This window comes from Patagioenas fasciata, chromosome 16, assembly GCF_037038585.1.
Source record: "Patagioenas fasciata isolate bPatFas1 chromosome 16, bPatFas1.hap1, whole genome shotgun sequence".
In the NCBI taxonomy this organism is placed as follows: Eukaryota; Metazoa; Chordata; class Aves; order Columbiformes; family Columbidae; genus Patagioenas; species Patagioenas fasciata.
Window position 1 is genome coordinate 11905984 of NC_092535.1, and position 72089 is coordinate 11978072.

At 40.8% G+C, this 72089-nt stretch overlaps 2 protein-coding genes across 5 annotated transcripts in view; one reads left to right on the forward strand and one right to left on the reverse strand.

The window, feature by feature from the left end:
* TSHZ2 (teashirt zinc finger homeobox 2) overlaps window positions 1-5332 on the forward strand; it is a 222975-nt gene extending 217643 nt beyond the window's left edge. The window contains exon 3 of the mRNA XM_065850086.2: window positions 1-5332. This exon is cut by the window's left edge and continues 3911 nt beyond it. The gene's annotated coding sequence lies outside the window, so the exon portion shown is untranslated.
* An 8005-nt stretch (window positions 5333-13337) lies between these two features.
* Window positions 13338-41385, reverse strand: ZNF217 (zinc finger protein 217). Of its 4 annotated transcripts, none has more exons than XM_065849718.2 (6): window positions 41226-41385; window positions 25135-26931; window positions 22707-22832; window positions 20277-21869; window positions 16433-16561; window positions 13338-15472 (listed from the first exon to the last, which is right to left on the reverse strand). In XM_065849718.2, the coding sequence occupies exons 2-5, from the start codon at window positions 26531-26533 to the stop codon at window positions 16452-16454; spliced, it is 3228 nt and encodes a 1075-aa protein (XP_065705790.2). In that variant the 5' UTR covers window positions 26534-26931; window positions 41226-41385; the 3' UTR covers window positions 13338-15472; window positions 16433-16451. The 4 variants fall into 4 exon arrangements, with proteins under 4 accessions (XP_065705790.2, XP_065705793.2, XP_065705791.2 ...); XM_065849721.2 differs by lacking the exon at window positions 41226-41385 and adding an exon at window positions 40927-41179; XM_065849719.2 differs by lacking the exon at window positions 41226-41385 and adding an exon at window positions 40617-40809.
* Between the last annotated feature and the right edge of the window lie 30704 nt (window positions 41386-72089).

Genomic DNA, 72089 nt, shown 5'->3' on the forward strand with positions numbered 1-72089 from the left:
GAAGGGGACATTCCTACTGGGAAGCGTCCATGCAGGCGTTGCAGGGGAAGCAAACTGTCCTCGTGATCGGGAAAATACACAAATAACTGAGTTTAGGCATGGGGGAGCCACCCAGGGGAGATTTGCTTTCTGCAGCATTGCTCCCTGCTAATTGCTAATTACTAATGGCCCGATCCTGCAGCCGAGGTGCTGCCCCGGTTCAAGCACAGCAGCTCAGCTCAGCCCTCGGGTTAGCCTTGCTGCAAATATGATGTTGCCATCAAACCTGTTGAGAAAACACATGGAAATGAAAGACGGCAGCCTCATCTTTGGTAGAGACTTCCTCCCAGTGAAGAAATGCCCCTGCGCAGCGCCCGAGGCCACCACCCCTGTCCCCTCTGCACTTGCCATCGTCACTCTCAGGCTAAAGAAAGTGTGTCGGCGAAGCGGAGGTGGATCTCCGTCACACAGGGCTTTTGTCTTCCCAACCAGATATACGATGCAATTTATATTTAAAATTCTCTCTATAAAGACAGTATTGATCACAGATTCCAGATCAATACGTTGCAATTACAGCAGGCTTTAAAGACCATCTGTCCCCAAGCAAGAGCACTGATATAACCACCTCTATATCTTTTGAAAAAGTGCTACTGGTATGTGCCCGTCTTCTTACAGTACAACCTGACATGTTATTTTTGCTCCTAGGAAACTGTGCTTAGAAGCTACATAGAGCTGTAATTCCTGGTCCCTGGCCACCCCAGAGGAGACCTCAGAGCAGCTTCTTGTTGGGTTCCAAAGTCTCAGCAGGGTCAGTGACACAGTGGTTTTTGCTGGCCTGGTTTTCCTGCTCCCCCTACAATTTACCCCACAGGTTGTAACTTTCCTTTTTTTGCCCAACCTGTGTCCTCAGTTGAAAAGGATCAGCAAGAGGTTATTGAATTTCACTAAAACGAAGAACTTTTCAGTAATGGCGCTGAAGGGTCTGAGCTGGACGTTGGTAGGTGGAAACGAAGCCTTTTTTACGCGTGGCAGATTGGACACGGTGAATGTAACATTTCAAAACTTGTAGCGAAAGAATAAACGACATGCATCTGAAGGCAGATTTTAATTCACATTTCATCAGCAGATTACAATTCACATTTCATCAAACGGCGGTCCTAATTTGTCAGCCCCTGAGGTCAAGGTGAGTCTGTCTGCTGGTGGCCCTGGGCGAGCCAGCACCAGGTAGCGATTCCAGAAATAAAAAGTTTCCTGGAGTTTCTTTTTTCTTAACTATTTCCTGCGGTGGTTGACTTCACACAAGTACACAGAATTTAGGACCAAAACCAATGGGTTTACAATGATAACAGAAGCCAACATACCTTTGCAAATCAGCCCGTGCCCAGGGAGGGGGTTTGCATCCCACACGCGTTGCGCCGGGTCCCACCGGGACGGTCCTGATCTTCCCTGCAACCACCTCCCTCTCATTTCATTCCAGTCTTCAGCTTTATTTATACCAACTCCTAAAAAAAAAAAAAAACAGAAGCCAGATTCTGAATTCATTTATTCTGGTGTAAATCCAGAGCTGCTCCTTGGAATTCAGTATATTTACCCTCTGCCTACACAGCTCCAAACACTGTCCTCACGGTCCTAACCTTGGATTCCTAACATGTTTAGATGGTTTTGAAAACAACTTGGGCAAACAGTCTCCAGCTCCGTGCAGATTTAATCTAAGGCACAGTCTGCACTTGAGAAGTTTTATAGTTTTGTCAGGGAAGTGATTGCAAAACTTTATTATTGCTGTGACTATGCTGGTAAAAGTCCTAATGTGAAAACAGTTGTATCGCTATAAAGCACTTTATACTGGTACAGCTTATTTTGCTTTGCTGGACCACTTTTATACCAGTGCAAGCACTTTTATCCCGGTATACTTCAATCACCATTAGTGGTCATTTTTTTTTATGTTTTAGCTATGCCGGCAAAAATGCGACCAGTAGGTAAAGTTTAAGATGACACTGTTGTTTCTCGTACCAAAGTGTCTGTACAATATTTTCTTTGAGAGTATTTTTAAAAGTGGAATAGCTGCACCACTGGACTTAACTGCAGAGTTATAAACTTCCAGTTCATCATCACTCTCAGCTCATGAAATGTCTTCAGGCCTTTGTAACAAGCCCTGTTTGAGACAACAGATTAAATGCTAATCCTAGCGGGTCGTACATCTCCACTTGAGTTCATATCATCTAGCTGAGCAAACTAGGTTTTTTTGATCTAAGACAACAAATTCTTTCATTAGACTTCTTAGACGAGATAGCAGGAAAAAATATTAATATCTTAAAGAGAAAAATGAAAATAACATCTTGCAAAAATGTAGCTACATTACATGCAAAGAATGTTTTCCCTTGAAACCCACATCCCCGGGTGGGCAGCAGCCCCAGGGGAAGAGCTGTAGTGACAGAACAAACATCCACGCAATGGCCTCAAATGTGGAAGATTTATATGAGCAATGTTTTCAATTACTAACTGGTCCGTGCAACATTTAAAAAAAAATGCATATTAATATATCAATATCAGTATCTATCTATCTATATATATATATAGGTGGATATGCAGCTATATACAGAGACCTACCCCCCCCGTATACGTTCATATATTTGTCCACACACTGCGGGTGTGTACGTGGAGCTGTTTATAACCGGGCAACCACTCTGTGGCCGAAGCAGCAGCTGGGCACAGCTGGCACCAAGAGGAGCAGCAGGTATCTTCAGGATGTACAATGCAGTATTTTGGCTTTATAACGCAGCAAATGCTGGAATGTGCAATACAGGTTGCAAAAGCTGACAAGCTAAACAGTTCTTCTTTGGCTCAGGGTACTTCACTGTCGTGTGTCTCTGGTACAATGTGCCCTTCTGTCTAGTGCTCAGGCACCACTTACTAATCCTTTTATTTTATTTTTCTTTGTTTCGGTTTGGTTTTTATTATCTCGAACGTGTCAGCACAAATCGTGAGATTCACCCCCATTTTAAAGAACAGAGCGTAGTTGGCCATAATAGTAAACCTGACGGTTTTGCTCTGCCCCGGCGCTTGTGGTGTGTAGTAGGTTTGTTATTGGCAGCATCTTCAGGTTATACCTGTGACCCATGGCGTTAGGTCTAGAATTTTGTTCAAAGGAATAATAATAATTTAAAAAAATAATCAAAAGCTCATTTCTGTTTAAAAAAAAAAAAATGTATATACTACAAACTGCAAAAAGGAAAGATTAAACACTTTTTTTTTTAATATATTAGCAACTCGAATGGGACTCCTTTCCGAGAGGACTCACGGTGACTTTATCTGTAGAATGTTTCAGTGCTTATGCACTAATTTTGTAACAAGTGCATGCTGTATAGAATATATTGCCTGTATACTTAGAGTGGAGGGGGGGCCAAGCTGCTCTTCATTGTGCACTGCAGCTTGTTCGGATGAAAAGTTATGCCTTTGATGCATTTTTATACTGTACATATTTGTATATATTGACTATATTGCCATGTTATGAACACAGATTGTGTTATATTTGCTCGTTTCGGTTTCCTACAAAAAAAAAAATTGGTCCATATTGGGGGATTTTTATTATTTTTTTTTTTTAATAGAAAAAGATGCTCGTCATTTTTGTTTGTTTCTTTTCTTGGTCATCGTCTTTCAATGGTTCCTAATGCAACGAGAGGGGAGTTGGTGGAGGAACTCGGAGAAGCGAGTCTGTGTTTGCATGAGACCTGCCCAGTCGCTGGCTGGAAGGGGGTGGGGGGAACAGGGGAAATTGAAGTCAAGTTTTGCTTTAAAAGCATGCGTAGTCCCACGGGAAAACCCATACGTGTACAATTATTCTCTTTGTATTTTATCTAATAGTGCCTGAGTATTTTTTTTAATGTCTTCTTGGAGGAACAATTCATAATTGTCAAAATTTGAAACATTAGCTTAATTTTGTTTTCATGACCTCTCATTTCTCCTCCTTATTTATTTTGTTGCTGTTTATAATGGGCCCCAAGGCCATTTGTGACATTGCAGTGGTCTTCTTCCGCATTAAGGATGTTTTTAAAATTACTAAGATTATTGAGCCAACAGGCTGTTTTAATCAAAACCATGTTTCACTTGGTTTGGATGATTATGAATGGTCCTTACAATGGGAACAGCCCTTTCTGCTGGGGGACAGAACCACCTAGTGGCCCAAAACCTCATGGCAGAGGCGCCTCTGCCCAATATTTACCGGCTCTCTCAGAGCCAAACTGGCAATTTGGCTTCAAATTGTTTGCTTATTATAACTAACTAACTTCAACTAAACAAATTGATAATGTTAATGGCATTCTTTTTTCTCCCTTTGGTTGATTGCTAAATAAATTCGTATAATTTATACTAGGAGAGATTACTGCTTTTATTGTTTTGGGTTCCCCCAAACCAATTATTAACAATCAGGACTATGTATCTCATTAAATTTAAATCAGGTCAGACCTATTTATCTAAGGCCTTTTCTGATTTACAGGAAGATGACTGTATTCCAGTGCATTTAAGATGTATTTCTGCGCATCATTTTGCAGCATTGAAATCTATTAATGGTGATTTTTTTTGTTCTGTATTTTTACCACGGTAAATACGTTGCAAAAGAAAAATCCCTCAACTTTCCCACAGAAAACGTTACTTTTTATGCCCAGGGATTTTATTTTTAATAAAATCACTGCAGTTTTAGAACTGTAATTAAAGCCCTGAATAATAGATCACACATCTTTATCTGTTGTGTTTAAAAAGGAAAAAAAAATAGCCCAAACTGCTCCCATAATCCTGAATGCCTCATTTCCATAAAAAAGGTTTCTATACATATATTATTTACATTTTTAAACATGGTAATTCTTTCCTTTGTGGCATAAAATGTCTCTTTTTGCACTGCAGCTATTGGAAAGCGACTGCTCACATCTGAAATGTTATCGTAATTTGCATCAGGAAACCCAACTGCAGACATTAAGGACTTGGGTGTGTTCAATTATGGTTTTGCTGGAGGCTGTCCCTCATTCTAATGCTGCACTCATTGAACTACCTTTCTGAAATCTCGCTGATACGGTTCACCATAGACATGCTTCACAACATCATTAGCTTTGCAAATGGCTTCATTTCAGTCAATGCAGACTTCAGTTTTGGCCAATTGTAAAATGGAAATTTGAAAAGAAAAAAAAAAAAAAACAGATGCACTTAAAACATGAAAAGAATTATTTATATGATAAAAATATATTTAGATTTTCAAAGCACAAGACTGAACAGAAGTGCTCTTTTTATGCTTTCTGAAGATGTTACTGTTAAAAGTCTTTCTACATCAGGCTTAATAAATCTGTAATGACATTTGATGGATTGATTTTCGTGTGGGTTTTTCTCTTCATTCTTTATTTTTTTTTCCCTTTCTTTCTCTGCAGAGAAAGAAAAAGCCTGACCTGGTGAGGCTGTGGGAGTCACAGAACCACAGGAATGCGCCTGTTTCAGTGAAAATCGCAAACCATTCCTAGCAGCCTCTTCCCTTAGATAACAGTCACTTAAAATAAGAAAACAAATCTGACTACAGCACCCTGCATTTGTTTCTACAGATCTTCTCCTTCCCCCGGTCGGGCTCCCCTGGCCACGCCGTGCTGGGGTTATTTATGGTGTAATCTCCAGCGAGGCACCGGCTGCTGTCACACAAATTCAAGGCTCGCGAGCCATAAAGCAGCCATGATTGAGACACCAACCACCCCGCTCCCCGGCTGCACCCCAGACAGATGCCTCTGCTCAACACGTCCCCTTAACATCCCTGTGTCACACACCCCGGTGCGGAGCGCACCCCCGAGCAGCCCCCATGGGTTGTTTATTGCCTAGGAGTCAAAGCTCTCCATGGCAGAGATCCCCAAGACTTGTACTCATTAATGGGTACAGCATCACCTGTTAGCCGTATTTAATTGCTGCCGCTCCTCCTCATGGCGATAAACGTACGACGAGCGGCAGGACCCATCTGCAGTACGGCAGCCAAGGGCTGCGCATCCTTCCCACGCTGCTGCCGGCCAAATAGAATAGAATGGGATGGGATACGATAGGATAAGATGATGATGGGATGGGATGGGATGGGATGGGATGGGATGGGATGGGATGGGATGGGACAAGACAGGACAGGACAGAATAGAATAGAATAGAATAGAAGTTGGAAAATACCCTCAGGATCTTTGAGTCCAACCAACAACCTCACTCTAGTACTAAACCGTGTTCCTAAGAACCTCATCTAAGCATCTTTTAAACCCCTCCAGAGATGGTGACTCCACCAGTGCCCTGGGCAGCCTGTTCCAATGCCCAACAGCCCTTTCCGTGAAGAATTTTTTTCTAATATCCAATCTGAACCTCCCCTGGCACAACTTGGAGGGGAGGGAAGAGCTGGATGTGCCCCCCCACCCCACCATTGCCCCTCTCCTTGGATTTCCTCCAAATCTCATGCTTTGCCTAAGTTCCCATGGGGGTGTTCCAGCCTGGCAGGGAGCACAGGGGACACCAGGGCAGCACCGCCGGGTCGCCTCCAGCTGCCCACCCCAGCACCCAAAGCCCGAATTGGTAAAAGGGTCCGCACCCTCCTCACCCCAACACTCACTCCTTGGTGTGACCTCCCCACACCCACTGCTGACCTGCACGAGCCACCTTCAACTTCTACACATTGAGTAGTTCGTTAGCAAATACACTTGCAAGACGGTGCCTTGGATCCTGCAATGCTTTTTTAAGTGATTTTTTTTTTTCCTTTTAAAGGAATCTATTGCACACATATCAAGAAACCCCTCTAGGGTAAAATAAAAAATATATATAGATGGCTAAAATAACAAATGAATCATAAAACTTAGAGATGGAAAAGGACTATTAGATCATCCAATTTATCTTGCTGTCTGCCAATACAGGTTTGCTCCCCGCAGACCTCTCCCCAGGGCTTTGTCTGGCCTTTCTGACTTCACTCCAGCACGCAGGGTCCTCTGCCACCTTCCTGGGAAGAACAGTTAACGGTTCAGGCATGTTTTATAGGTCTGGGGCTAAATCCTGGTCTGAAGGGACTCTCACCTGCAAGGTGCACAGGTATTGACCCCCCAATACTTTAATGACTGGGCAGGATGGGGCACCTGCCCGTGCTGCAGCGTTCCCGTCCCGCTGGAGATGCCGACCCAGCCGCAGGCAGCTCTCAGCAGGCTTAGAGCCTGCTCTAATTTATTCCAACGGTTTGAACTTGCATCTCTTTTTTTTTTAATTATTGGTGATACACTGCAACAGAAGAACAAACAAACAAATAAAATCAACCCTTCAGCTTCTCAGATGGATGTTTTGGCTACAGGGCAACTTTGAAAGCTGGTTCAATTGTTTTTGCTTTCATTTTTTTTTTTTTTTTTGCTGCTCCTTAAAACTGTCTTGATTTAATAAAAGTTAAATGTTTTCATAGGAAAATCAGGCTGGGTGGTTTGTGATTCTTTTATGTACAACACGAACATTACATTATTCAACAATTCAGGAATAAATTTAATTCTGTCTACCTTAGCTGAATGTTTTACGACTTAAATAGCTGGTCTGACAGTGAAGTCCAGGTACTGAGGAGAGATGGATTCGCTCCAGAAGGGCACTAAGGTCGTGGTGCAAAGGATTTCAGGTGGGACATGGCCGAGTGTGTGGGAGGCAGGAGAGCAGAGCCCCGGAGCAAGGGCTGGGTTTACCATGGGATTGTCAGACCCACCTTCTGAGACACCACAAAATGGGAAGGAACCGCAGTTTGCTCTGAAATTTAAAAGCACAAAAGTGCCACCCAAGCTGGGCATCCTTTACAGACAGCTCCATTCTTAGTCCTGGTCCCCTCCACGGGTGAGGGGCTGGGGACATTTCCCTGTGGGGCCATCGCACACGCTCGGGCACGCACTGAGTTCCCCAGCAGTTCCAGCGCCCCGAGGTCCCGAGCCAGCCGGCACAGCCGCTTCAGAGGTTTATGTCGCTCAGGGCAGTTTATTAGGCAGATTTATGGTCAGGAAAACAAAAGTTTAGAGGAACAAAAGGCAACCCTACATACCCTCAGCATCTGTTCCTGGCTCACACCGACTCCTCAGCCCCAGCTCACAGGCAAATCTGGAGCAAATCGAGCTTTTAAGTGGGCTCCAGAGCTCAGGCTGTCCTCACAGAAAGAGAAGTAACAAAGTATCACAAGAAAAACAATCTGAAACAGGGTACAAAAGTTCAGGCTGTATTAAGTTGCTCCTCACTACTGAGAAAATCTTTCCTTGTTCACGGGAAGGAGTCAGGGTCCTGAGTATGATGATGATGGAGATCCTCCCAGGATGCAGCACAGACAGCCTGGCTGCCAGGCAATGAGCTGGGAGCCCCATTCTCCTCCATCCATCAGCTCACATGGAGAGCAGGGGTGTGCTGGTGTCACTGGGAGTGTGCTGGTGTCACCAGGGGTGTGTTGGTGTCACTGGGAGTGTGCTGGTGTCACCAGGGGTGTGCTGGTGTCACTGGGAGTGTGCTGGTGTCACTGGGAGTGTGCTGGTGTCACCAGGGGTGTGCTGGTGTCAGTGGGAGTGTGCTGGTGTCACCGGGAGTGTACTGGACCAGGCTTTTATCATGGCAGGTAGAATCATAGAATCATTTTGGTTGGAAGACACCCTTAAGATCATCGAGCTCAGCCATAACCTAAATCTGGCACTAAAACATGTCCCTAAGACCCTCATTTCTGCACCTTTTAAACCCCTCCAGGGATGGTGAGTGCATCACTTCCCCGGGCAGCCTGTTCCAGCGCTTCACAACCCTTTCCGTGAATACATTTTTCCTAACATCCCCTCTGAACCCCCCTGTGCAACTTGTGGCCATTTCCTCTTGTCCTATCCCTTGGTACTCAGGAGAAGAGACCAGCACCCTCCATGCTCCAACCTCCTTTCAGGTGGTTGAAGAGAGGGAGAAGATCTCCCCTCAGCCTCCTCCAACCAACCAACCGCACCAAAGACACAGCACGATTGAGGCCACGTGTACACAGGGACTGAAAGGGGCCCTGCTTGTGATGATCAGCAGCGCACCGCTAATTCCGTTTGCTTGTTTTCCCAAACTAACTAACGAAATGTCAATAGCTCTGGATAAACTCATTCCAGCATACACTCAGGTTAAATTAACAAAATGAGAAGCCCCTGAGCTTAGGAAAAGAGCAATAATGCTAGGTTAGAGAAGGGGGAAATCACATTTTTTATATAAAAAGTCCATCTGTAAGCAATTGTGCTAATGCTTTAAAGATGATCAGCTCAGGCTTTTGGAGTCAAACAGGAAAACAACCAAAATTCTTATTGGGAAAGAAATTTTTCAACCTGAAAGCAGATTCTGTCAAAATGTCAAAGGCCCAGATTTAGGTTCTGCCATAATGAGACTTTTACAAGACCAAATTTGAATAGAAACGTTGAGTTCAATTACCTTTTACCCTTCAGTAACTGTTGCAGAGGGAAGAGGAAAAGAAATACAAACCCAGATATCATGCTGAAGGTAAATCAAAAAGAACCAGAAATTAAGAAGTGCCAAATCTCACCCTTATCCGACTTTCTGGAACACACGGAGCGACTGCACGACACTATCGCTGGGAAGGTGTTAAAGTTTTATTTGCACTAAAGTTTAACAAAAAAATTGGTCCTGGAAAATCTGTTGTCTGGGCAATAAAGATAACTGAAGCGCTCATGTAACTGAGAACAGAAACCCGCAAGCAGATGCACTAAATACCTTGTGCTGGGGAGTTTCTGGAGCTTTTGGAAGAACAGAGGAGGAAAAAATGCAAGTTGGGTGAAAACATATTTCTGAATTAATTCTATTTCACTCAGTTGTTCTGACCTTTTCTTTTCCTGAACAACTTATGCTTAACTTTGACATTAAAATTTCATTTGGTTTGCTCAGAATGACTTTATTTAGCAATGTTTAATTAGAGTTTTGAACCTATACATGTCTTAAAAATTCAGAAATACCCTAAACTGAAATAACATGACAAAATGTGAACTACTCTTTTTTTAATTGAAAAGAAGAGGGATCTTTTTTTCTTTAAGTGAAAACAATTACCTGATTTTCCCGAATTTTCAGAAAGGCAGACGCCTGTTGTTTCCTCGCTTCATACGGGTCCCACTTGTTCCAGCAAACCGCACCGAGGATGGAGGGATGAAATTGCGGGAAGGTTCCTTGCCAGTAATTATTCAACAGGATGAAAAATCAGTAATTAGGTCATGACTTTCACAGAGGATTAATGCAAACATTTCATATGTGTAAAATGAATTTTAAATGCCAAAGCTTTCCGTAATTATTTATTAGGCCAGATCTGCTCATGCAAATAGTTTTGTACCTAAGATTTCACACAGAGAAGTGCCTGTCTCAGTGATGTGCGCCACATTGTAAAATGCATCATTTAATTAATCAGAAAATCTTGAGCAGTCAAAAATAATGGTAGCCAGCAGCTAAACTGCACACTAAATCTGCTCTATAGCAACACATTTCAGCAAATATTGATAGGGTGAGAAGAGAAAACCGGAGATAACGTTTCTGTATCTACAGATTTCCCGTGGTTCATCTCACTCGCCGGTGAAGTTTCCTGGTTATGCTGTGATTTCTGCTACACAGATTATTTAAACAGGCCGACATCTGCATGTATGCTTCATTCTGGGCCCGCTCTGTGTTTTATTTTTATCTGCTTTATGCAATCGCTAATTAATTTAGGAATCTAAAGCAAACTTGCCCGTCAGACGCAGCTCCTGCAGCGCCGGTTCCTGGCCCTCTCCTGGGCTCGTATCGCCATCTAATGCCGAACACACCGCAGCTCTCGCCAGGGGGAGGGAACGCGATGATGCTGTGATGCCTTTTCTGCAACATCTCCTGATCGCAGAGCTGCTGGAGCCACCTTGTTGTCCACCCGGGAGCTTCCACTGTCAAGTGGAGCAGTCGTGACTTTCTAGGAGCGGAGGGAACAAACAGCCTTTCCTTCCCTTACAGAAGCTGAGGCTTTTGTGAAGCCTTAAAAAACAGAACAGATTAACTCCTCCAGCTCAGCCTGGAAGCCAACAGCAATGGTATTCTGCACGTAGGGAGCCACCGTTAACCTCAGTGGAAACAGAGAGGAAACTTCTGAAAAGGGAGCAGCACCGTCGAAACCCACAGCCCCCCAGTTCCGAGCTTCTGCAGAAAGACCAGAGCGAAGTACATCATTACTTTGTGTTCATACGAACGTACACAGAAGCAACGTGAAGCTGCTGTATCTGCCCTAAGCAGGTCAGGTTCAGTTCAACCAGAGCCAATAAGAAAATCAAGAATCGATGACCTGGGAAGGTACCGCACCTTTGCATTTGACGCTTTCCAGAAGAGGTGACACACTTGCAGATCCGGGCTCAGAACAGGGGCCGACACAGCAATAAGGGTTCAAAAAGACAGAATTTCTTGTTTTGAGCAGGCTGCTGTCTCATCCACAAACAGCTACTGATTTTTGGCAATATTTCACATATGAGCCATTACTGGACCCAGCATCTATCAATAATGAACTCCACACTAAATAAAACTGTGTATCATGTAACTGCCCCTTGTTACAGACAACAACTCATGGGAAAATGGGCACTCCGGCAATTAGCACATGGTTACTCCATCTGCACAGTTACACATGGTAATCATGCTGCGGCATGTTTGGAAATGCCAGATCTCATTTTCTCCAGTAATCCTAAATCACATGAATATCTTCTGTAGGAACTACTACTTTAGATGTTATGAATTAATATTAAGATGAAATTGAATTAAATGTACTGATTTTAATGTCATGAATGCACTCATAACTATTTTTTCCCCTGAGAACCATCTGCAATTTAGAGACTTGCTAATCCTAATTAAACGCACTTTTCTTAAGTGTGTGCAAATGAACAGAGAAATCTGCTCAGTAACGCACTCGCATATTTTTCTCTTTCACAAAGGGGAAGAAACTGTTTTGTGATTCAATATTAGTTCTTTGTAAGAGAAAATGAGTGTTGCTTCTTCATAATTTCAAGACAGTCCGTAGTCTTACCATGGGGGGAAGATCCCTCAAGTGAGTGTTTCTAACACCGAACAGTTACAGTCACAGTAAAGCTGTATTTCAGTCACACCTTCCAGTGGTTTTGGTGACTCTCCAAGTCCTCGGATACCCTGCATGGAGACAACAGCCAGGTCCCGATGGAAGCAGCGATCACTGGGCTTGGTTGGCAGGAGCGGGTAGAAACCAGAGCAGCCCATCTCACCAGCCCTCCAACCAGAGCTGCCTGACCAACACCAAGAGCAAAACCCCACCATTTTCATTTACCAGCTCCATTTCTGTCAGGTTTTTCTTTTGGTTCCAGCCTCTCTCCCTTCTCAACCTTTCAATTAACTCAACTTAGGCTGGGAATAGCATTTATCCCAAATGAATGCAGTGGGAAGGTTTCACAGTATTAATGGATCTCACAACTGAGAAACCAATTATATGGCAAAACAGATACGGTAGCACTGAAAAAACAAACACCTCCAAGATCCCACACTGTTTGAAGACGCCAGAGACTTGAAGCCAAAGAGACTTCTCAGCCTTTGGCTGAATATTCTTGGGCTGGTTCCACATCATTAACACCTCCCTCACTCACATCAGGCGGCGAGGTTTGCCCTTTAATTTGACTTTTGACAGCTCGCACCCGTCACAGATCAGTCTGGCTCCCACTTTGACTTTTTGCTCCCCAACAGCACTTTTATATTGTCAATAAAGTAATTAATCTACTTCTACAAACCTTCTCATGGTAACAAGCACCAGCCTAGAGCAGGAACCAAAAGCTTCACCTGTGATGCCCATGAGGTTGTGGTCACTCGCTTGTGTGGATTTACACAAGCCTTCTCTAGCTCTCTTCCAACCTCACCATCTAGTGTTGGGATATGGTCAGGGGTGTTGGCGAGGTCTGACACCTCAGCTGAGTTCCAAGAACACATCAGGCCTAGAAATCTTTCACAGCAGTTTAAGCTTTAAACAAACCCTGAAACCTCACGAAAATTAAAGAAAAAATCCACACTCTCCTCCTAATTTCTTATCACCAGAAAGAATGCATACAATAACTCAACTCCCTTTCTTGAAGGAAAATAATGGAAAGAAGAAACAAAAGGTTTCTTTGGTATTGCAAGTTTTCCTCTTAAGCTTCATGGACTGGTTTTCTGGGAAGTTACTCTGTATTTTCACATCGAGCAGCTGAACGCAGCACGAATTTGGTTTTGTTACTGCAGGTTCTCCTCCTCCCCCCCTCCTCCAGTGCTGTGAGGATGATGAGAGGTCAAGCGAACATGAAATTCCAGGAAAGTCATTTTAAGCCCTAAAAGCAAGACACAGAAACCAGTTTTGCAAAACACCAAGTCTATATTTACATCCACATGTAATAATATACTCAACTAAAGTGAAATACATTATAAATTAAATGAGTAATGTGTGCCTACTGCTTGACAACTTCCGGTTTCAACAATTAAAATAAAAGAAAATGGAATGAAATAAATACATTAAAAAAAAAAAAAAATCAACAATTTGTACCTCTATATATGCACTGTTATTTCCAAAGAAACATACAAAACCAGTAGTATCCCAATAGTTAATACTGATGGGCAAAGTGTATTCTGAAGTACAGGGCTGTGCTGCCATGAAACAGTCTTCATGTCCACTTTTCCATTCCAGCCCCAAGATACCTACCAAAAAAGGCCTTGAGGGAAACTGTACCAGCATGAAGGGAGATTAAAAACAAGTTTTAGGTCTGTTTGCCCACCCCCCCAAACAAAAATAATCTTAAAAACCAGCCCCGTACATTTGATTCAGAGAACCCCGTAAGGTACACAGATGATAGTTACAGCATGCATTCTATAAGACTCATTGAAAGATCACGCAAAAAAATAGATCAACCATTTTCCAAGTGAATTCATCTTCAAAAAATAGGCTATAAAAGTGCAAAACTAGGAAAACAAAAATCTAGATTATGTACATATGGCTCAGCTTATGAACAGGAAAAAAGGTAAATAGTGTACAATTTCCTGATACACAGCACTTCATTACATCGCCAGTTTACAGAGACATTAAAAATAGGTCCCATATACAGGAACTAAGACATACAACTGGAACATCTCAAGTTGCATAAGGAAAAAACAAGAGTTTCTAGGTTTTGCTATTTTACATTTGCTGTAGGAGGGAAGAGAGCAAAATGAACAGTGCAAATTTTTCATTTTTTTGTTCTACTAAAAATATATGGAAGTCAAAGCCAGGTACAGAAGAAATTAACTCTTAACTACGGCTTTATGAGAAGCAACTAGGAATGCGAGTCAAAATACGCAACAATTCTGCTTTACTGGCTGGCAACTGGCCATCTTCCCTTTACTGAACCCAAACTGCATGTGCATTAGAAAGAATTCTTGCTGTCTTCACAGAAAAATAAAAGGAGACACTCTCCCATTAACAGGTTATTTCTCACTTTTAAACACCCAGTAGATGCTAAAACTCGACATCAAGAAGCTTCCAAGCACAGTCAAGCAGGCTACACCACAGCCACATCCCTTTCGAAGTCTGTAGATCCCATACTCGTATTGCAAGTCTCTTTGTTTGTGACTTTACAGTTTGGACAAAGGTGCAAAGTAAGTTTTCCTCTAAATGTAACTGTATTGAGTTTAGTATAAAACTAAACATTTAGACTAGTATCATTTCCCACGCAAGTCCCAGGAATTTTCTGCTGTCAAAGTTTGCATGTCGGTAGAGATGTTTGTTTAAAAGGTTTCTCTGAAGAACAGCAACAAAGGCCAAGAGAAGAATCCAACCATATTTCAGGAACGCCACACTGAAATCCAAATGTCAAGTATTGCCTCATCCTTGCACTTAAAAATATGCTGGAAACAGCCCCAGGGAACCAGATCCCTCCAACACATCATGGTCCTAACGCACACAAGGCGGATCAGCAGAATGTCAGCACCGTTGCTTTGATGTTCACAACATTTACAAACCGGACACTTTCAGACAAGTTTATTTGGAAGTTGGTTTAAAAAACTAACATAGTTCAACAGAAAAAAAATAAACACAGATGAGAAACTTTCACCTTTATGAAAAAAGGGGCATTAAGCCAACAGGATTTCAACTTCAGTATCTATAAGTTTACCTGAGGTGCAATGACTATAAATTCTTTCAAAGACAAACTCTTCAGCAGCGCTCAAGTATGTAAAAATATAATTCCTACCTAATATTTGGTCAATTAATTCTAATGAAAAATACTCAAAAGTCAATGTCAAGATATACATTCTCCACATGTCTTCATAATATCCAATTGTTTAGACTACTTTTTATGGCTATTTGGTACAAAATGTTAACAGAACCAGTATTATAAAACTGTAGTGTTTTTGTATACAGTACAATCACAGCTTAGTTCAGTAGCTTTCACCATTCCTTTTTCTTCCAGGGATGAACTGCAGGTAGAACTCCATAAAACATGCACTTGTGTCCTTAGACCTAGGGGAAAAAAGGGGAAAAAACTGTTTTGTGATATACAAGTATAAAATAGTACAACACATTTATTTTGTTGTGAGGAGCATCTTTAAAACATAAAACTAATTCCTTCCACATCCTTGCATAAGTGTATTTAGAAACTGATATTGCAATATAAGGTCTGGGTCTTCTATTTGCCAAACAAAAGCTGGCAATCAAGTCTACTTTTGAAAATACTCAAGCCCCAAGTAGAAATACAGCCAGGAAATTGAGTTAGCTTAAAAAAAGCAGAACTATACAAAATATGCTTAGTATGGGGACAATAACAGCAGTAAGATTAGAAGAATATCAAGAAATAAAGCATTTTAGAAGCTGTCAGCTAGACGCGAGATAGCTCTGCTCCCCAGATACGTAAAATCTTCCCATAAAATAGTGCACACTGGTCCAGGTGCTACAGCGTTCAAGACTTATCTCCTTAAATTGGAATGAGGAAAATTATCTGTAGCTCTGGGTTTGAAAAAAGCACCCAGACGTATGTATTTATTTATAGTCTTACAGAACACTTATCTCCTTAGCAGCTAAGAATGTTGCAAACACAATGGGGTGGTTAAGTTCTGAGATACAGCAAGAGAACTGAGGAGCTGAAGCACAGGAATTCACAACAGCAGGGTCATTCTTTTCACTTGACCTGTTTCCCCGAGAGGCAACACCCACCCCACAGTCAAACAAAGGAAAAACTATTTGGAACAACCTCTCCAGTACACACACTGTCAGGGAGCTATAGGGAACCCCTTACTTCCCTATATGCGCTATTCAAAACAACTGCTACACCAGTATTTGGTTCACTTCGTAAGGAGGGGTTTGTATTTTCAGCTCTTTCGCTTCAGACTTTCATAACCTCTCATCATGCTACACAGCAACCTTTGATGTTACCAGTACACAATGCAACATTTAAGTAACAATACGTTCAAAAGGTTTCTTTACCGTTTCTTGAAGCAAATGATTAATTCTTCTTGTCACTTGGTCGAAAGTGCGTGTTAGCAATGAAGCTTTCGTAACTTCGCTTTTGTAGCCCGCTGCTAGATAAGTGTTGGTACGACACTGATCTCTTTCCTGACAAAAATAAGTTTAGGGTTAGAATTATTTCTTGCTAATCTAATTGGTCAACATTCAGTTGTGAGCAGCTCTACATCAGCATCCAGAACCCCACAACACCACAAACCATCTCGAGAGCAGGGCCCAAGACAAGGTATCCCTACTCCTATTAAAAGATTATACATAATTCAGTATCCAGAACTAATATAAGAGGAATGACAAAACTAATTTAGCAACTTTGTTCTAAGCTGTATAAATGTGATGTCTGTTTCTCCAGATTTCACCCATTTTATTTACAAAAAAAAGCAAAGTCTTTGCTTAACTCATCATACAGCAGGCTCCACTTTAAGAAGGCTTAAGTGCAGCAACACATTCTATAGCATAATGCCTACGATCTGTTTTCTGTTTGAAAATGGATTTTTTTTGAATATGAGTACTGGAGAGGAAAAACCAGGTACACTACATTATTGCCATCACGGATCGTATGGCAACTGCGACACTTCCAAGTGTTATGTACATTTACTTGAAGACCTTTGTTAAGCAACTTTCAGCCTAGTACACAGGTAATTTCATGTTTATCTGAGACCATTAATTCAGATTTATACATGTGAAATCAATGCCTATTCCATACTAAGTCTTATTAGCTTAAGCAAGCCGTCAAACACACTTCATAAAATTAAGAAAAAAAGTCAAGAATCATTACTCCCACGGGATACAAAAAGCCCAACTGCCATCCATATTCCATGAAAGTTTTAAATGCAGCACTGAAAAAACCCCAGCAAGCTATAATTAAATTAAAATGGCAAAGCTAAATTAAAATTTCAATGGAATCTACGAAGCCATTGGAGTGTGTCATGAGCAATTGTCTTTAATTTGCAGCCTCTGCCAGATCAATCAGCCAACAGGTTATCCCTGATAGCACGTTGCCATTGCAAAGGCAACTAATTTGAAAATAACACAAACTGAGTGGTTTCAGAATGTTTCTGTCTCTTCGGGGCAACGCAGAATGGCAGAGCTTACAAGCAATAAGGGAAGGCATCATGCTTTAATCAAGTTTGCCAAGTGGAACATATTCTCATGACAACTTGATCCAGCATTTAACATGCGACGTAACATGTTCATAGGACCTAAATAATGCTGCCACGAGGCACGCAGGGCCTTAAAAAAAGGTTTTGACATCGTGTTTTATAATATCATCAGAGTTCACTAAAAACACTACAGAAACCTGCCATCTACACCTGCAGCACTTCGCACGTGGTATCTTCCACAATACAGCTCTGAGGAGCTGCAGCTCTTAGACAAACAGTTGTACTTCAGCTTTTTAACAACAACAAAAAAGAAGTTGCCGAAACCTTCATCTTCACATTAAACCTCTAACACTGAGAAGTTTGCCTGTCTGCTATTCTCCACCCTCTCAAACAACTATCAAGGTTCGGGTTAGGTACTTCTGAGCAGAACGGTTGGAAGACTAGGAAATCAGCCTTAAAAGCCCACATTTTATTGCATAGGGCTTGTATTGAAGTGGCTACGAAAACCCACAGAGAGGGTCTTGTTTCACCAATCTTTCCAATGTAGGCAACGGCTATAAAAAGTTGCTTCTCTTGCTCTGAGACAGAACTGTGTAACGAACTATGAAATCCTTATTTCCATGACAACAATACCGTCGAATTAGTTGCAGCCATAGTTTTTAGAGCTCTAAATAACAAGAAACAGTAGAAAGTTCTTGACTACAGGCTACTGTCTCCAGGCTGGTACCAAAGAACAACAATAACCTACCACAGATATGTTTCTGGCAGACAGGTGGAGCTTTCAAAAGAACAAGGTGGATTCCAGTGAAGTCATTGTTTAAAAATAGTTGTGCATTCAGTGCTACTTCTGTAAAAGCTAACCTCGCTAAAACTACTGGTAAAATAAGAGAATTGGCCTGTCCCGAACATATGGTAATGCTGGAAAGGAGCCAGGCACTGCCCACCTCTTGTCCTTGGGGCACAGACCACCCCTGTCTATCTGCAAGACTTCTGAACTTGCCCCTTCCTGTTTGCAGGAAAACGATGAGTGTTTTATACAACATCAAGAGCATTCCCTCAAACTCCTGAATGTTCTATCTGCTCAACAGATAACAACTCCATGAAGCACAAGTCCTCAATCGGTGCGAATTAACATAGTTCAGTGCTTAAGGACAGTCTTGTCATCCACCAAATGCTGAGAATACAGAAGAAGCTCTCAGCTGCTATCAACCATTAATTTAAATAATTTTTAAGAAAAGTCTTGCAATGCACTGCAAATTCCACAACTGCATGAATGATTTCTGTGCTCAGAAAAAACCCTGTATTCCGTTCTCTCAGATCACTAGGAATCAAAAGACAGCAACAACATTTGTCCTTCTGCCTGTCCCTCTGCATTCTATGCATAACCTAGTGCCCACTTCACATTCCTCAGAGCGATTCATGGTACACAGACCACGCTCTTCATGAAACTAGGAATTAATTTCACAACAATTTCAGTGAGTGAACTGTAATGCTGGCTTTTCCTTCATCCACTTCCTACCCAGATTGGACATGGAACTGCAACACTCTCCTTCATCCTTCCACAACCCACCGCACAAGCCTGAATATTTATGAAACTCACAACCTTAACACAAGCAAACAAAAGACAGACCAGAGTTAGTGAATACATTTTTTTGCCATATAACTAAGTGCAGATTTAGTATTTTGCAGTTCGCTCTGACCTAAGGTAACATACCCCTGGCTTGTTCTGAACACAGACGACTTCAGAAGAATAATCTTACTGCTTCCAGAGAATGGGGGTATTCACAGAGCTCAGGAACTTAGCAGAGACTTTAAGACTACACAGCACACACTCACACTATTCATTTTTATAATAGGATCTTCATTTCAAAATTCAAAGTCCTGTATTTATAGCCAAGTCCATCCTGACCTCAGCTCAAAGTCATAAATACCATCTTCTACAAATAGTCAGACAACTGCTTAAATATCACCCACCACCTTTTAATCTTGGCCTCCTGCTAAGTTTTGAAGAGGTTGACTAAGAACAAAACATAAAAAGCATGTATTTCATAAAAGTAATGAAGTTTGCCAAAACCTTTATCTCCACTAGGCGCAGAATTTTCCACAAACCTTTACTACTTACTGCAATGAGACACCATAATTAGAATAGCAGAAATACGTTTTCTTGATTTAACAAAGTTTTCTGTTCCTACTAAAAACTAAACATTATAAAAACCCATTAAAGTACACAGGTATAATATTTAAATTATAGTTTTGTGATTTGTAGCACATCCTTTTCTGCAATTGAAGAGAACAATTGTACATGACAGCGCTTTTTCTTGTGTAAGAGCTTTTATTAATATTCCAGATGGTCCAAGGCTTCTTGTATATTAAGCAGAAAGGCTCACTCCGTATCCTGGATTAGTTGGCACGTCTGGAGTGCTCTGATGAGCAAACAATACATGTTTGCTATCAGAGATCCATGGCAGGGGGGAGGAGGGAACTTGAAGAACTTTAAATCCCTCTTTAAAATTCAGACCTTACATGCCTAATTCCCCAAACCAGGAGTTTGCTGAACCTGGATTTTAAATTTAAAATCCAAGCATTGACTGGATGGTGAAATGCTAAGTACAGCTTACTTTTCTCTGTTTGAAGGTGGCTACACATTTCCTTCACCCTTCCTTTATAATGGTGTGAGACATTTAACTAGGAAGGAGATACGGTACCTTCTACTGTAGAGCTGGTTACTTGGCCATTGCTAGATCCACAAGAACTGTAAAGTGATCCAGAGCTGTACGGCTCATAAGGTTTAAGAACAGTCAATACATTAGGAGGATCAACATCATCTGAATTCAGAAGCCCTTGTTTGGTTGGCAAAACAGAGGATGCAGGTTTGGTGCGAGAACATTCCTGAGGTAGCAGATTTGCATATCTGTTTGCAACACGAAATCTGCTCATTTCGTATCTTCTGTAATTAGCCACTGGAGAGTCAATATGTTCGATAGCTAACAGATTAGGTTTCATTCGTTTTGAGGATGTTTCACCATAGTCTAGATTTACATTGCTCACAGGTTTACTGCAAACATAGTCTCTTCCTCGATGACAAGACCAGGTAGATTCATTTAGGTGAGAGTCGAGAGCCTCATTCAAACCGCTGTTTACTACACCAGACTGAGACACCGGGACACTTGGAGCTTTTACTTTAGATTCAGACCTTTTTACTCTGTCCAATACTGGAGAGATACTGGAACTGGAGTGCATTTCTTGCTGAGGTTGTCTATAATTATTTGCCTGAGCTCCAATATTACTTGGCTGTTTATGAAACTTGAGGTTACTTGGGGTTGTGCTGCTTGAGTCAGTCACTGAAAAGAGAGGGACTTTGTTCTGTGGAGGGTGACACTGTTTAGCTTTCCCTGTTTGCAACAGTTTCTGCTGTATAGACGGGGAAGCCTTAGTTTTTTTAGAATTGAAAGACAGAGGAAGCACGTCTTTACCAAGCAGAGCCGGAGGGCATCCAGTGCGTCTGGCTTTAGCTAGAGCCTTGCTTCTACAGCCATTTTTGTTAACGGTGTCAGGATTGTATTTGTGCATCAGCCTCTGGTGCATCATTAGGACTTCTGGGTAAAACGTTCTGTAAGTACAAAACGGGCAGGTGCAGGGTGCTAGGAGGCCTCTGGTTGAAATCACGGAACATTCTTGCGAAGTCCCAACAGACAAGTTCAAGGGCCTTTCTTGAGAGTCCACCATAGGTTTGCGTTTGTAGTTTTCAGTGCACTCTCGTGCATCATTCACATTTTTTCCATCCTTTAAAGCGCAAACGTATTGGACATCGTCTCCCTCTGATGCCACAAAATCCTGTCTCTCTCTTTTATGAGGAACGCTGGGCCGAGCTTCCTTTGTTTCCTTCCCAGCCTTTAGCTTTTCCGGGTAAGGAGTGGACACATTCTCATGTATTTGATTTGAATTGTTACGAACAGAATCTTTGTTCAGTTCCCTAGAATTCTTTTTCATTTTTAAAAGGACTGTGCTGCCTATTGCATTGTTCAAGGACAGAACTTCCTTTTGCTGCTTGTTAGGTGGGCAGCTCTGAGCATCTTTGGCACAATCAAAAAGCCTCTTTGAATTTTTGGTTTCTTGAGCACCATCAGCAGCCAGCAAGAGCTCCGTCTCCTGACTCTGTAACGAAACTTTGCTGACACTTTTCACATCTGCTGCACTATCAGCTTGCTTGTCCTTGTGATGTCTCTCTAAATGATACCTCAGTGAAGTTTTCTGTGCTGCCGCATACTCACAGAATTCACATTTGTATGGTTTTTCACCTGAAACACAGTTTTATCAGTAAATAAGTTTCATGCAATTTGAGAGTCTTGAATACTATTTAAAGACAAGGGATTAAATACCGTAGACCACAATAGAGCAAAATAGATTTTTCTTTCCCCTTCCACACACTCATCTAAATCATTTAAAAACTACATCTTACTGCTTTTACTAACTACAGTGACATCTTCTGGCTACAATGAAGATATTTTCCACACGTTGGCTATGTATGGAGATGGTAGCTGACAATATGTTTGGCAGAGATAAGCAGCATAGTTGTAGGTCAACTACAACAATTTGTAGCCCTTGATCATACCACAAGTATGCTGTTCAACAACCCAAATGTTACAGTTCATCTATAAATAGAGTTGTTTTAAAAGAAACGGGGACATACCCTAACAGGAGTAGAAAGAGTTTGCCTGGCTATGGAAAACACAAAGTTGAACTGAAAAACAGACACAGCCTTTCCCCAGGTAGCAGCAACTGGCAGACTATCAACTTAATAGCTGGGAAACAAGGCTTTAAAAACAACAAGAACAAAAACAACCAAAGAAACCCCACTTTTTGCTAGACTGCTAGAAGCAGAAAGAACTGAAGTTTTAAAATAATTGTATTCTTAACAGTACTTAATGTAATTAGCCCAATTCAAAAAATATTTACACTAATGTAAACAATGTCTTTTAAGGAATTCCAGTTAGATCTTTCTAGCATCAAACTATGCTCTCGCTGCTATCAATATTTTAAAGGCAACTTCTGTTTTTCTTCAGCAAAACCAAACATTCCATCCAACTGGATTCAGCAGTTTTCCTTCCCCTCCCACAAAGGTGAAGCCCATTTACCTGTATGAGTTCTGAGATGAATATTGAGGTAATAATTTGAGCGAAAATACTTTCCACAATAGCTGCATTCTCTGGAGGCTCCAAGGTTTTTAACTTTTGCTCTTTCCAAAACATCTTCATTTTTATCTTTGGGAGAAAATATAGCTATATTATGAAGAGCAAATGCAAATTTGGAGTCTCATTTAAAGCTATTACTATCATAACTGTCTTTTTCAAGGAAAAACACAGAATGACAAACTGTTGTCAACTACAGTCTACAAGCATCTTTTGTTCTGTACTGCTGCACACTTAGCAATCAAAGAGCACAAGAGTTAAAAAGGTTCCTGTCTGTGGCAAGTAACACTGTGGTTAGTGACTGTAATGAAGAAGCCCCAGAGAACAAACAAGATGCAAACTAGTTTTCAAAGGAAAGAAAAAAAATAACTTTACCAACCGACAGCAACTTGATAGAGAATGGCCCATCTCAAAAATCCACACAGGTCAAAAACTGTATTCTTTTATTAAAGGGAGTGCTCAAATTAATAAGTGTGAGCAATGATGATTCAGACTGCAAACCTGCTCTGCGCACCACGGCAAAACACAGGAAGGGGTTTGGGGAAGGAAGGCAGGGAGGAAGAGAGATTTTCTTCTTAATTGTGATAATATTATTTTTGTGTTAATCAATGGAGTGCCGCGCCTGCATAACAACATCCTTACATCTAATGTGTAATCTTCTTTCACTAGAAGCATTAATGCTTAAGCTTTGACAAATATGGGAGTAGGAAAGTGACAGTTGCTAGTTCTGTGAAAGGTATTCAAAGTACAAATTCACAGATTAAAAACTGGCTCCACTCAAGTGTAATCTGTGGTAGTTTCCACTGGAGGGCGGCAAGTACAGCAGAATGTGTAACAAGGAAGGGGAGGAAGTTTCCACACATTACACCATTCAAATCAACACGATTTCTCTGGCAGGTTGCATTGAAAAAAAACATCAAGACGACTTCAGTAAAATATCCAAGTCAAAGCTGACTCGGAAGCTCCCGTGGGAAGAGAAGAAAGGACACGTTTAGCCTGACTAAGATGTTAGATACATAACAGCTTAAAACAGTTCTCTGAAGATCCTGTGTGCTGGAAAGCTTCTGCACGGGAAATGCGAAGTACGGCTAAAGTACGGCTAAGACAAGCCGTAGCTGTTTTAAGCAAACAGATAATGTCTCAATAAGCGTGACTCAGCATCTCACAACGAAAGCTGCTGTAGTTCAGGGTAAGACACTAAGAAGCAGAACAAGCAAGTTAACATTAGGTAATAATTCCATTCCTTTGTTGCTGAAGGCAAAAATAAAGGGCTGCACATTACCAGAAATGGAAAAGTCAGTTGTGTGTGCCAGGACATTCTGTACGTTGTGTCTTTCCTAGAGATTGTGCAAGTGTCTGTTCTCTAAATGCAGACTCAAGGCATGTCACACACAAATGTGCTAGATTAGCTATAAGACTTCTTCCTACTCCTTTTTGTCCCCAGACATACAATCTTTTTCAATTAAGGAATCATTCAGTATCACTTGTTTTTTTTCTAAAACACTGTGAGATGCAGAATTAATCCTGGGTAACATGCAGATTGAGCCTACCTACTCTGACAAAGAGAACTGTTAGGAACCCTTCAAGGAAGGGAGTTAAATATACACATCTTACATACATGATGTCCACATATTAATAGCCTGCATGCATGTCAAAGAATCATTTAGGTTGGAAAAAGACCTTTAAGATCATTAAGTCCAGCTGTTACCTCACACTGCCAAGTCCGCCACCCAACCATGTCCCTAAGCCATGTCCTTACACGAATAATTTAAAATTGCTGCTTCTGACATGTAGGCTTTCGAGTTAAATACCGTTCAAACGAAACATCAAACCTGCAGTTTGATAGAAGTCCGGAATTGTTCTTTACTTCTCAGGATCTTAACAACTGCCAGTATCAAGCACTGGCTATTTTCTGCCCTTTCTTAAAAGATGTCAGGGGAAAAAGTAAAACTGAAATGATTTCTTCACAAATACTATTTGTAAAAATGTGCTGGACAAGAAGGGATATGCAACACTCAAAAGCATCCAGTAAAACTGAGAATCTTGCTATTGCAGGTATGAGAGAGAGGAGGGGAGCTGGAAAATAAACAGTGACTTTTCCTGGACTGATTGTTACTAGAAGTATTTCAATGATTGCAGTAAATCAATCATAACTGCAAGAAGGCCTGACACAACTTCAAAGATCTCAAAGTAGTGGTTTCACAACCTTTCCCTCTCATTCTTCTCTTTTCCCCTTCCTCCACCGTAACATTTCATTTCTCTGGCCAAGCTTTGAAAAGGTAACCGAGAAAAGCAAGATGCATTCTTTGGCTCTAAAGAATCCCTAAACACCTAAACAGCTATTTCAAATATATGTGCTCAAAATGCTGCTCACCTAAATTAAGCGTTTCTGGAAGCCCATCTTCAGATCCATCTTCAGAGCCTCCTTCTATTCGATCTCCTGCTCCATTTTCATCCAGGCCTGCCATTATATCAGCACAGCACGTCCTGGAAGCAGCTGAAGTCTCTCCATCAGTCCGTCTGTCCCTCTTATGTACTCTGGAATGAAGGACTAGCTGGTGGTATGTTCTGAAGGCTTTACCACACTCGGAACAATGTGTTGGTTTCTCTTTGTTCTGGGACAATTTAGAATCCATCTCCATAGAAGGCACTTCACCACCGGGATGTTTTAATTTGTCTTGGGATAAGTTACCATTCCCTGTGTAACTGCTGTTTTTATTTACTTTTGACTTCCCTGTAGTTTCAGTCTGGCTACCTTTATTTGCATTCCAAATTTCACCAAGTTCTTCTTTATCAGAAGATGAATCATCATTGTCTGTACTTCCTTCTTGTCCTGTTTCTTTAACTTCACCACGGCCAACTGCAACTTTACCTTTGGTAGCCAGCTGCCACGCTTGATACGTGTTGAAAGGATCTAGTTCAGCTATCCATTTCACAGGTTTTTGCGATTTGTCATTTTCTGGAACCAAGTTTGGCCTTAAGTTCAAGAATCGCAAAAATTCCTCTCTTTGAGACGTTTCTTCTGCATTAGGTTCACCAGTCACTTGAGGGCTTTCACCACTGGGTACTGATTCTTTGGTGTGCACTTTACTGTGCTCAATTAGAGTCTCTTTATTGAGAAATAGGAAACCACAAACCATACAAATTTTGTAAGGTGACGTTATATTTTCAGTTACATGCTCCTGCACCACCTCATTTATTGTTATGGGGCTTTCAGAACTCTGTTGGTGCTTGTTTCTAGAACCAGGCTTTCCAGTATGTGTTCTCATGTGATTTTTGAGGAACCACGGCTCTTTAAATCTTCTTCCACATACGTTACACCAATACATGAAAGAATCTTTATGCTTTTTCATGTGTGCCTCAACATCAAAAGCCTCATCAAATGTTTGTCCACAAACTTCACAACTAAGTTTTTCACTGTCCTTTTCCTTGTTTGGTGAAGGCAAGTTTGTTCTTACTTGACATCTATCTAGAGGACTAAGATATTCTGCTTCGACACGCAAGACAGCTGGTTCACACAGAGTGGGTCTATGCTGACTTAAAACATGCTTACCAAGTTCTTCGGGATGTTTAAAAGTCTCGTCACAAAACATGCAGTCCAGAGGCATGCAGCCCTCAGCTTGCATGAGGAACTTTTCTTGCAAGCTTTTGTAAGAAATTGTGTTTGTTCCTTTTATCGTCATGGAGGCATCATTATTCTCCATCTGTGCACCAACGGTACTGCCTATTCCATCCGGTCCATCCATGTATGCCAAGAGAGGCTGAGTTGGCATGTTTCCTACGTTCTGTTCCCTATTACATGTTTTAATGTAAGGTTTCAGTTCTTTGGGGATGCTCGCTGATCACAATAAGGACACTTGTAAAGTTCTCCAACATGTGCTTACAAGCCTGCTACACTAAAAAACCTCTGCCAGGAAAAACGGTTTATTTTTTTCCACAAGCAAAAAAACCCCTATATTTCTGATTTTTATCTGCATTCACACATCACTGCAAGTGTATCCATCGGTTCTCTCAGTGACGGAATGAGGGTTTTTTTGAACTATTTCTTCTGATTTTTCAAGTCTGTAGAAACAGTCAGTTGCACTTAGTTTTTTTGTACAAACTTTTCAAATAGTTGCATTGGGTAAAATACACTCAAGGACAAGTTCAGTGTCTCAGAGAACTCCAGCACCTGGAAAAAAAAAAAAAGAGAAAAAAACAGTCAGACTTCTCAAAAGAAAAGGCAAGTATTGTCTCCCAAATAATGAAAACACTAGGGTTAGAGAACTGTCAAATGCTTTTGAACACAGAAGGCTTATTTTTAACAAAGAGTCAATGAGGGACAGCTAGAAGGGGCTCTGGTCACCTTTCTACCTACCGCAGTTGGAACAGGATGGTCGCGAACATCCATGTATTCCATTAGCCAGGCGTCTGTTTCAAGATCGCCTTGTCTGCTATCTAGTCTGAACTTATTCTCATCCAGCCACACAAAGCTGCTGAAACCATATTTCAATACACACACCACTGAATTCCCAAGTAACTGCAGCAAGCCAAGGTAACCTTTCCTCAAACCTGTGAAACCAGTGTTTGGAGGCACAGAAAAACTTTACTTATTTGTTCTCTCGAGCAAAATACTTCTTTTTCAGACCAGATAGCTCCCTTAATTCTGCTACACAGTAAGCATCAGTAAAAATGTCTAAAGAACTATTCACTAATACCACTACTCAAAGCTTTTACTTTTATCCACAGATTTACAGTTTCAGTGACAATTTTAGACTGGTATGATTAGATCAAAGTTTTAAATAAATTAATTATACTGTTTCTTGAATAGTAGTTTAGTATTTGAATCATCCAAGAGGCCAACTATCACAGTTAAAAAGGAAATGCTTCTAATTTCAAATTGCATGCAATAAAAAAACATGCTTTATTGATTATACTCAAAAGGGAGGGTTTAAGATTCCACAAGATTAAAGAGAGTTATAATATAGTTAATCACAACTCAAATTTAAATATGTAAGTCTACAAGTTATAATGTCTGTGAGCAGTAATTGAAGGCCACCGCTCTTTGGGCTGGCAGATCATAGTATGGTGTAGCTCAAGGCTCTGATTAAATTTCTGGATAAAGGAAAAGTCTAACAGACTAATACAAGACTGCAGAAATTGAAGAAGAATCATTCTAAGATAATGCACAGCTCCAAATATGTGAATATCTAATGAAAATAATGCATTCAAAATTTGACTCAAACCTCAAACTTTCACAAATTATTTCACAAAAGTCAACTGGCCAATGATTCACATAACTTGAATTAACGTGCTTCAAAACACAATATGCTCTATAGCTCTTATAGCAGAAGACAGTATGGGCAAAGTAAGGTTTTAAAATTCATCTCAGCTTCCACCTCTGCCTTGCTTTTATTTGGAAAAAACAGAAATATTTTGCTGCATTTCAGCCAATGAAAAGGTTAACGACTCAAACACAAGCCTGTAATAGTTCAAGTTACAGAGATTTCCAAGAGGAACAGCTGTAGCAGGTAAAGATGTAGTTATCTATGCAGCTGAGGTGACCTCCTCCAGCCTTTTCTGATCAGCCACGCTAGCTGGACAGAAAAACATGGTCTTGAGCCATTAAATCTTCAACCATTTTGGTAAAAATCAACCACCAGAACTTGAACTGTTTATATAGTTCAGTGGCCCAAGCCTGTTTGCAGAAAACAGTCCTGCCAGGTCACCTGCTGGCAGACGGTCCAACCGCCACAGGAGGAGAACGGGACAGGACCTGTAACCAGCTGAAGCAAAAAGGCAACGATCTCTATCTACAGACCCACAGTCTGATATGATGCCTTCAACTATATATGATACCTTTACCTACCACAGAACAGCCAAGCCCAGGCAAGATTACCATCTGGGAAAGGAAACATGACAACACATTGCTAGAAATTACAGATCCAACATCTCAAACGCTTTATCCACTCGCCGCACCGCAGCCTGGCCCTGAGAACACTCTTTAGTTTGAGTTTGAAAAATTAGAAGCTACTTTTCCACCATCATGCAGACAACAAGATCCTGGAGCCTAATGCAGACAGATAAACAAAACTACCAGAATGCCAACACAGAATAACATAAGTGTTGCCAGTTGCTTTATCTTCCATGTTGGTGTTTTTTTTTTTTTTCCCCTATATCTCCAGAGCTTACCATCTCCATTGTCCAGTCCTCCAATCCAGCTCTAGACATTGATCAAATCCAACACCGAGAAGCATCTAGCTTTTTTTTAAACCCAAGTTGTTTCAGGACCAGGCCAAAGACTCACTATATGCAAAGTTAAACACAAATGGATGGATGTCAGGGGGTAAAGAGTAGAAGGGGGAACAAGCCACTGCCTGATACACTGATGGCAACAAAGTACAGATTTTCTGCAGCCAGTGTCTTTTCTAACTACTCCATCCCCATTTTCAGCTTTATCTTGACATGATTAACACTTCCTCTCTGCATAATGACTCAAAAATCTTTTGTAATAGGCGGGTTTAGCCTATGGTACAACACTTCCGAATGGCTTCTATTGCCACCTTTTTGCCTTCCCCATTCGGTTTTGACCTTCTGGCTTTCACTCACCCCCCCACAGGCAGGTAAAGGAGCCAATAACAAAAGTTTGAAGCTGGAGTATTCAAAAGCTTTCCCTTTTGTGAAACATGAGCGGAAAAAAACCAACATATCAAAGGGTGCTGGTTAGCATGTTTTACTTCATGTTTCAACTTGCCATTTTGTTCTATTTCTACTGTAGTTTTAAGAGGTAGTTTTTACACAACAGGATAACATGCTGCAGGAAAGCTCATGTGCATCAATGGTGACTATCAGCCTGAAAGTAACTTATTTGCAAGTCAAAAATAAACAGCAACTTTGAAAGCCTCCTGAACACCAATAATGAATATCCAGGTAAGATTAAAAAAAAAAAGGAACAGAGTTTAATGCATTTGCTTTCACAGCCACAGGTGACCGCTCTGCAGTAACAGGTATAAGAATCACCCTACAAAGAGGCCAGAGGCATTTCTGGGGTATGAAGTCAGAGCCAAACGCCACAGTGCCTGAAGTCCCACGTACTGAATTGCTGAGATTCGTCATCAACTATTTCCTTGGCAGTGTCTACAAATACAGAAGAATCCTATTACGTTTCCTACTTTGTGGCAACAAGAATTAAGTCACCATAAAGAGAAAGCAGATGAAAACCAGGAAAAATCCACCCTGAATACTCCCCAGCATTCTGGGATGAGGGTAGAAGAGACACCCTTGTAACAGGGACCATCACACACAGTTCTACTCAAACCTAACCTGCAACAATACGAACATTTTGTAGGAGTCATGTGCTTTAAGATTTATTAGACTTTAAGGGATCAAGTCCATGGAAGGCCCCAGGTTGGTCACTAAGGTGTGAAAAATCTACCCCATCAATCAATAACATTTTCTGTGGTAAGCCCTTTGAAAACAGGTCTGTTTCAATCTCTTCTCATTTAAATGTATCAAAGACAACATCACTCAGCTGCCCAAAAAACTAAACCTGTCCTCACAACTGCACATATAGAGCATGTAACTTTAACACATGGATCATGATAGGAGTTTGCATCCAAGTGTTACTGGGTATCAATAGGTTTGAACAAGCCCTTTGGAAACATCTTCCACGGCTCTTCAAAGCCCTTCACACAGCTCCACTATTCCATGTCAGCTGTTCAATGCTTTTCAGGCTTCCACTGTTTTTAATAGTAAGCTCTGAACACTTTTGAAGAACTGGCCACAGCTCATCTTCTAGGCAGCACTACGAAGCAGAGCAAGATATTCCTGTTTTAGGAATCTCAAATGCCTATTTGCAGTTCAGGCAAACTGTTGTTCTTGGCTGTGCCACCATATACAAGAGATAGTACCTATAGACTTAAAAATTGCAGGTAGCATTTCTGAAGAACACTGCAGATGCAACCAGACAGAATTATATTTAAATTGAGAAGAAAAGAGATAATACTACTAGAGTCAAAAGGTGAGCTAGAAAGCTCTAGTTTAATTTTTCTATCTGGTGATTACACACTTCACCCTGATTAGGTATATGGCTTTTATAAGTAGGCATGATTTTACACTCTGGCTGTTTGGACAAGCTAACACATGCTAGAACTACAAACTAAATATCTGCACTAGGTAGGATTTTATCCATTATTAACAAAACCTTTCTTCCTCATTAAGATAATATTATGCCTTGGATTTGAGGACCAAAAATGCTGATTAAATACATTCCTGTTATTCAAAACCCTGTAGGCAGCAGTTAAACTGTCAGGAGTTGCCTTAATTCTGTACTATTGCTTCCTTGGGAAAGTGGCCAACCTATAGTTTTGATAAGTCCTGTAACTATTTGTGGCTGAAGGTCTGTACACCAGCTCAACAACAAAAAAATACACTACCTGGGGTTTCTTCTGTTGTCTTTCACTTTCAGAAGACAAAAGATCAGACAACACACCAGTATCAGCCCAAGATACTGAGTAAAGGAACAGAACAAAACAGGAAATCCTTCCTTCCAACAGCTGAAAAGTGATAAATTTGCTACAGATTAACTCAAGGTTGAAAATTAAGAATGACCATCTCTCCTCACAATAAAGCAAGGCAAGAAATCTTGGTTTCTGACTCCCCTACCCATTTGTAAATGTTAACATGCACCTCGCACCGGAGCCCAGGGCCCACATCTCCTGCGGTTCCTGCAATTGCCTCCAGGAGAACGAGCAGGCTGGGTGAACCCATCCTGCTCTGCACATCTGGACATGTCCTGCAGCCGTACTGTCCAGATGTGGCAAATTCTTCTCAACTGTAGGATCCCACCTCTTGTACTTCATTCTTCCAACAGTCAGGAGCCTGAGCATTTAGCAAACTCTAGTTCACACCTGAGTCATATTTGGCTTTCTGGCCTTTAGTCAAATATTTCAACAGGTTTGAAGTGATACCCATTGTATTTATAAACATCACAAAACATACAAATTAAGATTGAACTGGACAGATGAGAACATCTTGTTTTCATTGCGTTTGCCACACAACCTAAGAACCATGCCAAAAAGCTGCTGCATATAAATGAGTTATTAAAACAGAGAGAATTTTATTTAAGTGCCTGTAGAGAATTTATTTTTATTAAGTTACACAACCAGAGACGACATGTTACCATCTCAAAGATTTCTTTGGGAAATGACCTATCAGTAGTAATTTTATTGCATTTTTACTTCCTGCATTTCAAAATTTCCATTAATATGTAATAAAAACTCTAGACACACCTTTCAGAGAACAGCGAAGTCTAACCATTGAATTTCCCATTTTACACACCACAAGGTGCTGGGAGTAAAAGCTGCACAGCTACTATGAGGAAAACAACTATACTCCACTAATTCTGTGCAAGCAAAACTATTGTTAAACTGTAAAAAGGAGACATAACTACCTCAACAAACCCTCAGCAGATCCTTAAATTCAAGGCCAGTAGCAAAGCTATCGCTGTTTTAACAGATGACCAGAGTTTCTTTCACCATCCTACTATGGTTCCACAAGGTTTCAAGTCCTACATAATCCCACCAGAGAGGCAGCTGCTGCAGACTATCTGAATTTTTACCATGGGATATTTCTGTGTAACTCTCAATTCCACTTTAAAAAGAAAAATTTTCAGTTTTCCTCATGTTTCAAGAAATTTCAGGAAATTAAGAGTCGTTTTACACGAAACATTCTTTTCTCTTGGTATTTTCATACCTTAGAACAGGTTGCTGCTCTTTGGCATTGCTAAAGAAATAGATTTTATAATGTTGTTTATTGGAAACCACAAGTTACTCAAACTTTCTTTATTTCAACCTATTTTTTTTTTCTTTTTTAAAAATAGTTTTCCAGTTCTATTTAATAAGCACAAATAAAATGCATTGGTTAACAGTACTTTTTCCTTATTGAGATCACAGATGAAAACTCATGGAGATTATCCAGATATGTCTGAGCATATCTATATTCAGCTATCATACTGATCACAGGCAGAGTAGCTCATGCATAAACATAACTTCAAATTCTCAAATAAGAGCCCAGGCTGAACTCAGCTTATTTACAGCACCTTTTTTTCTTTTTTTAATACACATATATTATAGCATAAAGTTAAACCGGTTGCACCACACCTATTACACACACAGGATATTAAGCAGAAATACCATCCCCAAGTAGTTGCTAACAATATTCAAGAGCTCTAAACTCTTGAGATAGTACCTCTAGTGTCCTAGGGCTATGTGTGCAGCGTTTGCAGAACCCACCGGTGACAATGGCTCCATTGTGTGAACCGCACTGGTGTGCTGTGGCCTTCACGGCCTCCTATGTTTAGTCCGAAAGTGAAGCAAAGTGTTATTGTGAGGTTCTAATTTACCAGTTGCTCCAAAACATTAGTCAGATTTCCAAACATCCACAGCCTGAAATTTCAAGTTTGCCTCAGCAGGTATCAGGGTTTTTATGGCAACCACATAACTTCCTTTCTCCATTTAAGAAGAAACGCATACATGTTACACCTCACACACGAAGTTGTTTTCCTGTATTAGACAGAATTGTCTTTCCTACCCCAATTTGAGGGAAGGACAGCCCCTAAATCTAGGGCAGGCAACACACGATTTACTGCATAGACTGTGACCTTATTTCTGAAAGAGTCCAACTGTCCATCCGCCTGTGACTCAAGTTAAAACACTGGAAAGCTATAAAAGTCAGCACAGATAAAAGATTATTTTACAGAACAGCAAAAAGAGTCAGTTTTTCTTCATAACACTACACAAAGCCAACAACTTACTCTTCATTACCGTGCATTCTATTGCTTTCTAGGGATGGGAAGAGCTACTCCCTTCTATCTTTTAACAGTAAATTATTTTAACACAACCTCCCAGTTTATTTCTTTGTTAATAGAGGAGCACATGAGTACACCTAACATTGTTTCTCGTCTACATTTTTTTGATATTAAGTGTTCAAGTACAAAAATGTTTTTAAACAAAGTTTGTTAACAGTTCAGCCTGATAAAGAACTAACATAAGTACTTTTAAAGGAAATGGAGATTTAGGGGGAGGAAGGGGAGGAAGAGAGTTGTTTGTTTCAGTTGCAGGAAAGATCAAAACGAATACGTTAGACGTTCAGGTTGAAAAGAGAACATAAAAGATGACCCCGAATTGGAATTTCCACTCCCTAAATCTGCAAACTTAAGTTCCCTTGGTAGTCTTCATCCTTCAGGCTTGAAGTTTTCAAAGTCATCCTAAACTTAAACTCTTAAAGAAGTTTTCATATCTTTTTATCCTCTCTAAGCTACTCTGTTTTCCTTAGTTACAGTCCCTTCTAACAACATTACAGGGCTTTCCAAAGCAATAATGCTAAGACAATTCATAAAAACAGAACTGAAGAAACAGAAACATATACACCAGAATGCAAGAATGTTATTATCCAGGCATTTCTTCACAAAACACTTTAGAGAGATTTTTATATTGAAAGCTCTTTTGTAGTCAGATAAGACAGACAGACATGCAAGTCTATGAAGTCTAGCAAACAGGATTTTAATCACTAGTGGAAAATAACTAGTAGTTAATAATGAACAATATTAGGAAAACTCCCTCCCTCCATTTCAGACATCTACACTAATAGAAACAAAGGATATCCTTTCTCCAAAAAACCTTTTCCTGTGGAGTCCCTTTTTCTTTAAGGCTATATGTCTAACAGTGTTTTGGCAGAGGACTGATGAGCTGAACGTTTCTCCTCAGTGAACTGAATGCCTCTTCTATCAAAAGATGTAATTATTCCTTTTAAAGCAGAGAACATATAAGCTTGCATCATTTTGCACATGTTTTTCCTCCACTGAGCAAGAGCAAATATAAAAGAGACTAATTCTTGGCACTAAAGGAGGAAGTGCTACAAATAAGTATTGACTTTTAAAGTTCAGAAGGACTGCTCTAACAGCCAATTTTTTTTTCCCCCCTCTGTACTTTAGACACTATGAATTGGCCAGTACCTGTTGTAGAAAATCTGAGACACAAGATTGATCCTATTTTAAATAAGTCTAGGACACATTTCACCACTGCTGGAAGATGATGCAACTTCATTAAATCAAGAAGTTACATGCACTTAAACTGGCAATGACCCCTTACCTTACAAAACAGTTTATTGTTCTCTCCACAGCAGGTAAAGACTCTCTTGGTGGAGTGAGTGATACATTTTTATTGTTGAGTCAGTCTCACCTTACACAGACTGCCCTTATATGTTTAGTCTTGGTTTTCATTTGAAAGAGTATATTTTCAGAGACCTTAAACGCAAATCTGACTTTTTTTACTTCTTGGCAGAAGGACCTTAGGCCTCTCCAGTGGCCACAGCTACACGGAAGTGTTAAATTCAGAGTTTACCAAATTAGACTTAATTCCTTATTACTCAAGAGCCAGGAGTTCTTCCATAGCAATTACAGGCAAGTTGCATCCCTTTGGGCAGCACAGGTGAAATAACAGGAAAAGATATGATTTTACTATTCCTGAATTTGAGAGAAGTAGTCACTTCCAAAGAGTTCACTTTATTAAAGCCATTAATCTTCCCTAGTGCTCTCACCTGATTTCAACTCTGAATTGAACTCTTACCCAATACAGCTCAAACCCCTGTACCTTGCAAGAAAAAGCAGCAACTTCTCACCCCTCCCCTCTGCATAGCACAGGCTTTGAAGTTGCCACTTTCAAACATATCCACAATTACGTATTTGCAAAAATCAGTCTTGATTCGAAAGAAAGACATTTACTTCTACTTTTGTCATCCCTAGACTAGCATCCAATGACACTAAAATAGAAAAGTGCTAGAAACAGATACTTCAAGTAGCTGCTTCCTTTCTTCCATGCAAGCAGGAGACCTTCCAGAAACCCCCCGAGACTGATTTGAGACTAAACCTTCTAAATGACCTAGCATTACATTTTGCCACACCAGTGGACTAAAGGGACATGAAGATACAGCCCAACGTACTGGGCTTCACAGTGCCAAACTGCTCCAGAACGCAGTTACCATCCACAAGAAACTGACCTTTCAAACAGGCAGTAGTTTCACATACAAATTTTACCACCATAAGAAAAATAGATCAGAAACAAACATTAAAGCTAACAGAAACTGTGGCTTCTGTAGACCACATTTACATCTATATTCCTTACAACGTACTAAACATAGTCTTCAGAATATATTTTATTTCACCCAACCAGTTCTCAACTATCACAATGAAGTGTAAGCACAATACAAAGGCCTTTAATTTCCCTTATGTAGTTTATGTCAGAGGTAAACTGCACTCACTTTATTACACTGAAAAATGCAAGTGTACCCATTGCGCATAAACAAACTCAGACTTTGATACTTTTAGTTACATAAAATCCTTAGCACATAGAAAATCACTATCCAGTCAATTATTCACTTACACTTGGACTGGTTTCTGCTCAAATCTTCAAGTCACACTGATCTACATAGATTTTTCTGCATATTCTAACCACATTTCCTCTTGTACTTTCTTTTGAAATTCTCAAGGCAGTCTGATAACCAATTTTCTGCAATGAAATCAAAGACATAGTTTGAAACAAGTATGTCACCCATATTTTTGATTTGTAACTCATGTTTTCCCAGAGCATACATTGTTCTGCTCTGAAAGTCTGTTATCATACCACTAAGTTGCTGCGCCCTTAAAAAAAAAATGAGGAAGACTCAAAAGAGATACATTTATAAGCTATAAACTACGCTCTGACCAAAGTCATATGATTATAACAGTAGAAGTTTGTTTGGGTTCTTTTTTCCCCACTGACATACACCCGGGTTTGCCATAAATAAGTTTTCATCACCAACAAAACAAGATTATTTGAAAAAAAAAAAAAAATATATATATATATGATTTCTAATCATTTTGAGAGTAGGTTTTTGTTTGGAGGTGCACAAAGACCTAGGTAAAATGTGTTTGTTTGGTTGGGTTTTTTTTAATCCTAAAACACAACACATATTAAGAATCTTACACAGCTTGGTCATATCCTTTTCCTTACTTCTGTATTCAGTTGCAAATCTCTTGTGGTATGAGTCACATCTCTCTAAAAGCATGCATACAGTAGTCAAGTAGAGTGCCCTGATTGTATTAATGCACCAGAGAGAAAACTTTTTTTTCTTACTAAAGTCACCTTAAAAAGTGGGTGGGGGTCAAGGGTCACCAGAAGTTACCCAAAGTCCATTAGAAGTAAACAGCAGTTTGAAATTAATGTAGTTATGAGATGTGGAAAGAGTATCTGATTGGAACGTTGATGTTCTAAATCAAGAGTCTCAAAAATAAGAGGGCTGAGCTGGCAAATGGCAGCCCCGCTGCAACTGAAATGCACTGTCTTGCTATATTTAAAGACAATACCTCAACAGTGAAGTATTAGAACATTTTAAGTGAGATAAATAAGCATAAGACACAGGCAAATATCCTTGGTTATTTAATCATCCTGAAAGCAGCGTGGAAGTGTGAGGGTGAGTTCAAAGGTCAAACTCTTCTTTCAGCTTCTCGCAAAGAAAAGCAAGCGGAGCCCCTTCCACCTTGGGAAGGGGACTGTGCCTTCCATATGCCAGCAGCACTTACAGCATTTCATAACACAGCAAAGAGGGAGTATTGACATACACAGGGTACAGAGTCTTTTACTAGGACAATGGATTCCAAATCAAGATTCAGGTTAGAAACAGTTGGGACAACAAAAAGTCCCAAAGAACAAAGGGAAGTTAAAATTTACTTAATGTTCCCCCAGAGCTTCTTAATTGCAAACTTCCAGATTTTTTGTAACTAGGAGTTTATTGTAATCACTGTTTTGAAAGTCTAAGTGAAATCCACAGTTCCCTTTAAAATTATTTCCCCCGATCACAGTAATAACTTATCACTTTGTTCACATAAAATATGATATTAATCTATCGACACAGTTCCAAATGAAAATATAGTAGTAAAGACAGATTCTGAAGATTAGAAAGAAGTGCTCAAAAAGGAATTTTTTCAGTATGATCTAATGAAAGGCGAAACCAAAATGAAGTAATCTTTTGTGTAAGACAGGCTGATAAAAGGTGCTAAAGTTTATCATCTTCCCCTTTCTAGCTCCTACCCTAAATCTTGCTCTCTCCACCTCTACCAAAACAAAGCAAAACCAAAAAGCATTATTCACTTAAAATGAAGAGGAAAAAAAAATCCTCTAATCCAAAGCCTGGAAGCCATTCTCTAAAGACTACTTAATATTAAACTTTGTTTACAAGATACAAATATAGCCTTTTTACCACATTCAAAACCAGAAAATATCCACTTATTTAAAGAAATGTTTTTTCTAATTTGATCAACAAGGATGTAGGTATTCATTTTAAATTCAAATTCAGCCCCAATAGTGCTCTATGAATGTTTTAAACTCATACATGATATGCACTGTTTAAGCATGTTTAAACAAAGGAAGTAGGAGAAGCCTCAAAATACACAGCAAAACTTAATGGCTTCAATTTTAAAATGTATACTGATTGCAGCATGGCAAAATTATTCTCTTCTGCTTACAGCCAGTCTTCAGAAAGAATAAGTGCAGTCAGCGTAGTAATTTGTCCCACTGGAAATTCTGTATAAAACATCTACCTAAAATAAACAAGGCTTCGCAGCAAGAATCGTCAGTTGCCATTAAGGACACACCTTAAAGTTCTTACCACACAGTAACTAAACAAGTACAAACTAGTGGTGACTGTTTGCTACTTTTGTCTCAAAAGTTAATGAGATCAATTCACTCCTCAGTAGCAGATCTTAAGATAATTTTCGCAAAAATGCAAGAGACAAACAACCCCAAAACACGAATATCCAGGACTCGAGTGCCTGATGGTTTTATCAGAATGCTCAAGGTTCTTGTAAACACGAACATAAATATTAACATTTAAACTGACACCACATAATACTAAAAGGTAAAATGCTTAACTGCTCAGAATACTAGTGCTCTGGTACTGGAAGGCAGCTGTTGTTCCCCTGCCTTTTCTTTTGTTGTGCTTAATCTCATGTCAAGTCATTCAACCAACTCCAAAGCGATGAAGACATAATTGAACAACCTTAACTAAAAACTGATCTACTGTTCTTAAATAGCTGTATATTCTGTTCAACGATTCAAAAAGGCTAACATACGAAAAAGAATCTATAGAATTTAAATCAGCGACTCTGGTGCATGCAGAAGAGTTGCTTGGCTGTCGGCCAAGCCAATCAATAATCACTGTAATAACCATGTTTCTAAAGTTGTTTTCCATATTCATCATCCTAAAAACTTAAAGGCAAAACTTGAAAACTCACACTGCTTTCAAGAACGAGCTGAGAGATACAAAATCCAAATATTTTGCACAGAATTACAATATTGCTCATTAAAAATATCTGCTGCAGAAAGATTAGTGATCACAAAGCCACATTCCTGCTACAGCCCTTAAAATATTGACTCAGTTACAGAACTAGTAAAGGGGAAGAAAAAAAAGCTTCCTCCACCCTTCCCCTCCTCCCTCCCCCTCTGCCAAAGAATGCAGTTTATCCTACTTAGTTGAAACTGTCCTTTTGCATTATCTAAGGAAATGCTTAAACCTTAGTGTGGACATCACAAATTAAAGTATTAGTCGTATTCCCAAACCTACAGTTAATAAGAGCTCCTAAGAGCAATAAAACATGGCGTTAAAGCATTTGCAAGCCATTGTCATAGCACTGTGCTCTGATACCTTTGCAGACACAAAACCAGCCCCCACCAACCAACAAGCATGTAAGCATTGGTCAGCAAGTCAATGCCTGCTATTCAACTTGTAGTTAGGCGTTTTATTTCTGTGTCTTCCAGATCATATCACCCCTGCATTTCAGGGCCTAATAAAATGTGAAGAATGATATGCTCCCCCCCTCTCTCCTTGCATCTGAAACCGCGTTATTTCCCTCTCATCTTTTCCACACATTCTTACAAAAACTTCCCTTTTCACATATACTTCTATAAGAAAACATTTCACTGCATCTACTTCAGTTCCTATTTTCGATTTTCACTAGATCCTTCTGCTACTGCCTCCCCTCAAACCCACTGGTAGAAACTGTAGTTTTAAAGCCCTCAAGGTCATTTCAAAAATGGAAAAAAAAAGAGTTGCTGCCTTAAAAAACACCTTTAAACACACAAACCCTTAATCTAACCCCTTTTCAAATTCAAACGCCTTTCATCAGCAGATCAATAACCTAACATAAAGATTTTTGTTCACCACCACTTCAAAACTACTACACTTCAATTCAAATACTTACTGGGAGTCACATAACACATTTTATGGGATGGCTCATTAGAGTTCATACAGACCTCACTTTAGCTGCAGGTTTTCTGTGTGGGAAACAAACAAACAAAAAAAAACCCCACACCCAGAAACAGAAAGTCCAGTGGGTATCACGGAAGAGGAATGAAATCCAATCTCTAGATATTCTAGAATTTTATTGTCCTCGTTTGGCAACGTCTTTTGTTGCTTAAGAAGTCAGTTGAGGCTTATTTATTTATTTTCTAAACTTCCTATTCCCCTTAAAAAAAAAAAAAAAGAGAAGCACGATGCCAAAGAAATGATCGGGAAGGGTTTAGCCTTTAGAAGACAAAGGTAAACGAAACAAAAACTGGCAAAACGGATCAATAAACTTTTCATTAACAAGCCCCCCCACCTCCACCCCATGAGCCACTTACTACAAATCCTTCTTCCAGGAACATCTTTGACTCACAAAGAAATAGTCTCTTCCCGCTCCCCCCAACCTCCGCCTCCCACCCGGCAGAAAAGCATCCCCAAAACCCAGGCTCGAGTATTTAAAAGCAAATTCCCAGGTATACAATGGAAGTTTGAGACACCTACTTGTTCGGGGCGTGGGGGAGGGAGGAAGGGAGGGGGAAGACGATCCCGGGCAGGAGGAAACCGGGAACAGCGAGAAGTTACGGGGCGGGCGGCAGCGAGGGAAGGGGTTTCTCTGTCTCTCTCCCGCCGCCGGGTCTCGCTGCCCTGCCCGCCCCGGGCGCTGCGGGCCGGCCGGGCCCCGGGAGGGGGCGGCGGGCGGGGCTCGTTACCTGCCGCGGGGGGAGGATGACGCGGCTGCCGCACACCTGGACCCTCCCAGGCCTTCCCCCCCACACACACACCTCCCCGGGAGCCGCGTCCCCCCACACACCTGCCCTTCCTCCTCCTCTCCCCCAGGGGCGGGCAGTGCGCTGGGACAGCACGGCGATGGGCGGTCCTGCTCTGAGGGGGGTGTCCCTCAGGTCCCTCCTCCTCACAAGGTGGGGGTATGTACCCCCCCAGGTCCCCTCAGAACGTCCCGGAAGGCAGCGGCCCCCCCGCGGCCAGTCACACAACCAGCCCCTCACAAGGGGAACGGGGCTGCGCCTCCCTCAGGTGCCCCCTGTGAGGGGGGAGGAGGGGAAGGGGGAACCAGAGCCCCCTGGAAGTTGACCCCCAGCCCTCCCTCACCTGTGCCTGAGCCGCCTCCCCGGCCGGCATCCTGAGGTGGGGGGAGAGGGAGGAGGGGAGCGGGGGCGGCCGCCCGCGGTGCCGCCGGAGCCCGGACTCGGCGGCGCTGGCGCTCGGGCACTGTTTGTAAACCGCTCCCGCCGCAGCTGTTGCTCGGGCAGCCCCTGCCCTGGGGCACGCCCACACCCCCCCGCGCGCGCGCAGGCTCCGCCCCCGTTTGCCGCAGGCCACGCCCCCCCGGCGGGCCGGCCTGGCCCTGGCGTTAAATAACGCGGCCCGGAGCGACCCCCGGTTATGCCGGTTGGCCCCGTTGGAGTCTCGGGGCGGCTGGGCTGGGGCCTTTAGCCGGGCGGGGAGAGGCGAGAGCCGCGGTGATTGTTCCCTTTGTGGCAGCGCCGTGTGAGGTGGAAGCGCGGGAGTCCCCGGCGGGTCGGGGCCCGACGGCCTCTTCGTTTTGTGATGCAGGGAGGTGGGCGATGGTTATCTCCCTGAATAACAAAACGCGGCTGTATAAAGCCTTATATCACCCCGACATAAAGTGTATGCCCAGCAGGGGCCATTACGGGCCGGATCGGTCTGGGCTGCTCCTATAGCCTCGTCTTTGCAAATGTAAATAAAAACAATCCACCTCGTGAATACTGTCCATCGGTGTCCTTTTGTGCATCGGTGAACGGTAAACCACCCGAACCACCTTTCTGTCGTGCGACCGGGAGTCGCGATGGGCTCTGGGTGTCGGGAACTGGAGAAACGGGGCTATTTGCTATGGACTTCGCCCAAAAAAAGGCCGAGGGTTTCGTGTATTTTTGCATTTCCTTCACCAGTCATAAGCACTCAGCTGTTGTGTCTGGCCTAGCATCATTTCGCTAGACTTATGGGCGCCAAAGTGGAATTAAGCAGACAAAAGACCTAAAATATTTTTTTCAAGTATCCCACTTGCAACCGAGGAGGTTTTTAGGCGTTAAATGCAATCTGTAATACTGTTATAATGCTATTAACAAAGTGCTTAATCTCTGCTAGGCTCTGAGGTTAGCACCTTCTTCAAGTCAATGGGCTAAGAAAGAGGTGAATTCCCATGTGCTCTCTCCTCCTGTTTTTCCCCCAAAGACACACTGAGACCCGTAAAGGTCAGTTTAATTTACATCAGTAGGTTTAGATCACACCCAGGGGCTTATTTGCTTCAATAGAAAAATCATCCTGCCTGAATGGAGAACGTTTCTAAAATAATTGCAACTAAAATTATGTGAGGGCTTTTTGTTTTTTGAAGTTTTTTCCCAAAACGTTTTTCTAGTCTGAAATGAGCAACACTGCTCAGGTTAAAATTTAGGTCACTTACACGGCAAATAAAAATCAATCAAAAACATTACAGAATGTGGTAATATACTCACCGGTTAAGTCTGGAAGATGAAATCTTCATTGGCAAATTCGCATGTTGCCTCACACCAACTTGAAAGAATTATTTTGGCAAGAAGGTCAAAGTGATAAGGCCAAACTTGTAAAATATATAATCTTTAAGACTTGTCCCTTCGACTAGTCATGTAGGTAGACGGTGCACCCTTAACGGTGTCCTGCAAGTCCAAAAACCTCCGCATGAAGCAGCTGTGTGAACCAAGACTACAGGGATTTGCCTTTATCTGCATCTTCACAGGTTTTTAGATGTTAAATCTTGGTCCTCCCACTGCTGTAAATGGTCTGAGAATTTGGAATTGATACAGGAGGAAAATGATGTGGGGCCTGTTGAACAATGACCAATTGCAGTTGTTTTTTTTAAGTGTGACTATTCTTTGCAGCGTGATGTATGCAAGCGAGGTGTTTGTATGTGTATGCAAAATATTCCACTGTATTGCAAGAGCTTCACATTTCTCCGTAACTTGCTGTGTACTCATTTGTACTATGTGACCAAACCTGATCCCACAAACACTCCCAAGCTGAAGCACAGGCCAGTACTCTTCAGCAGGACTTGCTACTTGTTTGAGTATCGATTATCTACAAATGGCAGCACGGAAAGAAGAATAAAGTAGAATTTTGCTGGCAATAAGTGTAGGAGTCACCAGTTTTGCTACACCCCATTTTCTGAATCACATGACTCTTAAAAATTATGACTCTTAAAAAACTAGTCTTTTTATTGTCTTCTGGTTTTAGCATTGTGAAAGTCCTTATTCTGAAGAGTTACAAACTTCAGGGCCCACAGACTTCGAAAAATATTAAACTTGTACTTTTGGTCTTAACTATGTCTCTTAAAAGACTGGCAGAGTCAGGTTTTGCAATGTTTCTTACTCTCATGGCATACCAAAATTCAGTACTTCCCCCCCTCCTTTCATTTTGTACCCCCCTTTAATGATTGTACTTTTTCAGACGAAATGTACTGACCTTCTTGATCACAAGGGGCGTTTCACTGGAGCCAGGACTCTGGATGACTGTAAACATGATTTAACAGAGAACATAGGAGCCGTATGGTTTTTATCCACTGAGATATGGTACTTCTGTGGAAAACATAAGAAGAAAGAAAAAGACTTTCAGGAAATAATGAGCGGGTCAGAATATCTTAAAACTTTTCTTCTTTTTTCCTCTTTTCTCAAAATGCGTCATATAATATCACATTACATGACTGAAATGAAAACATCCAATTTCTTTTTACAGATCAGCCACAGTGACCTCTTGTGATTTATGCTCATGGTGCTGGAAATGTTTGATACGAGGCAAGGGCCAACTTGTAAAAATAAATCTTATATTTTCTTCCCCCTCTGTTTTGCCTTGTGTTGAGGACATTTGCTGCCTTTCTGGAGAAGCTTCAACAAGCCATGCATTATGTATGAAGTTAAAACTTCTACAACAAACGCACAGGAAAGACGGACAGACCTGTGTTTACTGTTCTCCAGTATATGTTACTACACAGTCTTGCAATATTAAACCTGGCCCCAAACTAGACTTTGGAACCAGGCAGCATGCCCAAAATTGTGATAATCTCCTCCATAACAACAGAAAAAAAATAAAATAACATTGCTGAAAGCTGAAAACTTTAGCTTCAGTCCCCAAACTCCTAATGTGCTTACATTTATAAATTCTTTTAAACTACATTATGTGCACTTAGATTATGTAAAAATCCATATGAAAAGTCTTGCGCACTGGTTCAAGTCCTGCTCTCCTCTGTAGTGCACGTGAGAAAACCCTGTCAGAGAGAATGAGAAGAGGGAACAGGAAGCTTTTTCCTAAATTTAAAGTATTTTGAGGGTTATTTGGGATGTTTGTCTCAAACAACTGAGCTGAGTAGCAAAGTACCCAGTGTATACCTGGCAGCAGGGCATCGGCCACGTTTCATTCTTTTGCACAGGGACTCTCTCATTTTAAGATTCATATTTAGGCAGTTATTAAATCTGGCTTGTCGTGTGGTTAAGGCACAAATGGGATTTAGGGGATCTGGGCTCAGTCCCAGCTCTGCCACAAACTTCCTGCGCGATCCTGGGTGAGTCTTCTCACAGGGCTCACTAAATTTGGCACTTTTGGTGGTTTTTTTTTTTTAAAAACTCTAGCAGTCAAGTCATTACATTAAATTCTCCATTCACTGGCATGACTAGATAAATAAAGTAAATACGCAGTGTTTTAGCTTTCAAGGAGATAAGCTTGAAACCATGATCAGAGTGTAACCTAATGGCTCAAAGTTAGAGAACAAATTTTAGAAGTCCTTTTTAAGATGGGCATCTGGGCTGCGAGTTGCAACGTAAAATTTTACAGTCTTCATTTCTGCACAACAATTTCTGTTTGTAAAGTCAGTATCATTGTATTTCATTGCTTACAAAATTGCCCCTAAATTGTTTGCGCGACGTTCAGATGAGACCGAGACTAGAAAACAGGCAGGATCTCCTATGAGATCAGTGTTTTTTATCAGTGTTTTTGTGGCTTGTTTTTGAATTTCCCCTTTGCACGAATTACTTCTTTCAGCGTTATTTCAGCAACAAGTAGAAGAAAATCCCGTCGCGTCAGATGCTTCTCCTGTTTTTGCCCCCGCAGAAGCGCAGGCGCTGCTGTGTGTACAGGAAACGCTGCCGGGACGCGGACACGCTCTCAGATTTGACTAACGTGCTCACATGATTAGATTTACTAAATGAAGACACAGACGAGACGGTGATGAGAAAGCTGCGAGCAATCGGGTTCTTGCGCCATCAGAAAGCCCGTGAAGCGCTGTTGTGCAGTCCCCATGCAGAAGGTCCCCGCGCCCTCCCCCCCAAGAATGTGCCTGGCTCCTGCATTAGTAACTATCTCCTCAGCCCAGATTCAGTTACCAGGCTCCCTCTCATCAACAGCAGCTCTTTTTTTTTCCTCCCCCCCCCCCCCCTTTGCATTCTAGACCAAAGTGCTGCATTCTTTAAAAATGCATTGGTAGGTATTTTTTTTAATGCTCAGCTAAACTGAATGTTTCGTTACTTTCCAAGCAGCACACTGAACACAGAAGAGTTTGGTTTTTTATAATGAGAAAGAAATTGCAGGGTTTTTCTTTCACTTTTTTACATCCTGCCTGTATAAACTCACAGATTTCAAATCCTGCAAGGCACGTTGACAGTACAGCTATTAAAGATTTTCTATTTGACCTTGATTTTGTTTTGTTTTCGCTGCGTATGAACTTTAACAGACTTGAAGCATGGCACGTCCCTTCTTTTTTACTTCTCACAGTACACATAGCATAGGAAAAGACGTGTAAATAGAAGATTGTTCAATAGCATGTAGATATCTCAAATAAAATAAATCACTTTCCCGAGGCTCATTTTGCTCAGCCTCCAGTTTTGTTCCTGTACTTTGTTCTGCAAACGGATCCTTTTCGAAATGACGGCACACCGGGGTGCGTACGTTCTCTTTTCTTATAACTCATGGGGTGAAAGATCTCTGGGATCTTACTGCCGTTTATTCAAACACACGTTAGTTCCTTGATAGGGTATATCACAATAGCAATAACAGCAGTGTTGTTGCTACCGTGGTGATAGAAAGAGAATAAAGATTCACAGGGAGAAGTAATTGCTTTTATTAGATGTAGCAGGAACAGAGAAGAAGTCTCAGGAGTGCCAGCCCTTCCTCAGGACTGAAAACAGAAACAAACTTCAAGCACACTTACATTTGTGCTGTAAGGACAAATACATTGGTGAAATACAAATGATGTTAGAAAGGCTGCTTGAGAAGATAAACAAGCTGAAGATAACGAAGTCAAACCCTCTGCCCAGAATGGCTCAGTTATCAGCACCAGAGGCCCTAAACTTTTATTGTAACTTTCGAAATCGTCCTTCCCAGTATCACGTGGCCTTTATGCTGAATATCAAGAGTCGGATCTAGAGACTGGCTGTTAATCCTCTCCCTTTCTTGATTAGTTTGAGCTTCCAGTCTTCTCACTCTCAGTTTATAAATTACTACTTTCCATTGCTTGGATATGGCAAAATAAAAGCATATTTGTCCGTGCTAATTAGCACCTGACATCATTCTTCAATTAAAAAAAAAGTCTAATATTAAAAGCCCAACCCTGAGCTGACTACTCATGCATACAGAGGGAGGTGTACAGTGAATTGGTTCTAAAATTGAAGCCTAAATATATTGGTTTGATATGATGACATGCTGAAATTCTGTATTTAGTACAACTTTCCTCACTGCATTAGTGAGCTCTGTTCACACTTGGTACAACATCAGTTGATCTACATGAAAAATCGAAGTTCTTACAGAGCTCACAAGTCTGTAAAACTAGAGTTTTACAGCCACATTTCAATCCCCACACATGCTGTGCTGTAGGTGTAATTCAAATGTCACCTTTCCTCCCCCTTCTCCTTTTGAGGGTCATTTTCCATTTTGCCTCCTCTTTGTTTTGATCTTAAACAAACTGAATTGAAATTTCAGGCACACCGATAATATTTACAACAGCGTGTATAATCAAAATAATGGAAGTAGCCTGTCAGAGTTTCACAAGATGTTCTCAACTGGGAAGGCATCTCGAAATGAATTCCTTTATTTCTGTGGCATATTCCAAGTGGATTCAAAGACCAAAACTGTCTTAAAGGGTGGCAGTTACTGCTGCTTGTAGTTCTGATGTGGAGGCGGATCCTTAAGAACTGACCCATGGGCGAGGAAACAAAATCTGCCTTAAGACAGCAGACACAGTGAAGGCGCCTATGCACATTAATTCAGAGTTAAGGAAGTATCCATAAAGTTTTCTATGTAAGATTATCCTATACTCTGTCGGGTGTAATCTCTAGGAACAAAATGGTGAGTTCAGTTAACTTTTTGAGACACACTTTTGCAAAAGTATTTACCTTAGAGTGTGTTCTTACACTCAGCCATGGTGCTATTAAAGCACTTAAATGCCCCAGTTGTAGGGCAGAGAGAATGGGATACAAAAAGCAATTTCATGATTCTTTCAGAAACTTTCATGGCATTAAAAATAATTGTCTCTCATAAACTGGAAGTGCTGATACATTAATAATGGATGATGGGATTCTTGCACATGTGTTTATTAATTTATAAACACCACACAGCCTCAGAATGAAAGGTGCTCTATAAATAGAAAGATAATATTGATCAATCCTGAAGTGCTATTACCATTCTTGGAGGGCTGCAACGTTTTTTCTTCTTCCTAAGCTGATAACAGAAAGAATTCCCTGAGCTTGGCTCTTTGTTATCATTATTTGTTTCTTCCTACAGCTGCTATTGTACCTTCATCAGTGCTTCCTCCTTGTATCAGAAATGCAGGAAAAAAAGAATCTGAGGCTTCTAAACGTTATTGTGAATGCTGCAGAGCTGGTATGACAAAAATGTGCATTTGAAAGGTTATAAAAAAAAGACAAGCAATTGTTTAAAATGAGGTATTAGCATGACAGTTGACAAAGGCATGGTATGTCGCCAGATCTCCCTGGTTTCTAATGCTGGTTAATGAGAACAAGTATCCCTTGATCTGAGCCAGAGTTGCCTCACGTGTTCTTACACACACAGCGAATGTGCTTCCCCATTTTGAGAATTATTGTTCCAACACCATAAGAAGATATCGTTTTACTTCAAAACACATCAGCCTTCCCCCCCCTCGCTTCCACAACTGACTAGTAACCTGATCCCTGGCCTTACATTTGTTATGTTTATTTGATTTACATTTTTCTGCTTCCCTCTTCTTGCAAAAATAACGTTCTTGCAACTGTGCGAGACGGCGCAGTCCGTGCTGTGATAAACAGGTGATGAACATTTGCCATCTATGTTCTGGGGTAAAGGGGGGCGGGGGAAACAGAAAAACCCACACTTCCCAGGTCTGAGAAGCTTTCAAGTAACTTTCGAAACCCAGCCCAAAGTGCAGCCTCTTTGCACAGCACCCACAGCTCCTGCTGTGCTGATTTACACCACCATTTCCCAAAAAATCCCGAAAGGGAAGTTTTGTCAATACTTTGGCTCAGCCAGAAAACTCTTGATAGCCAGCCAGTATCAGAAAAAAACCTGCCAGATTATAATAAATGTAATAAAATGCTGAATTCCTGCTTACCCAGGGCACCATCCCTACCAGTATCTTTCCCTGCTGGGATGCAGCAGGGGCTGCTCAGAGCTTCAGCTGGTGCGTATCAATATCACACTATTGCCTTTAATGGAGCTACAGAAATTTCCAGCAGCTGTGACTTCACCGCAGCGTTTTACCATGCTTAAGAGGAGTTTTGATTTTAAAACCTTCTATTCTGGGAGGTGGAATCCTGCGGCGATGGGCAGGCTGCCCCTCAAGTCTGCCCGTCAACAAGCGGGATTTCCACTCACGTGGAAATTTAAAGTTTGACATTGGTGTTTTTTGTATATGGGACAGAGTAATACCTTCCCTGTGGTCTGTTTGTGTCAGGATAGTATTCAAAGTAAATCATCAGATTTTGCTTCATTTTTGCCATTGTTACATTATTTCCTGTATGACTTGGGTTTTTTTTCCTCTCAAAAGAAATCAGCTATTGCTTCATATGGAAGCTTTTGAGAGAGCTTTTAAAAAATAAATTAACATAAGTGGAAATTTTTCTGCAGTTTAAAAGCCTGTTTTCCAACGAGACACCGTGAGGCCTCACAGGAACACATGCAACTGAGGACATTTTAAGCTTAAGCTACTGGCATCAGACAAAGAGGAATGTGACATTCTGTGGAAGCAAAGGCACAAACTAAACCATCAGAAATGAAATGACAGGTAGAATTGAAATGTAACCTCCTTTCAGTTTATTCATCTGAGATGGTGTTACTGCAAATTAAATAGTATAAACATTTTATATGGGACCTTTTTATATGAGACCGTTCTTCCAAAGTTAGAGGATATTGTAGTTCTTTAATAGTGAAGTTTCTATTAGCACAGTTTGGGAGAAGACAGCTTGTTTCTGTGATTAAGAAAGCAGGACATTTGTAAAGTCTATATATAATAATTGGAAAGTATATGTATATGCATACTTAGAAGAAGAAAGAAGAACGTCTGGAGTATACTGCAGTAACAAGCTATTAATATTGCAGAGAAGCAGACCCAGGTCTCCTAATAACAGCTTTTGGTGCTCACAAAATCCTTGCCCAACAGATGCAACCGTGGCTTTATCAAGGACTTCTGGTGACACTGTAAACCACGAGAGTGAAAAAATGCTTCCTGCTGCAGGGTTCCTGCCTCTGCTGCAGGAACAGCACAGACCAGTTTGGTTCAGACATTATATCTTTATCAGGCTGCGTGGTGAATTAAACCTAATGCAGCGCACAGGAGTATAGAAAAACGTGTGAACTGGTGGTGCTGTGTCCTCTGGCATTGCATATGTAGATTTAGATAAATACCTTTAGCAAATGCTGAAAGGTGTTAGTAAATAGGATCATTCTGTATAGTATAAGAAAAGCTCAACCGTCTATTCTGCTGGGTTAGAGACCAAAATGCTTTTAGACATTTGTTATCGAAGGTGGATTTTCAAGAGAAAATAGGAACTCAATGGAGTTTTGCAAATATGCGTGAAGTTGGATGTCTGCTTTAGGCATGTAATTATTTTAATTTGGGTATGTAAACCAGATAATTATACATGGAAACAACCAACTGGGCAAATTTTTATTTCCTTTTACCTACACAGGCACTCAGGAGAAATCAGAACTCTGCATTTCCTACCTGCACCAACACCAAAAAGATCTAAGGTTCTGTATCCTGCTCCGGATCCTGGTACGGAACGGTCTTTGAAGTAATGCGACCGTATAGTTTTCAGTGCCCCCGGCCGTGTCAGCTTGCTGACCGCCCCCTTCTCCTTTCATGCTGCCCCCCGGGAGCTCAGCTTTGCTGCGCTCTTCCTCCAGCCCAGGACTTTCCTGTACACTCAGTTTCTGTGCTGCCCCTCGTTCTGTGTCTTTTTAGATTTGTGCACAAAGGCAGAGAGAAGAAAGGAAACGTGGGATGTGTCTTTCTGGGTTTATCAAGAGGATTTTTAATTTTTTTTTAAGAAGTTGCAGTGAATATAGATAGACGAGGGAAAGAGCCAGTGTGCATATGTACCGCGAGAGACAGGAATATCTCAATAGGCATTTTACTATATTCTCAGTTTCCCTACCCCTAGCAACATGCTGACAAATCAAGAACTGCCATCCTATATACAGTACTCCAGCTGTCAGCCTTAAGCTGCGCGTCTCCTTGCCAGAGTACAGCCTTGCCTTTGTTTCAGCCTTGAAAATCGCAAATTGTAAAATAAAGGGAAAGGGATTCTTTTCTAAGGGAGGAACATCACTAATCCTTCTTAAAGGTTCGTAACTGCATTAACTGCTTTGAACGAGAAGCCATGTGCTGAATGATAATGGATTTGTAGTAACAGTGTGGCTTGTATTTAATATAATAACAGCCAGTTACTTAAAGTCAACAGATCTGCTACACTCATCTACTATTTAATTTTATAAATATTTTCACTGATTTAAATTATTCTTGGTAAGAAATATTTGTCCTCTGAACAGCCTTTCTTTCTACTTGATCATTTTTCAAGGGAGGAAAAGGACTTTTTGAAGATAGCTGTGACTACATAAAATTTTTGCAGCTGGTTCAGAAAGAGTCTTGCACTGTGTTAATGTCTTAGACTTTCATCTCTTGTGTCTTAGGAATAGGTCAAAGGTAACGTGAGTTTTGTGGGGCTTTTAAAAGTGCTGTGTAGGAGTGAGTGACTTACAGAGGCACAATCTACATAGGTAGCACAAGTCTTACTTCAAACCATCCACAGCTTAATTAAAAGTCACAGATGTCTGTAGGAACAAGAGAACAACTGCTGGGTAACATTACAAGTACCTTACAAATAGTGGTAGGCACCACCATACCCATTTTATAGGTGGAGAAACTGAGGCTTGGAGAGGCACAGTATTTTCCCCAAGATACTACAAGTATGAGACACAGCCACTGGATCAGATGTATAAAATCCTTAAAGAATACTGTACAATAGCCATATGACATCTTCCAATGAACCAAAACTAGGGATCTGTCAGCAATTGTCCAAAGGAAGAACAGAATGGGAAGATGCAATAGTGTGGGGTTAGCTAGGTAGGGCCACTCTATGCTGAGGTATTTGCAAGCACATATATTTTTGTCACCAAGATGGAGGAAATAATTTTTTGTCATTTTCTTCTTTGTTCCAAGAAACTCAAGGGCTGGATTTGCCCTTCATCTGGGACTTCTGGCTAGAAGGGCAGTGCAGTTGGAATTTCCATGCAGTAGCTTTTCTCAGAAATGTTGGATTTATTCAGCACACGATGTGTGGTTGATTCACACACGTGCGGTAAGTTTGATGCATCCCGAATACATCAGGTCTATTCTACATGCCATTACACAGCACATGTGCATGTATTTCTGTCCAAAAAATCCCAGACAGAAACGTGTCAGCCCCAGATTAGCTCTTCATAGCCAAGGAAGGGCTGAGTGGATTAGGGAGCCACTGGCTGTGAGGAATATATTGATTCAGGGCTTTGGAGACAATACCCATCATCTCCAATGCAAAATCCCGAGGGGAAATATGGGAAATTTCCATTAACAAGTCAGCTTCATTTCCCCCCATTCATTGCTGTAGGTTGCTTAGGATTGAATCTGTCCAAACCCCCTTTCATCCCTCAATATTCAGGAAGTACCAGCCAGGCTCTGATTTCCTGAGAAAGGCAGCAGAGTGTCACTGGGAGCAGTTTGGGCCATTGCAGTCAGATGCAGACGACCACAATCCAAGTTTTTGAAAAAGAGGAAACAAAGGAATCCTAATTAAATGAAATATTAGAGACTCTCAACTGGACTCTCATTGTTTGCAAGCCAAAGGTGATTAGGAAAAGTCAATGTTTTTTAAAAAATCCCTGAAACTGCTCCTTTAGTTTGCAGGAGCCCCTCATAACACAACAGGAGAAAATAGTGTGTAACATTTCCAAACTCTATTAGAAGGATGGTGTCTTGAACTAAAATGTTTGTTAATGCAAGAGGAAAGCCAGTTCTCACATGAAATGAATCCAAATGAAATTAATAAACTCAAGTACTATTAATATAATACCTTGCAAAGTAATAAAGAAGAGTAAGTGCTGCAAAAGCAGGAAATCACTAGGGAAGATATCTGTTGCCCCAAGACTTAAGTTGGAATGAATTCCTAGAATCTTAAACACTAATTTAAAACTGCTTCATTGCAGATTTATTTTGAATATCGTATTTTGTCAGTAGACAAAGGGTAAGGAACACTAAGGGGCGGTGTTAAAAGCAGTTGTAATAATCGAGGTCAGATGTCTTCATAAACTGAGAAGTATTCAGATATACTGTATTTCTCTGTTTCACTTGTAGAATTTTCTTCCCCTGTATCTTTTAATTTGCCAAATGATTTGAGAGAAAGCAAACCACCTACATTTAATTAGCTTTATAAATCAAAGGTGACAATTCTCTAGTAACCTGTATTATTTCCCAGCACGGCGAGCTAGAAAAATGTCGACAAGTTTATTTATTGACCTGTTGTGTTTTGCAAGGACAGCCAATGTTATATTGATCCGGCTATCCAAAATACTGTAGCAGGGGCAATAACATTCAAGTGCCAGTGTCTCCACATTATCACTATTCTGTAATCTCCCCCCCATCCGTTAGGAAAATGCAAATGCACCCATCCCCCAGACCTGCCCTCCTCTCGCTTTCTGGAAGGATCCTTTTTGTTAGAAATTAAACAGAGAAGAGAGCAGAGACCTTCAGATTTACTTGGCATATAGTTCGCTTCTTTCATCAGAAGCCATCATTAGTAACTACTGTTGCAACTTTAATTATATCTTCACTAACAGCTCCCCCACCCCCAGCACTTTCTGTAAACCTCCCTTTGTATCGCCCAGGAATCCGATCCTGCAATTCTTCATGGGAAAACCTCTATTGAAGTCAGTGGGGTTGACTTCTGATTTCCTTAGGTCTCCCTTCTCTAACATATGTATTTAAGGTGTAGACTTCTCTTGCTGCTGCTTAAAAGTATGAACGTGCAGAAGTGTTTGGGAGAGCAGGATTTCCATTTTTAGTTCAAGATAAAATGGAAAAATAAATGAAGACTTCAGTATTTGACCTATTGGGATACCTCACTTGACAATCACTCATGAGTTGGGGTGACAAGGTCACGTTCCTTATTCTTTATTCATTTAACCGTTTTATAATTATAAATAGCAATGGAAAGCAAGCAATCTTCACAGTTAATAATCTTCCCAGACCCCAGGGTACAGATCTGGGAAATGGAGGAAACAATGGGGAAAAGTTAAAAATTCTTTTCCATAATTTATTACTGTCAGGTAAAGAAAAAAACTATTTGGAAATGGAAGTTCATTTATATTTCTAGCAAAATCCATCCTGAACGTAGCAGTCAGCTAAAAAGATGCAGAAGACACCAAAAATAGGCCTGGAATATTATTATTATTATTATTATCCAGTTGCTGTTCCCTTTTTCCCATGTGCATTTTTATGCAAATATTGTTAGTTGCGCCACCTCCAATGATCCTTAATTCCCACTGAAACCCCTGAGAGCTGAAGGCCTTCATCATCACACCATTATTTTATACATTGAAACGCGGCTGAGGACGGGAGGTTCGGCTGCCGCAGTTGCCGTGTGCTGCTGCCGTTCCCTGGGCAGATTTTGGGGTTGCAACGACAAAGGCCACAAGCCAAGAAATCGCTTTCGCACATGCTCAAATCCTGCCCTCCTCAAGACCACGTTGAAGTGCGTGACCACCTTTAAGTATTACCTTGTGCGTGTTGTTAACCACACGCTTAAGCGTGGTCTCAAATAGAGATGCATTCCTGAATCCAAATCAATTTATCAAAATAGCTGCAGGTGAAAATTCTTCATACGTGCTTTCTGTGTAAGGAAGTATGCGTGGTCATACAAGTACAGGCCTGTGTTGCTGTTGATTTCAGAAAGAAAAGCGATGTATTTTTGGTTTCATGTGCAATTTAAAATCTGCCTGTGGAAAATCAGGACTTTTTCTGGAGTGTTACATTGGTTAGATACTGAATGCTCAGAACTCTAGCAATTAAAAACCAACCGGACAAAAACCCCCAGCATTTCAAAAATATATATAGCTTTTGTACTTTAGACTCTGATATTTTTTCTAGAACATTTCCTTAGAAAGCCCATTCCACACTAATACGTACATTTTTAAAATGTTTGTACAATCTCGTAGTTCGAAAATAATCAAAGTGATACAAGATACATGCTGGGCACCCAGATGGATAATATTTTGTTTTTCTTTGCGAACGTCTTTTGTCCTAAAGCTGGTGTGAGAATCTAGAGGAGGGCCCCACATGATTGATCACCACAAGCATCAGAAGGAAATGATTCACCACAACACTGTAACTGAAACTGCTCCAACACCTGATTGCAAACTTCACACCAGGGGACTAATTAAGTGCTGTACCTGCTCAGAAATTGCAGGCACACACAGGACACCTCAGCCGGTACAGTTCCAGCTGTGAATACCCGCTACTGTTTTTGGTAGAAAGGTACATTGCATTCAGAAGTGAATGGAGAAGTTAAATATTCTTATATTCTTATCATTAAAACATATATATATATGTGTGTATATATATGTGTGTATATATATATGTATGTATATATATATACATATATATATATGTTTTAATGATAAGAATTACCATTGTATTATAATTCCAATAAGATTTTTTTTTAATAAAAAAAGGTAACAGGACCTCAATATATATCTGAAAATAAACATATGTGTATTTTTCTGTCTCATAATAGGACTGTTTTCAGCTTCAGGGTTTTCCTGCTTTCCCCCCGAACTTTAAGGTCTGATACTGACATTTGTGAAACATTTTCAGAATTGGCAACATTAGGAACATATTGTTGGAATTTAGATATAAACCAGTACATGAAACACCATCCAGCTACCCATGCATTGTACTCAGAACTAAGTCAATGTCTCAGCAGATTTATCATCAGAAATACAAGTTTGCAGTCTGCAAACAGACATGATGTGTTTTCCTAGCAAAGAGCTTATACATAGTGATTAGAAATAATGCAAGAATAGCTGGCTTTAGGGTTGTTTTTTTTGGGAGGAGGGAAAAAAGCCTATTCAAGTTTTTTTTTTTTTAACCTGCCAATAGTTATATGACTAAAATACAGGTTTTATAACCAGCATCCAGCACTGTAGTGTTCTTTTTCACTCTGTGGACCATGTCAGTTCTGACAAATAAAATATTTCTTCCCTTTCCCCTCTTCTCCTGCTTCCCCCACTCAATTTAAATTTAAAAATATTTTTGAATACTGTTTCAAGCAGTAAAAGGAAAAAAAAAAAAGTCCTAAAATTTGGCAAGAGTGTGGAACGATTTGGCAATAGCAGAGTGTGATTTATCCTTTGTTCTCGTCTTCTAAATGACTCTGATAGTTTGTCTTGATGACATGAAGAAATGGGTGAGCTCTTCAGGAAAGCAACATAAAAAGCCAAGCTGTAAATGCAGTGTCACAGTGGCATCAGTTTGATGCTCCTAAAAATAAAACCTAAATCTCCATCACAATCACAGCTCGCACCACGAGCAAAGTTCATTAAGCACCTATAGTAACAGCTACATTTCTTGCTCATTAAATGTTATTTTCCCTTTAAAAGCCTGCTAGTTCTGTGTATGCAGAGAGCTCCAGCCACCTGTATTAGTGATGTCCGAGGGAAGATTTAGGCAAAATATTTCTTTAACCTGCCCTATACGGTGGCTGTGTGTGCAGACCCCATAGTCCTGGTGTCTGTGCGGTATTTGCAAAAGAAAGTGCTGGTTTGCACATGTGCGGCTGTGACGGGCAGAGCTGCGGGGCCTCGCCTGCGGTTTTTCCAGGTGCCTTTCTTGTTGCCACGTTAGAAAGGCAGAACAGGACGGCAGAGAGTGCGGGAATGAGTCAATCCACAGCTGCGGGATGTAAATATATGATGACCAGTCATCTCACAGCCTCCCTAAGGTAAATTACATATTGCATTGCAAATTTGCCCTAAACTGCCGACTTCTGAAGATGTTTTTCAATAGGTATGCATATGCATGTTTTTAATGTAAATGAGAGTTGGAGGACTAAACCAAGGTTTCCTGTGTATTTTGCCTTCTGAATTCACTGCAACCCTGAGCTCAGTGGCAAACTGCTAATTTCATTCTCAGCAAATTCATTTTCTCTGTGTAGACAGTTGGTAATCTCATCCGTGCATGTTTCCAATATTAAGCAGAAATCTACTTCTTGTTCACAGCGCTTGATCGAGAAAGACAAAATGTACATCTGGACTTGACCAAATTTCTCTAGCAATCAAGCTCAAGATTATGGGTCACACTTTCCAGTTATCTGTAATCAGATATCAAATTACTGCTCGAGTTAACTCAATACTTTAGGAAGAAAAAAATATATATATAGTACTTATTAAAAAAAAATCACAAACTCAAGAAATAAAATTCTTTTTCCTCTAAAAATAGACCAAGGAGGTGTCTCCTAACATGTCTTGATCACTCAGACACAGCCAGAAGCTCAGAACTGGCCTGAAAACAGCAGCTCTGGAAGTGAGACATTGAACCACCATCTCCTCCTGGGTCACCTCACTGAGGTTCACTCACTGATGCCTTTCAGGTGTCCAGGCGCATGCAGCTCAAACCACTAAACTATTAAGCCAATTTCATCAATCGGTGACAATTTGCAATCACATTTAATAGGGGTTGGATTCACATGCAATTGTTTTTCACTAGTAGGCTCTGCTGCTATTATTGCATAAATGTTATGACTCAGATTTAAAGTAAAAAAAAAAAAAAACACAAGCAAAAAAACCCCAACATACAACATTCAGTAGCTTAGTAGTTAATAATACTAAGAAAATAGGATACTTCAAAGTAAGTTTCATGAAAAGGTCATATAATAACTTTTCAGAGTGTTGTTTCCCTTCCTAGTTGGCTGAAAACAGAAACAAGCCACCTGCTTTTAAATAGCTTTGTAGCTACTGGAAAACAAACAAACAAACACACACAAGATATTTGCAAAGCTAGTAAGAGTTAATCTTCCTTACAATAAATAAAGTAGTGAAAAAAAGCAGGTTCATAGAAACCTACCAAAACCTCCTCCCTGCTCCGCTTTGACCCCTGCAGAGATTACAGGGGTAAGGACACAGGTTAAACACTGTGTCAGTATTAAGAGTGGGTTTCAGTGCCTGTTTCATTTAGAGTTTTGGATGGACTTACTATATTTTTAAGGTCCCCAAATGAATATATGAAGTCTACAGCTTCTGACACGAGAGTAACATGAAATGGAGATTTGTGTGTGTGGAGCAGAGAACACAGAATCTCTTACCTGGGATGCAGAGCAAGTCACATCAGTGACCACCAGAACGGGTCTGTGACACACGAGGGCTGCAATAAGCACCGTGTCCCTCCCGGGCCAGGGCGCTGACAAGGCAGAGACCAGCACAGCCAGCAGGAACTGGGCAGCACCGAGAGGACAGGGCTGGAGTTGCGCTTGGTCTATAAGCAAGCAGGGGAAGATATTAATGATGCACTAAAACTATATGGTGGGTGAGTGGGGTGATTTGGCTTGCAGAACAGAGGCAGGCTGATGGGAGAAAGCGGTGCAAGTCTTTTCATACCATCACCTTCCCCAGAAACATCCCTTGATGCCACTAGCTCTGGCACCTCCTGCCCTCCCAGCTCCTGCTGCAGGTTCCCAGCTCCAGCCTCCACCAAAACCATCTCTGCCTCTTTATTCAGCCCATCCCATCACTCTTCTCACCTGCCCTACATTCCCCTGTGCCAGCCATGTTTAACACTTTCTCCCCCAGCCGGCTCTGGAGGACACATGATGTTATATTAGCTGACGGTCATCACCACAAAGAGCCTTTTCTCTGTGTGCACAGGCATTTTTCTTGACAAAGCAACACTTTACAATTTGCAGGTAGTGGGCTAACTCTTCAACTCCTCACTTGTTTTTTACACCCAGTCAAACTCTGAGCAAAGATCAAGTTAAACATGAGCTAACTTAAATGAGTTTTTCAAAACTGTACGGTGAATTTTTCATGAAGGGAAGTGCAGCTGCTTCTGGAGTAAAATGCACCGGTTCGTAAATAACATGCAAAAATTCAGTGCAGTAGCAGAGGAAGTTTTAGGTGATTGCGATGTAATTTGTCACTTGTGGACTAATGGAGATTGGGTTGGAACATGCTCTTGCTTTTCTGCCTGTGTTTGAATGAGCATCTTCGTTTTTCGTGCATCCTCTTGTCTAAAATCATTGCACGCTGCAATAGAGGGTGACCACAGGAAAATACAAACGAAAAAATGTGAGGAAAGAAACCACAAAAGGACACCACTCCATATCAAAATGTTGTTCCAAATATACATAGGCAAAATTAAGAAAAACAGAACAAAATTCCAAAAAGGGGATGGAGTACATAGATGTAAAATTAATTCCGCTGTTTAACTGATAATAAGTATGCCAGAGTCAATCAGGTTTTTTATGATTTATGAGTAAATGAATAAATAATTATCAATCCATTTCTCATATTAATTTTTATTGGTACTACTAATAATTCTGGGATTTAAACACTCAACATTTCCCAAAGCGGAAGACAAGCATTTCCAGAAAGGATAGAAGGAATTAATATTCCCTCTTTATTTCTGAGCAAACTATCAAGCAGCAGATATACTTTACTCCAAATGAGAAAATAAATCAATGGTATGGTTAAAAATAATTTCCCTGCTGGGAGGACGTCTATAATAGGCTATATACATACTGCCCAGTTATGTTTCCAAATTCTAATTATACATGCTTCTTAGTCACAGCATTAATAATATGGGTTAATACTCTACACATGTATATGACCTCCACCCAAGAATTTCAGAGCATGTTTTAAGGATTCATTACTGAGCATTACAAGTCAACTTCATATATGCAGAAACTGAAGATGCAAAGAGCTGATGAAATTGAGTCATATGGAAATCCAGTGGCTGAGCCAGTAAAGGAGCCAGGTCTCCTAATTCTCAGCACGAGTTTTCCTATATAAAATTTAAAATATTTTGTACAGACATTTTTTAATATTTTCATTGCAGAACTGTTTGTAGATCTCTTTATTTTACCAACAATAATTCAAAGACAACAGAAGTGATGTTTTGCGTAGTGTGTTAATTCCAGCAATGACGCCAAGCCTTGCAATATTAGCTTTTTTTTCAGATTCAGTTCTGGGAGGCAGAAACGTTGTCGTGTTTCCATGAGAACCGTAAGTACTTTCTCGAAGTTATTTCTTCAGTTCTTTTTGTCTTTCTGAGCGAAAACAAAAGCTTGAAAGTATGAACTGAGAATACATACGGTCTCAAAAGTCACAAACAAATAAAATGGAGCCAGTATTTTTAAAATCTGAGGCTCTGGGAAGCCATTTCTGCAGCTTTGTTTCTAATACTGTTGTTTGACAACACAGTCTTGGTAGTACTATACAAATAATGCAGATAGGCAGTAACAGTTTAAAATCCCCCACTTGTGTTTTGTCGGTTACAGAGTCAGCAGGTGCAGATTGTAATAGAGGAGAAACTCATCTCCTTGGAACTCATGTTTTCAGAGTATCAGATTGAGTAATCAGGGAGCCCTTTCCTTAGAATAGGCAGACATACAATTACAATGGGCTTTGATTTGAGGTATCAAGGTGATATATATATATTTTCGCTCTTCAAATATAATTATCCACTGGAAAACTGAATGCAACAAAGTAGCTTATATAGACCAGTTTGCAGCACATCTGTTCTTTTTTGATCTAAATAAAACAGAGCAAGAAGCTTACTTGGTATCTTGACATAACACACTTCATCTTTGTGTATGCAGTGAGATCTTTCCTCTTGTAAACAAACCTCTTCCTGTCTCCTTCTTTTTCTGCTGATATAATCTATAGATCAGTATATTTTATTGCATAGTTCTGAATTTTCTTTTCTTCCTTTGCAATATGCTCTGCTGACTTCAAATTGAAATGAATGCTTCTAGGTGACAATTGAGTAGCAACTGAAGCTGTTTTGGACTATCCATAATACATTTTTTATGAACAAACGTAGATGAGCGTATACAGGTTATGTTTGTGGATGTATGCTGCAATCCCATTTAGTTAAATTGTTTGATCAAGCCTTATGAGTCCATTGGGGTCAGTCAGTGGGGTTTGAGTTGCATCTGTATTATTCAGTGAATTAAAAACCTCACTAGCAAGGTCAAATCTAAGAACTACTGCCCGCCTTTAATGCCAAGGTCAACACATACAAGAGGATGTACAAATAAACACAATCCAGAGTTCTTATGAGAACAAGTGGAGATAAAGATCATCATGATAGGTATACTTAAGGAGAAATAAAGAAGTCTGTAGCCATTAGGGCCACCTGGAACACCCTTCCAAGAGAAGCTCTGAGGTGACTTCATATGACCTGGTCCCTGTGGATGCAGGACATGGACACGCTGCTCTCAGGGTGGCCTGGAGTCTGTCTGGCTCCCAAAGGGCTGGTTCTGCCTCCCCACCTCACCCCACTCCTGCCTACCGTGCATTCCTGTTGAGGGCAAAAATAATGTTTTCCTTCATATTTCAGACATTACTATAACCGTAAGACGAAAACCCAATTTACAGGGTCTTTCAGACTTTAATACAAGTCTACCTAGACCTGTCAGGAATGGCAGCCAGAGCTCAGCACCATCTCATAGACCCATCTGCCCACACAGCTGGAAACGTGCTCATCCCAAAAAGAGCAGACGAAAGGACCGCTGTGTTATGTTGGGTAGGGAAGAGGCAAAGGTCTCACCTTCCCTCAGCCCCTTCTTACCCTGACATAGACTTTCACTCATCTTATACATCTCAGCACCGAGCTCCTCTCTTATGGGGAGGTTTCAGTCCACTGTAATTAGATTCCACAGATTTAATCCCTTGGGAATGCAGCAATTACCATATACCTGACAAGTGCTAAATGCTCCATTCCGAGGGGATTATCACCTCTGGCTGAACAGAGAGAAAAGGGGAGGGGAAGAGAAATTTCCACTTCCCCATGGGGTGGGGAGGAGGATGAAAACTGCCTGATTTGCTGCAGCTGCTGGTCCTCTGTAGGACAGGAGAGAGCAGGGCATCCAGGAGAAGGCATTCCTGCAAGGACCAGACAAAATATTTATCTCTAATAAAAAGAATATGGATAATGCAGCACATGTGGGTCACCCTTCTCAGTTCTCGTGGTGCTTGCTCCAGCTGGTGTGTGTTTACAGAGGGATTTTATTAATACTGTACACTGAGCAAAAGCACTACAGAATAAGTGAGATTAAGACAATTGGTTTAATAGACCTCAGAAATAAGTGAGATTAAATCAAAATCATGAATACAAAGTATAGCATTGGCACAGAAGAGGTAATTATATAGTGTTTTTGCACCCCGTGATACACAATTTATTACAGCTTGTTAAAAAGCACAGAGTTGGTATAAAGCTCCTTCTATTCTTTTGCATTATCTTATCTCAGTTGTTTATGAGATTCACAGTGATGTTGTGAGGGCATCATTCATTGTTGATAAACTGCATGGGATCATCAGATAAAAGGCGTAATTTAACAGCATGATAATAGCAGCATTTATATATATCAACAATCACTCTGGCTGACTCCGGAGCGTTTTGCAGGTTTAGCAAACTGGAATTATGGGACAGTTTCTCTGCTGGTCTAACCGATGTTCCTCCTAGTGAGATTATACCAGGCCAGATCCAACTGAGAATAAAGGTCATCAAAGTAAAACAATTTGATTTTGATATTAAGTGAACACCTTGCTGCTGCAAAAATCATTGCTGGGACTCTGATGAGCAGCATGGAGTAGGATCAGCTTCATATTTCATGGCAATGACAACATTTTGTCCCCAAGAGCGTGCTGGAGCTGGCTCGACAGTGGGGAGGGAGCCACCCGCTGAGATATTTACACTTCCTGCCACACCTCAGCCCAGGTCCCAGTACAGAGAAATCGTCTGTCATGTCGCTAAATTGCACCAGTTATAGTGGCAAACCCCTCCCAAGATAGATGTGGCTTGTCTGGGCAGTACAGCACTGTTTCCTTCTCCTAGAAGTGAAAAAATACCGCTGTGTTAAAATATGTAATATATGTATATAATGTACAGACATTATTGTGGAGAAGTGGGAACAAAGAAAGAAAAATAAAACCAAAAGCATTTTAACACTGAGTCGATTGGGTCAGAGGGTGAATGATTGCTGGAGTCCTGATACAGACTAAACCCTTGCTGCCGCTGAAACCATGCTTGCAATGCCAATTCATGAAACTGTACTTCAGTCTTATACTTCTAATAAGGTTTTACCTATTTTATTACATGGAATGGAATTCATTCCCATAGTTGTATTAAATCTGTCCTAGTATTAAAATGTATGCACACCTCTGCACTTGCACACCTCCACCGGGGAGGCGCAGCGGCGGCTGACGCCAGCACAAACGACCCGGTTTGCTCAGCTTTGCCATGGCACCAGTGAGAATGATGGGGGATGTGATCCTCACCCATCTGCTGCACTAGCAGGAGCCCTGCTGTATAGACAGCAATGCTGTGACATCCTGTGATAATATGTGTATGCTGTATGGGGAAAAAAAACAGCTCTGCGTATACAGATGGTTGTATGCCAAGAACATGTATGGATGCTGAAGTGGAGTTTTGAAGATTTCAGGATAGTAAGCCAGGCTTTTTGTTGGTCTTTCATCAAGGCCAAGGTCACATATATATCCATTTAATACATACTTGATCCATAAAGCATTCGTCATATGATACCATCTGCATTCTTCATCACATACAACCCCATTGTACAACTGAAATAAATCAAGTGCAGGGTGTGGTGTTTCTGCATTTCCTAACTCATTAGCAAGACTTTTAAGATTACTCCTGTCTTTCAGTAGCATGGTAAATCTGTTTAAACAAAGAAAAAAAAAATAATTATTAACTGGCTAACAATAACAGGCCACTTGGATTTCTTGAAAATCCCACCTACTAGGACAAATCCCTTGATAGCAACAGCAGCGTGTGCTTCTAGTTCTCACGGCTCTTCTGAAAATTGGATTCAGAGGTGCTAATACAATTTCTATGAATGTTTCCCATGACATCTCCCTGTTCTGTATGCTCTGGGACACAACCTGCTCTGTTAGACCCTCACCAAGTCACTCCGCTTAGGACTGATACCAGCCTCGATGGGGCATGCAGTTGCCAAAGGCAATAGGAAGGAATGGGATGCAAAGCATGGAAAACAGCGTGTACGATTGCACCTGTGCCAGACCAAAGGGAAGGCACGTCAGCCACTCCACCCCAGGAGGAACAGGGGTGTGTGTGTGTTGACATTTCTGCTGGCACGGTCACTCCTACCTCTCCTACCTGTTACGCGCACCCAGGAATAGCAAGCCAAATCATTCACGGCTCTCCCCTTGGCTCCTCGATCCAGTTCCACCTGTATTTGCAAAAAAAAAAAATAACGGCCTTTCTTTGGCCAAATTGTGGTCCTTTATTCCTGGAGCAACGAATTTCAGGGTAGCCCATGTCATGGGCCCCGTCCCCCTGTCACTTCCCTGCAGGCAGCAGGGTATGGCAGACCCGGCTGCCCTTTGGAAACATCACTGTGTCTCTAACCACGGGTGACATCTTGTGCCTGTTGAAAGCCTGAAACGTTCCACCGACTTCAATAAAGTGAGGAATGGCTTCTTGGCTGAGAAAAAAAAAAAAGTAAGAAGAGCCTATTACCAAGTTAATCCTCTCAGTGGCTCTGGACTGACATTAAAACTGTTACAACCAAACCCAACCAGCTAATGGCACCAAGTTAAAAACCTCTTCTTGTCTTTGCAAGCTGTCACAGGGCTTTGTCTTCAAATGGAGGGAAGAAACTATATGCTCTGCAAGTGAATGAGACACATGCATGTGATCAGGATGATCAGAGCATGCAAAACACATTAGAACAAAACATACACTGAGGTCAAAGCAACATAAAAATGAAAGCGTTTTGTGTTCCTCATTTGCTTGACTCATTGAATATATAGTTATGTACGTGCCTGAACCAGACGTGGCTTATTTGCCTTACATACTATGAAGTTGTGTGTAATTACCTATACTGTTCCAATCGGCACCTGTTCTGCAGTAATTCTGAATTAATGTATTAGCCAAAGCCTCAAAGGGATGAACAAGAATCTTAGCTGAAAACTCGTTGCTTCTAATTGTCATGAAAACAAATGTCAAAAGAACATGTGTTTCTACTTAGCTAGCTCGGCTTACTAGGTTTGAAGCTGTTTTGTGTTAGTTTCTAACATTTAAATTAAATGTTTTGTCTCTAACATACTTGATGTGGCTTTAAGAAGCTGTGCTTCCCCCCCATCCCCCTTATGAATCTTAATGTTTGGCTGGATTTGTTTGTAACATCAGACAAAAGACTGGCAGGCTGTGCCAGAGTGACATAGATTTTATGTTGAAACAAAGCAAAGCCAAAAAAAAAATCAATTAGGGGTCATTAAAACCCAAACTTTTCAATGAAAGAAATACTGTAAGGGAATAGTAATACTTTGGGGGGTTAGGAGTTCTTTTAATTCCTGAAAGAGCTATTTTGCACTGCCCCTCCTCCACTTCATCTCTGTGAATCTGCTGTGTTGCAGAATGAGTCAGCTCGAGAATATCCAAACTCCACAGCTGTGCATTAGCATTTGGGAAGAGTATCACTGGGAGTTCATATTTTACATGTGGAAGCAGTGACGCTCTTTTTCAGGCCACGGAGAAAGAACGGTTCAAAACATACCACGTAGAGATACAGCACTTGCCCTTCAGCAGCACTGAAACAACTTTCTAATAGGAATTTTCTATGGACTTCCTTGGGGCAACAACATGTCCCATCATGGAGATAGAACAAGCGTAGCAGGGGCTGTTATAAGATTTTCTGTATAGCACAATTTAATGTTTGATGTCTCAAAAAGTGGATGTCTGCTTTTTTTTTCTCTATTACTTGTTGCTTGAGACCGTCTCATTATAAAAGGAACACTGCATCTTTGTTTCCTAAGGAACAGAAGACCAACTTCACTTCTTTTTCATGACAAATGTACTATTAGAAAAGAAAAAGAAATCCTGCTAATCACAGCACTTCATTGGAGCTGGGCAATGGAGTTACGATGATAAGTTAAATCAGCCGTTCCAAAGATGAGCCTGTGACCCAGCTGGGTTAGTGACCTGGAAGTGCAGAAGGAAATGGGCACAGGAGCCTGGAACAGGAATCACAAGCTGAAAGCTTGAAAACTACCGTTTTGCATAAAAACCACAACAGTGTCAATGACACTTTGTATTTTGAGGAGAATTGGGTCACCAGCACAAACCTGGGAAGCCACCGCTGGCCCTGCTCAGGGCGGTGAGGAGGACGTGTCTCCTGGCCACATGAGCTGCAGCGACTCGGGGCAAGAACAATGTTCGAATGTCCAGCTCACATCTGGACTGCATCTGTCCCTGCTTACAGAAGCACAGTTTGGAAATTTAGGCTCACAAAAATGACTCCATTTGTGCAACCTGTATCACGCCCACAGAAGCACAAGTCTTCTCTTTTACGTGTTGATGCGATGCGCGTTTTTACGGGTTTTTAAGCAGATCGTCACGTTGGCATAAAATTCTGCTGCACTTAATGGGTGAATATAGCAACTTCACTTTTGAAGTATAGTTCGTTAAGATTTGCAAATACATTAAAATATTCTGCACCCAGTTTGCATTTGGGAGTGAAGAACCTTCCCGCTTAGCTGAGAGCTGCCAGAGCGCTCATGGCGAATACACGTTTTCAGTTCAGTTTGCTCAATAGACATATTTGTGCAACCCCCCCGCCAGGTAACCTACAGGTAGGTAGGGGAGATCACATTTTGCACATGAGCAGATAGAACAACTTCAGTACAAGCTACAATCATTATGTGTCAGGGAATAATTAAGTCTTAACAGACTGCTCTATAGCCACCGTCCTTTAACGACTGACACCATCCAGTCTGGCACAGGAATTCTGCTGCATTGGAGATTTTAGTGTAGCAGGAGTTTCATACCTTTGATTTTAACCATGTTAAGTGCTCATTAGCATAGTGCAAAACTGAATACAGACACTTCATTTACTGGATAACCACAGTGTAAACATGTTTAGCCTGGATTATGATGGATGATAACATCAATTCACAACCTTTTACAACAGGATGCCCAGTGAGTAATCCTTACAGTAAAATCCATAACATTGTGCACGTAGTCAAGGTAAGTCACTTCTGAAGTTAATGTGTTTGACATATGTCGTTCTACAGAATAGCAAGTGAAAAGGGAAGACTTGGTGTCGAAGGATGCAGAGAAGCGCCTTCTATTAAATTACACAGCTGAGGACAGCAATTTTCTGAACACCTTAGATAGCATGAGTAATATGGCAAATGTCAGCTGGATTTATTGTGATCTGCAGAGAATATATTTGTCTTACAAAGGGAAGAGGATTTAACTTAAACGTCGAATTTTTCACAAGGCTTTGGAAGACATTTTGAAAGTGGAATAAGTATCTCTGTAGTCTTCTTCCAGTCTCTTCTTTTTATGCTTCTCCTCCCTTCTTGAATCTGGCACTTATCCCAAAAGGTACACGTTCAAAAGAGGGAAAACACTAACTCTGTATAATTTGAATAAATGAGCTCTACATATATTGCCACTTTTAGTTCAAATTATGCAAAAAGACAAGATAGACGAGGCTGAGCATAAAAGCTCTTTAGTATGTAATTATAAATACTAAAATGGTGTATTTTTCCAAAACAAGAACCTCTTTTTTTTTTTTTTTTTTTTTTAATTTGCATACTCTGTCGACTTTTGACCTGCAATAAAAATGTAACACAAGTTGGTAAGTGACTGAGTCAGAACAGGACCTTCTGTTTGCATCATTCCTCCTGCCTTCTGGAGTTTCAGTCTTTAGCAATTTGCTTAGATTTATAGTCATCTACTGAGCAGCTACAGTGTGTAACTAAAAGCTCTTGTCTTTAAACACGTATAAACTATTAGATTAAAATTCCTGGGCTTCAGGGTATACAGGAATTCCATGGGTCAAGTTATAGATAATAAGTATGGATCAAGCCCTGAGATCCTTTTGGTTTAAATGTGTTTTTCCAAGCTCAGCTGTTATAAACAAGCAGGATGCCTCCTGCAGCACTCAGCTGCCAGATGTGTGCCCAGGGCGGGATCTGCTGGAGGACCAAGCTCACTTACAGCCCTGTGAGCAGCAGGAGGAAAGAGAAAACAATAACAAGATAAAATCAAGACAAACTTTACTCAGCCTCTCTTCAAGCGAATTTCTATTCCCTTATATTTCTGTTTCTATTCTAATTTCTAAACTAGATGGATTATCATTAGAGAAAAAGGATCCAGGTATTTCAGTGTTTCAGGGTAGCTGAATGGGATACAGACTTTTCCAGTTATTAATCTGCACAGGCAAAAATACTAAAAGCTCCGTGTTTTCGAAGTATCATACAATGATTCATAACTTTTATAGGCATCAACTTAGAAAGCCCTTTGAGGATCAAACCCCGCTCCTTTTGCCTGAATTGTGTTTGTTAAAAAAACACTGAAACCATCAGTCTGGCTTTTCCAGCAGAGAGTCCCTTCACTTGACTTCCCTGCACACTCTGAGCCTGAAGATGAGGAGGACCAAGTCTGGACTGGCAGATCCAGGCACTGCTTCCAGCCATGAGCCTGACCACAACCAGGCAAAAATCTCAGCACCTGCTAATTCCTAAGCCATTCTGGTGTTCAGAAGGGTGTTTAAAGGAAAATCATATTTTCTAATGAAAATAGCATGGTAAATGCAGCAATCGGAACAGATGGGAGGTGGTGAGGTCTGACTGGACCTGGAGGCAACTGTATTTTATCTCTTCATAGCAAGGAGAAACAGCAGCAGTGTTGGGAATGGAGCTATTGCAGAACTGGCTCCCATCTCGCTGTTCGGTAATCATCCAGCTCATTTCAACACATTTACCCAACTCCTGACACACTTACTGACATTAATACCAAAATATGAAGGCTACAGGTAATACAAAATTAAACAGCCAGTTCTCCTTCCATTTCTCCAGTCTGCCTGCCTTGTTTCAGTAAGCCCTTAATTATGGAAACAGTTCTGGCTATTGTCCTCAGTGGGACCTTTTTAACAGTAGAAGTCCCTGCAGGCTCAAAAGTAGCAAAGAAGTTCATAATTAAAAAGAAAAAAAAAAAATATATATATATATGTATGTATGTATGTGTATATGTCATTCAGCCAGACCCTGGAACCACAGAAATGAAAGAGGGAAAGGGAAATGGTACCAGTGCAGTAGCTGATCACTGCTTAGCCTATTTTCAGTGCAGCCACTGAGTCAATCCCAATGAGGCTATTTTGCTTGCCCAGGCTGAGTTTGAGCTTTTGGGCCACAGAAATGTCCCAGCACAGCTGCCCCTTCCAGCAACCATCAAATCCTGGGGCCAGAATTCCCTATTGTGTGGATACAACCTGGAGAAGCTCCCATGTGGCCACCTCTGCTGAGTCCATCCCCTCTGAAGCGAGGGATGAAGTGGGGCACAAAGCAAAGTGGGGCTCGGTTGTGCCACACCGGTGTGTGCCAGCTCTTTGCCCTGCAGACACAACACTGGGAAACGCGAGGGATACAGAAGCCGCCACTTGGTGCATTCGCTCTGCTGCAAGATTAGATTCCTTGATAAGGCAAGCTTAATGTGGAGTAACTCTCGAAGTTATTGGAATAATCGTATTTCTGGTTCGTTTCCACAATTACAGAAGAGGTCAAGTGGATCCTTCATTTTAACGAGTTGACTAAACTCTGGCAGCATGTTGTTATGAGGCAGATAATTTGTAAGACCAGTGTGTGTTTTAGATCACATCTTCCTACCATGTTGAATGGTAATAAACAAGTACCTTTCTGTGGAAATGCTGCCTCTTTAAGAATGTCTGTTAATTTAGCTTTTGTTATTCCACATTTTGGTTGTTGTCTGCTCTGCCTGTACACTGGTTTCATTCTCTGTATTCTAATTTTAACTGATTATAGCTGAGTGGGAAAGTGCAAGACCTCTAGTTGAAATTCAAAAGAAAATAAATGGATTTTTTATGGCCTGAAGAATCTATTCATTACTAAATCATTTATCTTTGCAGAAGGAGTGCCTATGTTCAATATGCCTTCCTATTTCCCTAATTTTATTTCTCCGTAAGTATGCTCTGTGCTTACAAAGAAATCTCCATTGAATTGCTTTTGAAAGCCTGAACAAGAGTATCATTAACAATATTAAACACATATCAAAGGTTGTCTATAAAGCTTGGACATTGATGTGTCTTCCCCAAAAATGAAACTTGGATGAAAATGTAAAACAACCATGTATACTCCTGGGATTATCAAAGATGTATTGCAGCAAGGGGAAGCGGAGCTGAGATACACGCGACCTTTAAACAGACTCGCTCGTGCTTTTTGGCTTACTTCAAAGATTTCTTAAGGGGACAAGAGAGAGTCATTAAGAACGAGGGGAGGGATGGGAGGCATTAAGATTGTTTAAATAGCTTTTTCTTAATTCCAAATTGTCTTTCTTTAGCGAATCCTAACATTGTTACTTGTATTGCGTTTCAGGCAGTGCAATTACATTCTTACCTTGAACAAAGAATGAACTTTGGACAGTATTTTGAAGGGTTTACAAATAAACAGCTCTGTTGCATAAAACATATGTATCTGAGGCAGAACTTCCTTCTTCCCAGATTAGACACATTCGTGCAATTTGATTTGTAAACTTCTTCAGCTGCTCTTTGAAAACGTTTCTTTTCTGTTTGCAATAAATAGAAGGTTGACATTCACAAACAAACCCCACACTATTGTTAAACTTTTGTGATTCTGTTTAAGTTACATCAAATGCTGTCTTTACTAGTTCGTGTATTAAAGACTGGCTTTCAGTTTCATCTTGAACTGCTGTCTTTGTTCAGGCTGGATTAAACCCAGATAGGTTATCTGGTTTAGTTATTACTGTGTTGTTCAAGTGCTGCTTAACTGTGTGCTTTACATTCAAATGTGGGGGGGAGAAGGTTAGCTAATTTTACACCTTCATTTAAAGAAATCAAAACATTTTTACAAACCCAGGTTAAAAATTAACAAATCAGAATGTTGGACTTTTAACTCACTAGTCAGAGACAACGTAAGGTTGGAATATATTTTAAGTACAAGTTTGAAAATGTGTGTGAAAATATGCCAACCACTTCCAGATGTAATGATTCAAAGATGTCACATTTATTATAGTTGACTTATGTCCTACTGCAAACGCCGGTGAATTATCTGTCACCTTCACATCCCCAGGCGTGGCGCATGGCGAACAGAAGTAATGCAGCCTACACGGTAGAATTTGCACATATTTGCAAAGAACATTTTCTTTTCACATTCAATGTTGTGGGCTATTTCCTTTGCTATTTGTGAGCACTGGCATGAATGAGTTTTTGTTAGCAGAGATATTAGGGGATGGGGAGAGACGGTGGTTGTGACTGTAACTAACTGCTGCCAAGTAAATTTGGTATTTGCTATTTATTCTACTTTCACACTCTAATTATCCAGCCCCCCCCCCAAAAAAAGACATGTCATATGATGTAGGTCCTAGGGGACCGATTGTACCTACCAAATAATGAATAGTGAAGGGAAAAGCTTGGGAACAATTAGTTGGTTGAATTTGGTTTGAATAAATAGTTGGTTAATTTCTAGATGCTAATTTGAATTCTGCATCTGCATAAAACCAAGGGACAGAAAGAAGAACTGCGAGCTTCTGTGGCGCACGCTCTGGGAGCCGAGGCAGAGCACTAAACAACCTCCTGTTTTCATGTGTTCATGTTCTCTAGCTGTGTTAGTCTAAACTACTGGCAATGCCGTTCCCAAGTGTTCAGAAGCCAGGACATCCTTTGCCTTCACATCCCCAGCTGGCTTAGGAATCATAAGGTTCTTAGAAAATACAATAATTATTCATTTGGTTTTAAACTGTTTGGCTGCATATAAATCTTAATTTTAGCTTCCCTCTGAAATAACAAATGCAGATGACCTTCTCTTTTTTTTTTATTAGGAAGGTAAAATTTTATGCTTAATCTTGGGACTCTGGTAGATGGGACTCGATAAATAAAATAATTCAGGAATTCATCAAGCATCACAGCACCAGCAGGAGGAGGGAGAGCATCTCCCCGCTTCCCCCGGGCTCTGCCAGGACCGGGCTGTGACACAATGATGTACAGGAGAAGCAAATTGAGTCCCTGTGTTAGGATGAGAATACAGGAGTTTGTGGATACTGCTGTATCTGCAGTCTCCTAGACTACGCTAGACTATCTACTGCTTTCTATAATTATACATGCAAATAATACTAGACTATGGCAGAAACCAAAACCACTTCTGGTCTTACTA

Bases quoted from the DNA above. Each gene is read 5' to 3' on its own strand.
- ZNF217 (XM_065849718.2), bottom strand. From the start codon at position 26,533: ATGCCAACTCAGCCTCTCTTGGCATACATGGATGGACCGGATGGAATA. The intron at 21,870-22,706 runs GTAAATGGGCTT...ACTGTGTTTCAG, and splicing joins TCATCTCAGAACTCATACAG to GTGAAAAACCATACAAATGT. The intron at 16,562-20,276 runs GTACCGTATCTC...TATTTTTGTCAG, and splicing joins AACCAGCTCTACAGTAGAAG to GAAAGAGATCAGTGTCGTAC.